Source organism: Anguilla anguilla, chromosome 1 (genome assembly GCF_013347855.1).
Source record: "Anguilla anguilla isolate fAngAng1 chromosome 1, fAngAng1.pri, whole genome shotgun sequence".
In the NCBI taxonomy this organism is placed as follows: domain Eukaryota; kingdom Metazoa; phylum Chordata; class Actinopteri; order Anguilliformes; family Anguillidae; genus Anguilla; species Anguilla anguilla.
Window position 1 is genome coordinate 31,082,694 of NC_049201.1, and position 58,944 is coordinate 31,141,637.

General features: G+C 38.4%; 2 protein-coding genes across 4 annotated transcripts; both read right to left on the reverse strand.

Annotated features, from left to right (window-relative positions):
* Positions 1-15,970: 15,970 nt before the first annotated feature.
* LOC118206556 (F-box only protein 30-like) lies at positions 15,971-34,020 on the reverse strand. 3 transcript variants are annotated; one of them, XM_035379372.1, is made up of 4 exons: positions 33,841-34,020; positions 28,773-28,831; positions 24,108-26,278; positions 15,971-16,504 (listed from the first exon to the last, which is right to left on the reverse strand). In XM_035379372.1, exons 3-4 carry the CDS (start codon positions 26,253-26,255, stop codon positions 16,301-16,303), a joined length of 2,352 nt encoding a protein of 783 aa, XP_035235263.1. In that variant the 5' UTR covers positions 26,256-26,278; positions 28,773-28,831; positions 33,841-34,020; the 3' UTR covers positions 15,971-16,300. The 3 variants fall into 3 exon arrangements, with proteins under 3 accessions (XP_035235263.1, XP_035235255.1, XP_035235271.1); XM_035379364.1 differs by lacking the exon at positions 28,773-28,831; XM_035379380.1 differs by lacking the exons at positions 28,773-28,831; positions 33,841-34,020 and adding an exon at positions 33,612-33,728.
* Positions 34,021-35,777: 1,757 nt separating this feature from the next.
* Positions 35,778-58,601, reverse strand: si:dkeyp-110a12.4 (uromodulin). The gene is made up of 9 exons (XM_035379395.1): positions 57,991-58,601; positions 57,058-57,146; positions 56,439-56,543; positions 52,975-53,135; positions 51,600-51,735; positions 48,504-48,598; positions 38,709-38,877; positions 38,090-38,204; positions 35,778-36,401 (listed from the first exon to the last, which is right to left on the reverse strand). The coding sequence occupies exons 1-9, from the start codon at positions 58,073-58,075 to the stop codon at positions 36,226-36,228; spliced, it is 1,131 nt and encodes a 376-aa protein (XP_035235286.1). The 5' UTR covers positions 58,076-58,601; the 3' UTR covers positions 35,778-36,225.
* Between the last annotated feature and the right edge of the window lie 343 nt (positions 58,602-58,944).

Below are 58,944 nucleotides of genomic sequence, written 5' to 3' on the forward strand. Positions count from 1 at the left end.
GTAGGTCCCCCTCGTGCCGCCAATACAGCTCTGACCCGTCGAGGCATGGACTCCACCTCTGAAGGTGTCCTCTGGTATATTTGGATTTCTGTATATATTTGTATCTACTGTATATTTGTATCTGATAGTTTGTATCTACTGTAAATTTGTATCTGATTGTGTTTCCTTTTTGTCTTTGATGCTGCAACAGTGCAAATTCCCCTGGGGATCAATCAAGTACACCACTACTACTACTACTACTATTATTTATTACATTATTGGTTTTTATTACATAGCATTTTTTAAATGCATTACATTATTGGGAGTTATTACACTATTGGTAGTTTATTACATTATTAGTTGCTACAGGGCTATAGAAAGCTAAGATATTGTTAGAGGGTTAATTATTTCCACATGATTTTAAAAACACTTGACGGGTCAGAGCTGTTTTGGCGGCACGAGGGGGACCTACACAATATTAGGCAGGTGGTTTTAATGAACGAGAAGAACAAACAGTTGCATCAAGTAGACAAATCAGTTAATGGCTATAATGAATGTACCAGCCATCTAATTTATTTATGTTTATGGTTAATGAGAAGAAAATTCTAATTTAGATTTTTCTCTTTATTTTGACTTTTATCTCTCTATCACTTCTGTAGACAAGTGTGCTGAACTTGTATGTGCAGGTCTCGGGTCATGGGCAGGGCACAGGAGACCCGACAACAAAGAGTGAGCAAATGAGGACAAAGCAAGGAGGACAGTCAGAGAGTCTGGTTCACAGCTGAAAGAAGAAAATTAAATTATAACCGGGGATTTTTTGTAAAGTACTTTTTAAAGAGTTTAAAGCATCTTGCACAGTTATAAATATATTAAACAAAAGAGCAAGCATTTTGCACTTAATGTTTCATTTTATTCATTGTGTAATGGCTGATCTGTAAGCTTTTCACATATATAGTGGTAAAACTTATTCTGTTCTCGAGCTTGCTATTTGACCTATGTGGTTTTGCCATAATGGCTTTGAACAAAAGCATCTGCCAAATGGATGAATGTAGTAGTGGGTTGATGTGTGAGGCAGGCTTGATTGAATTCATTGGTTCACAATGGACAGTGGATGGGTCATAACGTTTAGGCAGGGGTGGGAAGAATACTGAAAATACTTACTAAAGCAAAAGTACTCTTAATTCAGAGACACTTTGTATGAGAAAAAGTAAAAGTAGCGAATCATGAAATTACTCAAGTAAGTTTATATTTAAAAGAAGCTTAAGTATTTCAGTATAAAGGAAAATGCAGAAGAAAAATATTTAAAGGAATGGTTCACTTTAAAATCTATTTCCTCTCATGTTCTCATCCTCATGTCAGCTGAATATCTGGTGTGGTTTCTGTAGTATCTTGCTCGCTGATTTATTTGGCAATGAAGGTCTCTGTGTGTTTTTGGATTTAAAAACTGAATTTGATTTGTCAAACAGCTCTCACTTCTTTTAACTTTGTTTGCTCTGTGCTATGAGCCTATAGGGTACCGTGGGGAACAGCTTTACCATTGCATTCTCTTTATACAGTTCTACGCAGGGGGATAACTTAAAGTTTAATTTCCTCATTGTATTCCTGTTTTTTGCGAAGCTTTTTACAAGCTCTTGTTCAATCTGCATGGAATATAGATCTTTCAGATGAAGTTGACTTTGCTTGGGATAATATTTGTCAGAGTGTACTTGTCCCATCAAAAAATCCTAATCATCAGACAACACACTATGATTTTTTTTGCATTGGACTTATCTTACCCTGAGAAAGCACTACATTATGAAACGCTCTTCTTCTCCCAAATGTGTTTTCTACTCCCAAGCCTATACCAGCACTTTCATGCATACATTCTGGAAATGCATTGAGGTTAAGCAATTTTGGCTTCAGATTTATTTATATAATATTTTACTCAAGAACATCCCTTGTACCCCTGGTATAATGCTCTTGAACGATTCGGGTCTTATGCATGCATTGCATCAGAAAAATGTTTGGCTCGCTGGACTTATGGCAGCCAAGAAGTTTCTTGCTCTACGGTGGAAGCCACCACTTAAACTCTGTAAGATTCATTGGATTTGCATGCTTCCTGATATTAATTATATTTAGCTGTCCACAGTGTGGATCCACGGTGCCAGACAGGACAATACTATGCTCGGAAGCAGCTACGTGCACCTTAACTAAATTAAATTAAGTTTTCATATACAGACATTTGAAATTTCTCTGTGATATCGCTATCAATTATGGGAGGCAAAGGCGATGCCAGGCAATCTCGTCGGAGGATGCATGGCTTCACCATTAGAGAGCATATTGCGCCTGTCAGATGATGGTCGGATTCAGTATGAATATGGGTTCAGTGTCAACCATCACAGCAAAAAATGACATATGAACGTTGATAACTTGGTAAGTTTGCACTGGAACCAGAGGTGACCACCCTCTTTCACCCAGAGCATAGGCTATATATGTATGTCTATGTTCCACATGCTGCTTTTTCAAGAAGATGAAGTAATCAAGATGAAGTAATCAAAAGATTACCAAATGAGTAAGTGGATCCAGCCCCCTTGGGCGGACACGGTGGCACAGTAGTTAGCACTGTCGCCTCACAGCAAGAAGGTCGTGGGTTCGAATCTCGGCTTGGGGCCTTTCTGTGCGGGGTTTGCATGTTCTCCCCGTGTTCACGTGGGTTTACTCCGGTTTCCTCCCACACTCAAAGACATGCATGTTAGGTGCACTCCTGCACCTAACACACTGATTCCAGTGTGATAAATTGGGATGGCAGGTATGCCATCCCACTAAGTTACGGTTTGGTAGGGCAGCATGCCCCATGCTTATACATCACTGAGATTTCAGTACTTTTCAGGGTTTCCTACAGAAATATCCACAATGACCACAGACTCTTAGCCCTTAAAAACATTAACTTCTGTACCTTCTCACCTCATGTAGAGAACAGAGAGAACTTCACATGTCCACACAAAAAAGCCCCAAACTTAGAGAATTTCACATTTTTTTATTCTTCTTCTACTTCTTCTTTTTCCTGATAATTACATCATCACAAATGCTCCAGTACCACAATCAATAATTCTCCCCATTGGGCACATAGCTGCATCTAGAACCAATGACAAAATATGATCTAAACAGAGTTTGACAGTTTATACACAGCCTGTTAAATGACCACGTATTTGTGTAAAAACCTATAGAAACATTTTTGGCTGGACCGCAACAGCGGGGCCAGCCCTATAAACGCAAATGTCTGTGACTGAGTTAGTGATGAAGTTACACCACGCATGTCTGTGACTGAGTGACTGACTGATGAAGTTACACCATTGGTCGGCCGGTTCGGTCCAGCCATATACTAGGTTTTGACCTGGTCTTGTTTATGTTCTATTTGCTCAAAGATTTGTAAGATTTCGCATGCATTTCCTTCTGGCTAGCAGAACTGCCGCCGCAGAGGCAAACGCATCAACTGAAACCAGTGACCACTGTAAGTAGCCAATTGTCAAACACTAAAACACAGGCAGAAGGGTTGTAAGGCCGGAAACATACCCAACATAAGTACACAAATGCAAATGATAACCTTTGCCTGATGCACTGCAAATTCAGTGTCCTGCTTGTACATACTCAACATGCATTCTGTGGTGCTAATAAACTGACACCTCTAGGGTCTATTCAGGATAGTTCCGAAAGACTGAGCGGAAGGAAGCACAAATTGAAGAAGGTGGCTTCATCTTGTTGTTCCCTGCTATAGTCCCTCTTGCTATGATGCTTGACACTGTTAATGCTTGCGTTAAGAATTTCAGGTGACTCCACTACACATGAAATCGACAGTGTGTAGCTCACGCTTTTGTGTTCGCGTACATACGTAGGGTATGTTTCTGGCTCATTAACTAATAAAAATTGCCCCAGAATTAGAAAATGTTACTTTTACTCTGTATAATCTTTGTGTGAAACTCATTTATATTCCATTTAAATGCATTCTCTACCATTTGCAAACCCCACATAATATTGTCTCATGACTCCAACAGCTGCATAACTAACATTAGGTAGGCCATAAAACCAGAATTTGCAAACCCAGACAACTGTTAACCAAAACATGATGAAGCCAGCTAGCCTACACGTTTGTTTCATCGTAGGGCTACAACAGGCTGGCTACTTAGCGAAGCAGCTTCATTAAATCAGCTGCATGGCTAGCTAGCTTGTTAACAGCAGTTCAGTTCATTTAAAATGAAAAATGAAACTACCTTTTCCTTTATGCTCTTTGCTAACATTACTGAAGTATAGGTAGCCAGCAGTGGCATATATGGCACCAGACTGGATGGCTAACTAGCCTCCTGCTGAACTAGTAGCTAACTATTATTTGTATTTTTACAACAGCGCATTAGCTAGCAAACTTTTATTGTTAAAAATATTGAACAATAGCTAGCTAGTCAGTGAAAGTAACTAGTTGAAAGTTAACTACAGTAAACCAGCTAGCTGCTAGCAGTTTCCACTCGCAACCAATGTTGAGGACAGCTATGTAGTCAGCAAACAATGGATCTGTTGGTCCAGGGGTTCCCCTCAAAACATTGTCAGACCGGGGGAATGCCCTTGGAACCACCGTCAACAGGGAAAACTTCGAAACCAATGTCAGATCAGAGAGTCACAGACATGCAAATTGATTATAAACTACAGGTAAATATCTTCCACGAATAACTCATAAAATCAAACCGGACATGTACAAATTATTTGAAAATGACACATTCCGCTCAAAAACTGGACATCTGGCAACCCTATTTGATAACAATGTTAGTATGTACACTCGAGGTATACCGTACAATTTAACTTGCAGGCTATGTAGGCCTATATGTATACATGTCTCTCAAGATTTGACTTCCTTTTGGTTCATACATTAATGCATTATTATTATTATCAGTTACTCATTACAACCAAAAGAAATATCTCAACAAAAATATGTTTTTTCCCATTATAAATGATTGACATTTTCACTTTCATGTGACAGAAACTTTCATGTGACAGAAACTTGTGACAGAGAATGAAGACATTCTCTTTAGATGGTACAATGAAAAAACACAGGGTCAAGTTACATGAAATATTTAGGAAATATTGGGCAGCATTGCTTTGGAACACCTGTTTAACCCACCCCCAATTTTGAGGGAAATCATTTTCTGTTCACTTCTGGGATCATGGAGCAGAAGTTGTATAAGCAAACCCCAAATATGTTTAATATTAATGAGTGGATGAATAATAGCTGTTATTGACATTCAAATAAATAAAAGATGGTGTATGTATTTTCATAAGGCTGTAGCAGATTGCTTCATGATTCCAGTGTAACAGAGGAGTAACTGGCTTCTAGTGGGAACACAGTAATCCAGAAAATGCAATACTGCACAATCAGAGAAAAAATGTATCTGAATCTTCTTAGTAAAAACTGTGAGCAGATGTCCTTAATCTGTTGCAAACAAGAAACATCTGAAAAAGCTTTCGCCTCATTTTCAGAATTCATGTTTAATAAGTAAAGCCCATATTTGATTAAAATGTTATTGATTGAATTCACTCAAATTACCTTTGTGATACCGCACATATTTAGCTTAACATACAGTCAGTGGCCACTTTATTAGGCACACCTATCTAGTATTGGGTCGAACCCTCTTTTGTCTCCAGAACAGCCTAAATTCTTCACAGCATGGATTCATCAACATTCCTTAGGAGTTTTTATCAATGCTGACTCAATAGCATCACACAGTTCCTGCAGATCTTTGTCCACACATTCATGCTGTGACTCTCCATTTCCACTTCAACCCAAAGGTGCTCTAATGGATTGAGATTTGGAGACTGTGCAGGCCATTGGAGTAAACTGAAGTCAATGCCATTTCTGGCACCAGCTTGAAGTCATGCATGCTTTGTGACATGGTGCATTATCCTTCTAGAAATATCCATTTGAAAAAGGGTAGACTTTGGTCATAAAGGGTTACACCACCAGCCTGCACCACTGACATAAGGCAGGATGGATCCATGAATTTACACTGCTTATGCCAAATTCTGACCCTACCATTTGCATGTCACAGCAGAAATCAAGATCCGTCAGACCAGGCAACATTCTACCTGTCTTCAATCATCCAGTGTTTGTTTTAACATGCCCACTGTAGTCTCATCTTCCTGTTCTTAGCTGACAGAAGTGGAACTCAGTGTGATATTCTGCTGCTCTAGCCCATCCACTTTAAGGTTTGAGGTCAGAGATGCCTGTCTACACACCACTGTTGTAGACAGCTGTTACTTAAGTATTTGTTGCCTTTCTGTTAGCTTGAAAAAGTCTGCCCATTCTCTGTTGACCTATTTTATTAACAAGATATTTTCACCCACAAAACTGCCACTCATTGGATGTTTTTTGTTGATTGCCGCATTCTCTATACACTAGAGACTGCAGTGTGTGAGCATACCAGGAGGCAGCTGTACTGAAATGCTCCACACCACTACACCTGGCACGAAAAACCATACCATGCCATGGTCAAAGTCACGTAGATCATACTTCTTCATTCTAATGTTTTGTCAAACAACAACTAAACCTTTTCACGATATCTAGATTCTTTATATATTGACTTGCAGGCTCATGATTTGGTGTTAGGAACAGGTCATCTCCATCAACAAACCTGTGTACCTAATAAAGTTGCCACTGAGTGTATGTGACTTTGAAGAAATTATTATTAGGTTGTGAATTGCTCATTACTGCTGTACCCTTTTAGCAAGGAAATTACTCGGTATTCATTATGTCCATCTGTAAATACATTTTTGTTAATAGTTGTTAATAAGTTTATACTTCATGGCCTGGATTTAGCCAACATTTAATTACATTTTTGTATTGGCTTGACGGTATTGTCAAGAAAAAAGCACACATGTTCAGTGTTTAAGTCACATGAGTCAAAGATGCATTGAATCCAGACCTGTACAGTAGTAAATTACTCATTTACAACACTGACTGAGCAGAGTCCTCTTTATTGAAAGGCTGCTACTCAAGAGATTAGACTAGAGCAGTGGTTCTCAAACTTTGCCTTTGGGTACCACTGTGTGTGTTGGTTTTTGTCCCAACCACAATTGCAATCCCAGAATTTTAAAGCTGTTAACTTCTAAATTGGGTGCTTTTTCATGTTTAGAGGGATTATTCACATTAAGCCTCATTATGTAAGAAATATAGCTATGCATGCCAGGAAGCTCATATTGTGCTTGTTGCACTATATTATAATTACATAAAAAGATGTAACAAAATTTAACTGATCAAATTTAAGAAGTGAATCAATATGCTCATTAGCTTGCTGAACACATGAATTTAAGTTCTTTGAGAATTTTTTGCTTTAAAAAATGATGCCAAATCTGGCCAATACTTACCCATTTAGGAGGTGTTCCATTTAATGCGTTTTAAGTCCAGATGTGAACATGGAACTGAGTCATGGAAAGAGGCTTGTAAAATGGCTTAAATAAAGTAAGACACTTGTACCATTTATAATACTAACTTAGATTAGGTTATATTCATAATTTAGGTAGAAATAAAGTGCAACTAATGCAAATATCTAGGCTAAAATGAAGTTGTTCCCCTTTAATTTGAAATGAAATTCAGGTAAACAGGGGTGGAGGAAGATGCCACTATTTCTATTTGTATCTGTATCTGTTCAACCAATAAAATTGGTTGTATATGAATTTGGATAAAAACCTGGCGTGGCTAAAATCGTAAGTATGTGCAGTTTAACCCAGAGTGGTATAAAATGCCAAAAATCCCTTATTTTTACCATTATAGTCACTGACACTGTAATTGTTGAGATATTAAAACATTAAAATCATGGTTTTACAATGACTTCAATAATGATCCAGTTTAACATCAAATATTTTGCTTTTTAAAGCTGTGCTTAACAATTAATGACCTATATGTTACATAGCCATAATAGGATTTTATAACACTGAGGTACAGTATACAGTCAAATCAAGTTGCAAACATAGGCAAAATGTTTTTATAAAATAAAATATATTTACTCATCCTTACACTGAACTGCATAGTACAAAGTGCATGAATGCTACCACCACCCTTACCTGAGGGACACTGAAGTCAATTATAAACTGAAAAAGAAAATGCTTTTATAATTCAAAAATAGTTCCTCAACATTATGAACTATTGTACTGTATTGTCTCAATGAAATAAAAACTACAGAATGTAAAAAATCCTGCATAGTCTGCCTTTAACTTTTTGGCTCACCAGTCACTGTGGCTAGTGGTTTTCACCAGCCCCACCCCACAATAAAGGAATAAATACAGGTAATTGGAGAATTAACTACATTTGTTTGGACATAACAGTTTATTTGAACAGAAACTATAGCTATCCAACCTGAGTAAGCTGTGTGTGCATGAAAGAGAGGGGGGGGATCTGTTGGTTTTTTCCAATAAGTAGTCTACACTGAATGAAACATATATACATACACCACTCTGTTAACTACCCCGTTAGCTTCCAGAAAAATCTTCTTTAACAAAATCATAATTTCAGGGTCATTTAAATGACAAAATCAGCACACTGCAGATTTTTACCATGAGTATTCTTCAAGTAGCAGTGTGGAGAACAAAGATTACATCCACAATTTAAAATAATGTTGATAAAATATGCACAGTTTTGTGATGCAAATAAATTACTCATCTATAGCCTAATTGAGGAGAACTGACTAGCATTGAGTATTACAGTATGTGAATATAGGTTAATTTGCTTATATTCATTTAAAGACATCAACAAGCAGGCCAGTTTCACTTTTATTTTATTTTTTAATTTTATTTTTACAATACACTTTTATTTATTTATTTATTTTTATTTTTATTTTTAAATAGCTATTTTTGTTGGTGTAGAATGGGTGCACAAATTATATCAATGACCCAAAAATAAAAATCCATGCTTTTCGAGACCCAAACTGATGTTCATCCATCCATTATCTATACCCACTTATCCAGGGCAGGGTCACGAGGGGTGCTGGAGCTTATCCCAGAGGCAGGAATACACCCTGGGTAGGCCACCAATTTATTGCAGGGCTCACACACAATTCACTCACCTACTCATACAAGAGACAGGAATACACCCTGGACAGCCCGCCAATCTAACGCAGGGCTCGCACATTATTTACTCACACACTCTGGAAGGTTGGAGCAGGACTTGCCGCTTTGGCTCAGGTTCCCAAGCATGCTTCAATCCACTGCCTGCAATGCTGTCACAGCTTCCGGAGTCTGCTATTGGTGGGCCTGCAGGCTGTGGAGATCCTGATGTTATGTCTCCTGCAACTGAGCCAGCTGTTTCACTAGTGGAGAGATCTTTATTCTAAATATTGATCTGTCCTGTCCTGAGTTTCAATACCAAATTGTTATACATTCCACCCGTAGGAGCTGGGCCTGGTCCACCCAATGTACTACATGGGCTGCAGCCCCAGACCTCAGCCACGAAAGGGCCTCAACTGTGAGGGAACAAAATTGGAAATTTAATTAAATTTTTAATTGTGTTTTAACCTATTACTTACCTCGTAGCATTTCTGTAACCCTCTCGCAATAAAAAATGGTGGTCATTGAACTTAACTTATTGGTGCAATCCCCTAGTGGCCATGACGCTAGCGTCATGAGATTGTTCAGCTCAGACTTTCAGTGCTCCTGCAACTAAACTATGAGCTGTAAAAAAACAAACTCTGTGTTCTAGCTTTATTAGTAGATGATTCAGGACAACTATGCTGAAGACTGGGTTTCTAAGCACAACCGTTGTTGAGCCTGTCCTCCATTTACAGAGCACCCCCTACCAGCAGTCTCATCTGCAACTACACCCCCCACCCATGACACACTGGACAATAGTGTTTATCTGGACATTCAATAAAATATTCTTTCACCACTAAAAATTAGTATTCTGTCATAGCAACAAGATAAAGCCAACATTAGCCAAAGGTATTCCAGTACAGCTGCTCACTCTACACTGAAATGAACAAGAGTAGAATTATAGTATGGCATTCTATTATGAATATCAGTAACTAAATATGGAATAAATATAAAATCTTACCTTTGGTTTTACATGTAAAGATGTTCCTTTCAAGGTTCAGTGGTCATTTATTGTCTTCAACAATCCACTTGTGAAATATACATTCATTTGTGACACCTGGGTACCTTACAAAATAGCTGTGTGTAATACCACACATGTTGTTTACGGTGTGGTCACCCTTTTTAGTACAACCTGGCTTGATTGAGAATTAATTAATCCTTTGCTATGTGACTGTATAAGCTTTCTAACGATGTATAATATGTCTAAATTTACTTTTGGAATAGCGTTTTATAGCCCTGCGTAACCAAAATTGTGAATCATCATCGCCCCCTTACGCATTCACTCTGGCAGCAGTAAAAAAACACTGCACCTGGAGAATGACAAAACTGATTCTCTCTCTGTCTTCATCTACTGAACACAGATAAGATTTCTTCAATGATATGTACCTGTTACTGCTACATTTCACACTGTAATGTAACCCTTAGTTCGTAGCTTCTGCAGAGTTTGTGTTTCATGCACGGATGTGATGTGAGCCGGAACATGTGGTACCAAAATGTGGTAGATGGTTGAATATTGTTTTAATGTTGTCCCATCCCCATACAAAAAAAAAAAAAAAACATTACATAATATATATAGTACAGAAAAAACATATGAGAGGTAATGATTACACATTTAGGTACTGTACCACATTGTATGATAATGTTTTTGCATTATTTCTAAATCTGATATTTATGTTTCATCTTAAACCTTCATAAGGAGCATAATTATATGCTTTATAATGGACAAAAAGCATTTTATTAGTTTTTGGAGAGATTTTGGATATGTTCCTAGACCCCTAGATATTTTAGACCACTGTACTGATGGAAAGCTTGCAATTCCCACTTGAAAATAATGCAAAAGTGAGTTTCTTGAGTCAAAACAGTTGATTTGTTGTGAAATACGTGATTATGTCGTGATTTACAGCTATGCATAATTTAGACATTTTTGATAGATAGTTCTGCATATCCACCCTCAGATTTTACGCACTTTACGCATTTACGCATTTTACGCACACGGTCAAGGAGTTTTTGATCCTGGACATGTATAGTTTAGCTGGTTTTATATATCGGATCTCTCAGTATTTCATTGCAAACTAAAAAAGAGCAAATTCCGTTTAGATTTTTTGCCTAAACTGCGTTTGTGGCTCTTTATTTCTTCCTAAATCAAGAATATAAACTAATCTAGTATTGTAAATGGTACAAATGTCCTGCTTCATTTAAGCCATATTTAAAGTCTTTGTGATGCTAACATCTGGAGTTAAAAAGCTTGAAATGAGGTACCCCCTACCCTGGGCAAGGATTGGGAAGATTTGGCATATGCATGAAGGGGTTAACTGCCTGGTACGTTGTTGCAGGGCAATCTTTCATCTCTCCATTTGAGTCTAGCAAACATATCAAGCGGGGCACAAAAAGAAAAAAATAATAATAACCTCAACAAAAAAAAGCAAGCAATGAAGAGGTGCTTTAGAAACACCAAGGATAATAATGAACTTTGGGGTGATTAGACAATTCAGCCCTTGTGTATGTGACCACTAAAAAGTAGGCCTGGCCCCAGTTGACTCGATTCCCTCTCCCAGACTCAACCCTGCCAAAAAAGCCCAGCCACAAGCTTATTGAATCATAAAATGCATTTTCTGCATTAAATTTGATGAAGACTGTACAACAACTTGTAAATCCTGATACCTACCTTCTGTATGATAGCATGGACAGCAGTTGATTTTTATCTTATGCCACCATATAGGCTAGTAATTGGAAATGTTTACAGATCTGGAACCACCCAGTAAACACATGCAATAAAGATTTATTCATAGTTGAACGTGAGCGGTTGTAGAACAACATTCACTGTACGCAATTCAGAATAGCTTAATAAATCCCTGAGAAATTAATTTTGTGTTGATTTAGTGTTAAGATCCTTGTGTTGTACAATATAATTTGATAATTGCATATACTGCCATATTAGCAATATACAACTGCAAAGTGATCAAATCAATGAGTTTTCATTATGGTTGCACAAAGAACATATATGGTTCTAAATAATGTATAAATTGAATGATTTTAAAGGAATTGTCTTCCTTCAGGCAGTTTTAACCCTGTTCAAAGTAGAGAAAAAAGGGTGAACTTCCATGGATCTCATGTTTTCTATTAACATTTCCTCATTTTCAGAAAAAAACATTGCCTTGCTTCATTTGCACAAAGGTCTGACAATGACAAACATGATTATGTAGCAGCATTAAGAGACTGGGGCGGAAGCAGAGGCCGCACAAGCCAAATGGCCGTCTTCTTTTCTCATGAAACAAAAAATTAACACAAATGGTTGAACTTTTTCATCTTTTGCTTCTACTGTGTAAGCAAATTCTTTGTGTGTGTGTGTTTGTTTGTGTTTTATAAGCCCTACTTTTTTTGGAAAGGATGCTTCTGCTGGTTGCCAGATGAGGGTACACAGGCAACATACTGATATAAAGCTTGAAAAAGGGAGTGATACAATTGATGAAAAGGCATAACTATATTTTTCTTTCTGTTTCAAATACCCACCGCCTGGGGATATTGGATGATTTATGAAGGAACTGACCCTATAGCATTGCAGTTCAGTTTATAGTGGTAATGCACTCAGGCGTATTGCATACTAAATTGAATGTGTTACTTTTAGACCATAAAACACATTCATCCTTGTATACTTGGCTCAAAGATTTCTTAATTTACAGTAACATTATTATTATTATTATTATTATTATTATTATTATTATTATTATTAATAATAATAATAATAATAATAATAATAAATGAAATTTCACCTTTATTTCTTGCTCCTTTGTTTTCTGGTGCTTTTGCTCCTCAGTCTAAGGGAACACCGAAGACAAACCTTAAAATTCGCTGACACATTTCGCACAGAACTGGGGTAGCCTACTGTAGACAGGCTGACACTGGCGTAAAACTGTTCTTCAAACACAAGTAATTCCGTCCCTAATGAGAAAGAACTCACATATACATTGTCGATTGTACTTTTGAGCAGTGGGAGTGGATGTGGGATAGTGGTCTTGAGAAAATATTGTGTGTGTTTGGTGGGCGACTACTGGTAGCCTACATCCATAGGCTAGCCTATTCATTTTATTAAACATACATTTCTTCAGAAAATGTATTTGTATTATTATAATATAATACTTCCTCTGCACACAAGCAACGCAAGCCATCTAGGACAAAGGGTTCCTGAATCAACAGGTATGTTAACAGGCTCATAGTTAGTTTGTCGCAGGTAGTTTAAATAGCCGCACTGTTTGAGCACGAGTCAAAACCATGTGTGTACAATTTGAACCAATGGATATGACTGTGATAACTTTCAAGGTAAACACCTAGTTTTCAGTTGAAGTTTCCAGAATGTTTTTGCAAGAAAGCTACCCTGCTGCTCAGTCAAAATTTGTGTACAGAGGAGAGCCTTTTAAAAATACTATCCACCGAGGTATTGACGCAGCGTTTTGCTCATTTGGAATCTTATTGTAATGTGCCAGGTGAATGTTAAAGAGAGGCAGTTGGTACGAAAGTGCACAATAAAAGTCAACTCTCGTGGCATAGAGGCTTACCAACTACTCTCAAAATCTACTGTCCTTATAACAGTTCCATTTAATCAAATAGTAGTATTTCTTCGGAAGTCTCATCTTAGATTGTGCACTATGCACAAGTATGTGTGGACTATGCTGTGATGGAATCAGAACCTCTGAGTGATACAAAGGGACAGATTATATCCAGTCTTTCCTCCGGCTAGAAACAGCTCAATTGCCAGTGTGTCACCTTAGGATACCGTTGATGAAACCAATTAGAATCAGTCACCAGTGGAGATATAGGGAATAGGAATAGGTGTTTTCCTCAAGGGTCTAAGTGATTGATAGCTTAATATGAAATGTATGATGAACGTCCCTAGGTAAGATGAGAATGATAAAAGTGAGAATAAAATTTTATTAATGACAGTCTCGTTGAACAGAAATAACTGTTTGGCTGAGATATGGAGCCAGTAGGCTACATCCCAAACACTTTCATCAATTGTCTCCATCTAAATCAAAAGAACAGCTGAAGTTCAGAATTCAGAGCCGAGTTCAAAGGAAGGGAAAGGTGTTGCTTTGTTTTTATCGCCATTTGAAGCTGATATCCATGAGCAGGTTTGAATCAGTCAAATTTGTCTGTGTATGTATTGTGTGTGTGTGTGCAAAGAAAGATGACCTGATAGACTTCCAACTTCCAGAAATTTAGACAGATGATAATTAGCCTCTTAAACCCACACCATGAAGTTGTGGATTACTTGAAAAAAGGCAAAGAAATATGAAGTGGCCATAATACACAGCATAACTCTGCATTAATGGCTTATAAGTCTCAAGGTCACTAATAAGGTGTCACGGTCAGAAAGGTCACTGGTTAAATATGCTCCAAAACCCAAAGTGCCTATTCATACTGTACAGTAGGTCTGCATTCTCTTGAAATAGAAAAAGGACTGAGGGGGACTACGTATAAATCCTACACGGATCACCCAATATGGACGTACATATCCTCTAATTAAATGTGTCTGCAATTTAACCTCATATATATATATATATATATCACCCTTCACTGCTATAACAACCTTTAACAACCAACAGGCTTTATACTATATGTTGGACCATTGCAGCCGTAGGGATTTGTTCCCATTCAGCCAGAAGATCATAGGTCAGGCACTGATTGGTCAATTAGGCCTGGCGCGCAGTAGGCTTTCCAAATGATCCCATGGGATGGGATTGAGGTCAGGGCTCTGTGCATGCCAGTCAAATTCTTCCACACCATTCCTGACAAAACCATTTCTATATGGACTTCGCTGGGAGCCTGGGGGCATTGTCATGCTGAAACAGGAAAGAGCCTTCCCCAAATTGTTAGGGAAGCACAGAATCGTCTAGAATGTCATTGCATTAAGCCTTCACTAGAACTAAGGGGCCGAGCCCAAACCATGAAAAACAGTCCCAGACCAAAGGGTGTCCAGATATTTTTGGTCATAAAGTGTATGTGTGTATATATATATATATATATATATACTCACCGGTCACTTCATTAGGTACACCTGTTCACCCATTAACGCAAATATCTAATCAGCCAATCATATGGCAGCAACTCAATGCATTTAGGCATGTAGACATGGTCAAGACGATCTGCTGAAGTTCAAACCAAGCATCAGAATGGGGAAGGGTGATTTAAGTGACTTTGAACGTGGCACGGTTGTTGCTGCCAGACGAGCTGGTTTGAGTATTTCAGAAACTGCTGATCTACTGGGATTTTCACGCACAACCATCTCTAGGGTTTACAGAGAATGGTCCGAAAAAGAGAAAATATCCAGTGAGCGACAGTTCTCTGGGCGAAAATACCTTGTTGATGGCAGAGGTCAGAGGAGAATGGCCAGACTGGTTCGAGCTGATAGAAAGGCAACGTGAAATCAAATAACCACTCGTTACAACCGAGGTATGCAGAAGAGCATTGACGTACAAACCACGTCAAACCTAGAAGCAGATGGGCTACAGCAGCAGAAGATCGCACTGGGTGCCACTCCTGTCACCTAATGAAGTGGCCGGTGAGTGTATATATATATATATATATATATATATATATATATAGTACACTTAAACTATAAACTATAGTCATGTATTACAAAAATAAATTATTTATATTTTGGATTTTACATTTAATCATGGTTATGTTTTACATAAGGCTAGACAGACAAAACTCAAATTATCCTAATTTTAGTAATGTCCTAACAACTTTTAACTGTCAAAATTAAACTATGCAATAATAGTAAGAAGTTAAATAATTGCATGCACTTCCCCTGTTCAGAGAAGAATAACTGTATTTTCAGGTTGGTCAGTATCTTAACAAAACCAAAAAAAAAAAAACAAAACTCCTTGAGTATGAGCTAAATTAGCCAAAAGTGGTAACTTTAATACATAGATTTGCTGGGGGAAAAATAATTATTAAACATGTTAAAAATCATACATGCCCAATGTCCTATGTCCAGCAAGTCAAGTGTAATTTTATACATTAAGGCTCCTTTTGTTAAACTTCAATACAACACAGGACTGAGTTTTTTATATAGAAAAATAAACAACATAAAAAATCTGTTTATTTACATTGTGTTTGTTTAATGTACGTACAGTATTTTATAGAAATCTGCAAGACATTAGTTAAGTGTTGCATGTTACAAAGAAGTTTTCATAGTCAATGGGGGAAATGCAGGAATCTATAATACTGGCTTCAGAACAGAGCGCAGGGATCGCCTCTCTCTCGTCAGCTCTCGGGTAAAGCACATGCATGGCAACGGGACAGGCTCCTGCCGTCGCTCCACCGTGTTGAACCGGCACTTCTTGAGGTGGTCAGCCATGCTGGCGATGTCAGCAAATTTCCACTCCTTCACCGTGCCAAAAGCCGTGCTGAAACGCCACACCTTTTGGAAAAAAACATTAAAGATGGGATATAAAACATTTGCTAACTCCAGAAATGCCACAACTGCCATGCACCGTCAGCCAATGACTCACATGAGCTGACGAAGACATTCCTCTATAAAGCAAATTGATATGATTCAAATATTTGTTTACAGCACTATCCGTTTCGCAATTTGTAATTTACTCTGGCTATTTGATAAAGGCCAGGTTGACAGAATTGTCATGTTTGAATAATAATGTAAGTTTGTATCTACCTTTCTTTCTACCTACCTACTTTCCACCTAAATGCAGTATTATTTCACTGCAGTTTGGTTGCTTAAGAATAAACTTTCCCCATGCACTAAAGCTACTCTCACCCATTACTAACAGAACTGGAAAAATGTTAGATGTTCTTAAAGCATGAAAGCATGGTTATGTACTTCTTAACCCTTTCACACAAACCCCCAAGTAGCCAGGATGCCAGTGTCCTCAGATTTCTCAACTCAGACATTCACTGCTCCTGGAACCAAACTATGAGTTGAAACAATCTCTAGCTTCATTAAGATCCCCCTTCCTGCAGTCTCATCTGAAACTATACCCCCCTAAGCATGAAACACTGGACAACAGCGTCTACCTTTCACCACCAAAAATTTGTATTTCGTCATAGCTACAAGATAATAGATAGCCCAAAGATATGCCAATACAGCTGTGAAAGATGCTGCAAAGTGACTGAAAAGCAAAAAAAAAAGAATTGTGTAATTATCTCACGCCATTCTACTATCGATATCTGCGACGAGATATGCAATAAATATACAATATTTCCATTGGTTTTACACGTAGAGATGTCCCTTTCAAGATTTAGTGGTCATTTATTGTCTTGAGCAATCAATTTGAGAAATAAGCACACAAATGTAAAGCAGGGGTAGGCATTTACATCTGCCACACACACAAACCCCACCTGCTTTTTACGCCATTGTAACTCTTTTCAGTTCATTCTGGTTTGATAACACTTTTATCCAGTATAAGCAGTACAAGTATAAGAGGACAGTCTAAGCTTCCCAACTGTGTATGGCATGTTTCATTGGAAGTTTATAGCAACAATTGAAAACCCAGAGTAGCAGCATAAATGGTCGCTTCAGCACAGATCTGCAAAATAACCATAGCATAATCCTTCGGATTTTACTAATTTTTCCAAACCATCGGCATGGCTAAAGAAAATTCTCACTATGCTGACATGGATGTGGGGAGTGGTTCAGAAGAGAAGGAAACATGAAGTCTAGTGAGGATACATACGTATGGAGATGATGTACCTATTACTGCTTGCAGAATTTCAATTATTTATGTCATGTCAATATTGTTATATTCACATTGGTTGTAAGAGACAATTCTTAGCCTTTGCTAATAATGCTGCTGATCGTATAGGGGCATTGTTAGCATACAGTGTTACAGTTGTGGCTCGTAGTGGCCTGCTTTGTCAGAATTAATTCCACTCACAATGAAATAGTGTCTTTCAAAAGGTTTACGCTATTCTCTAATGGGGGCATTAGACATACTGTAGAGTAAGCATCCATAGGTGGCTTAGTTATGTGATATGTTTGATACACTGGTTTACCACGAAGCAGAACACAATTTTTTTGATGATGGTAAATGGAATGGTAAATGAACTGCATTTATATAGCGCTTTTATCCAAAGCACTTTACAATTGATGCCTCTCATTCACCCATTCACACACACAGCAACAGTGAGAGGCTGCCATGCAAGGTACCAATCAGCTCGTTGGAAGCAATTAGGGGTTAGGTGTCTTGCTCAGGGACACTTAGACACGGCAGGGGATTGAACCAGCAACCCTCCGACTGCCAGACAAACGCTCTTACCTCCTGAGCTATGTCTGGTATATTATTTTATTGTAAGCTTATTGTACATAATGTGGGGTATTACTATCTTCATGTGCTGTATGTCACTTATGGCATGTAATAGTATAAAATAGTAATACACACTTACTGTGCCGATATCTGCTAAATGAACCTGAACTTCTTGAAGTGATCATAAATAGTAACATTTGTAAAATGTCCTCCCATCCCCATGCAACAAAAGACTGCATACTGAACAGTACAGAAACGCATGTAAATGATTACACATTTAGGTACAGTCAGGTCCATAAATATTTGGACATTGACAAAGTTATTGTTATTTTAGCGGTCTTCCAATACATATTGGAGTTCAAAGTGCAGACCTTCAGCTTTAATTTGAAGGTATTTACATCCAAATCGGGTGAACGGTGTAGGAATTACAGCATTTTTTATATGTGGTCCCCCCCTTTTTAAGGTAATTGGACAATTGGGTGCTCAGCTGTTCCATGGCCAGGTGTGTGTTACTCCCTCATTATTTCATTTACAAGTAAGCAGATAAAATGTCTAGAATTGATTTCAAGTGTGGTATTTGCATTTGGAATCTGTTGCCATTAACTCTCAATATGAAGTCCAAAGATGTGTCACTGTCAGTGAAGCAAGCCATCATTAGGCTGAAAAAACAAAAAACCCATCAGAGAGATAGCAAGAACATTAGGTGTGGCCAAATCAACTATTTGGTACATTCTTAAAAAGAAAGAACGCACTGGTGAGCTCAGGAACACCAAAAGGCCCGGAAGACCACGGAAAACAACTGTGGATGTTAGAAGAATACTTTCCCTAATGAAGAAAAAGCCCTTCACAACAGTTGGCCAGATCAAGAACACCCTCCAGGAGGTAGGTGTATCTGTGTCAAAGTGACAATCAAGAGAAGACTTCACCAGAGTAAATACAGAGGGTTTACCACAATATGTAAACCATTGGTAAGCCTCATAAACAGGAGGACCAGATTAGAGTTTGCCAAAAAACATCTAAAAAAGCCTGTACAATTCTGGAACAACATCCTATGGACAGATGAGACAAAGGTCAACTTGTACCAGAATGACGGGAAGAGAAGAGTATGGAGAAGGGAAGGAACTGCTCATTATCCAAAGCATACCACCTCATCTGTGAAGCATGGTGGAGGTAGTGTTATGGCGTGGACATGTTTGGCTGCCACTGGAACTGGTTCCCTTGTATTTATTAATGATGTGACTGCTGACAAAAGCAGCAGGATGAATTCTGAAGTGTATAGGGCTATATTATCTGCTCAGATTCAGCCAAATGCTTCAAAACTCATTGGACGGTGCTTCACAGTGGAGATGGACAATGACCCGAAGCATACTACGAAAGCAACCCAAGACTTTTTGAAGACAAAGAAGTGGAATGTTCTGCAATGGCCAAGTCAATCACCTGACCTGAATCCAATTGAGCATGCATTTCACTTGCTGAAGGCAAAATGCCCCAAGAACAAGCAGGACCTTCAAATTCTATGAAAGAAAGCGGCAATTATGCTGCGTTGGTAGCTACAAGACTCAAGAGTGTGTTCAGCACACGTAACTTGACCATTGCGCAACATGCAGCAAAGTACTGGCTAAATATAAGAAAGATTATAATTTGTTTTCTTTTTGGGCTATGACACAGACTAACTTTAGCTAAGGTTAGACTACTAGGCCTAGGCTACTCAGTGAAGCAGGCTTTTGAGCCCACCGTTATTATCAAGCATGAGGCCATCATAGGGGGATTCAAATGCCTTTACTGGCTAGTAAAGAATGAGATTGCTCACCACACCAACTACCCTAAGCTGTTAATTCTAGCTCAGCTTTTGAGTTGTGATTACTTTGACAAGCTGAAGGTAAACATATTACAAATTGATGCTTGTGAAACTAAGAACTTTAGCCACAGGCCTAGCAAAATGTTAAGTTACCTCCTTTTCTCAGGTGGATCAAAGAAACAGTTACCAATTACACAGAACAGTGGATGAAATGCTGGAGATCCTTGCACAGATAGTAGAGTTGCCTATTGTGGAAGAGATAAGGTCATCAAGCAATCAGCCTAGAGGTTGACGAAAAGACAGATGTGTCCGTAAGCTACCAGCTGGATTTACATGTTAGGTGGGGTATTTTTGAAGGAATGCTGTGCATTTAAATAAAGATATAGGCCTAGTTGATACTTATTAATGTGTGTGAAAACCTATTAATTTTATTTTAGACACCTGAATAAAGAGGGGTGTGTTTTTAACCATTCCCTTGACCTGGTAACTCTGGAAGAGCGTACTACAGAAGAAGGAGCTCCCGGTAGACAGGCTCTACAGACTCGGGACAGGCAGTGCAGCGGTAATGATGGGTATGGAGTTTATTGTTAAATCTGATAGATAGTGTGAAATTTGTATTATCAGCTGTTATTTAACACTAGTCAAGTCAAGTTTAATGGTATAGACCTTAATCAGTTAGTCTCAAAGGGCTTTATAGGCCGACATTTAACAAAGGAAACAAAATGACACCCCCAACACTAAATTTACATCTTAAACCTAGGCCGTGTGAATGGAGTGGCAAAGCAGCTCACAGACAGTTTTCCAAAGCTGGTTTCTGTAGCGTGCGCTGCTCACAGACTAGCACTGGCATGCAAAGATGCCGCAAATGCTGTCAGATACATGGCTACCTTCAGGGACCATCTACTGGAACTGCACCTGTTCTTTAGAAACAGCGCAAATAGATCAGCCACACTGAGATCTGCCGCCACCACTCTCGGTCTGAGCGACATGAAAGTTAAGGTGCATTTACACCAATTTTCATAATACTGTTGTGGTGTCATATTATTTAATTTATACTTACCAGTGTTTCTACTTGTTGGTAGGAAGTGAAAGATACAAGGTGGTAATCTCAGCATCTAGCCATACAAAATCTCCAGAGGAGCCTTCCAGCCGTGCTGGCTGCTCTTGCAGAGGAGACGAGTACAAGGAAGTGCCCAGTGGTCAAAGGCCTAAACACCTTCTGTGCCACATAGGCCTACTGCTTTGTGGCTGCCCTCTACCTTCAAGCAGATGTGTTGCCCCACATATCAATGCTGTCAAAGGTGTTTCAGAGAGCAGATGTGAACTTTCTCCACATAAAGGAACAGGTAGATTACAAAGGAATGCATTTGATAAAGAATGATGCTCCCAGATGTTTGCATTATGTAGTCTATAATATTGTTGTCTTTTTCCACATTTAGGTTCCAGTCACACTTGCTATTCTGAGGAGCATTCTGGAGGCAGGCGAGACCCCACTCCCCAGATCATTCCTTGCTCGCCTTCACCAAGACCTGGATGACCCAGAAGGACTTAGGGCCTTCAGCATTGCCAGTGAAGCGGAGAGGAGCAGGAGGGGACACGGAAACCAGGAGCACCTCCGGGAAAAGCTGTGGGCCAGATTCGTCAGAGATGTAAATACATCCCTTCATAAATGCCTTCATTATCATGGCATGGTCATATATTCTGGTTTAATATGACCATGCCACGATAATAAAGGCATTTTGATTGTTAAAAAAGAGAGTGCCTTGGAGTTTTCTTTGATTTTGATGTCTATACGTATCCCATCCAAAGAGCACCTCAAACAAACTCAATCTGAGTCCAGGAAGTGCTCCTACTCAAACATATTTTGATTTTTGTGTTCCCTTCTTTTTTCCTTGAGCTGAAAAATGTATAATACCATTCCAGGTCCTCAAACCTTACATTTGCAGCCTGGAGAGCAATCTTGAGTGCAGGTTCCAGCACACTGAAGTGTTAGGGGCCCTCAGTGTCCTGGGTCCAAAGGCAGTTACCTCAGATAAAATGACCAATATTTCAATGTTGCACACCCTAACAAAGAAATGCATCCTAGGGCAGGAAGCCAAAGTTCTGCAGGAGTGGACATCCTACAAGCAGCATGTACTATCAGGATCATTTAAGGTTGGTAAATTACCTGAATTAATATGAACTGAACTGATTTCTGTCTCGTCTGTCTTGGCGGTTAGAATTGCTTGTTTTGACATCTTTATGCTCTTTTGCCCTGCCTTGGCTAATCTCTGAAGGACAAGACACAAGCTCAGATCGTGCAGCTGCTGGCCAGTGAAAACGATGAAATAGAAATATACCCAAACCTCTGCCCTGCGAGAGAGATTTTTTTAACCATGAACAGGGTAAGTGAATTTTATCTTTCTTTCAGCACTAAATATATTTTGCATCTAATTTTTGTATATTTAATTTAAAGCCAAGTGTCTGTTTTTCATCTGTTTTTCAGGTCAAAACTGACCTGAGAAACAGACTGAAAGGGGAGCACCTGGCTGCATGTGTGCGAATATCGATAAATGGACCAGCACCAGAGGCGTTCCCATATGCACAGGCGTTGGAGCTCTTCTTTGAAAAACCTAGAACAATTAAGTGCTCTGACAAACAGTGCCATCTTTGTACACACTAAAGAGTGTTTTATTCTTAATTTTTTAAACTTTGTCTTACTCTTCCCATGTGGGTAGATGGATGGGGTGGGTTGGATCTGTGAAATAGGCTATATTATGTGAAATTAATAGAAATATTCAATAAATTAAAATATTTATATATAATTGTTTGTCACATGTAGTAGACCATTTTTGTGCCGGCAGGTAATGCCGGCCCTTTCCGCTGGCTACCACCACAAGTAGGCTATATTTCAGACCTGTGGGAAACACTGCTTAGATCCCTATACTGATGAAATGATGGTAATTACAACTTGAAAATTATGCAAAAGTGAGTTTCATCAGTCACAACAGTTGATTTGCAGTAAAATATAATATTATGTTATGATTTGCAGCAATGCACAATTTAGATATTTTGGACAGATTAGGAGACACTGAAGGACAGGACACCAGGTTACACTGCTTACATTTTGCCTCATATATCTTTAGTAATTTGGCATATTTAATTTCAAACAAGATGATTGCATTTGTGGCACTTTATTTCTACCTAAATTGTCAACAAACTAATCTATTAGTACTATAAATTGTACAGGTGTCCTGCCTCATTTAAGCCATTTTCCAAGTCTCTGCGATGCTCACATTTGGAGTTATACAGCCTAGAACTCTAATCACTAACAAAAAATAGAACACTACCTAAATGGGTGAGGATTGGCCAGATGTAGCATCTGCACAATGGGATTAAAAACACAGCTTACGCCAGAATTCTGTTTTGGACTTAAATAAATCTGCATAGAGCAGGGGGAGATGTTTATCATTGGAAGATGACTGCGGCACAATTATACTGTGCAGAACACACCACTAAAAACCTTTACAATGCCTCTCGTGCTAATACTACAGGGCATCTGCCACTGGCAAACCCAAATTAGCTTGATCTGTGTTTGCAATCCAAATCTTGCCTTATACAAAGCCTTTCATTTTAGAGTTCCTAGCGGTAGTGCTTGAAACATGCCTTCTACAACATAAAAAGAAGTTAAGGGCATTCAAGCACAATACAGCACGCAGGTTTTACAAAACAGGTCTGCAAAACATTTAAGTGTTTCAAAGCTGGTTAATCAATACACTTCTTCGTAACCGCTCAAACACTTCAAATAAAGCCAGCAAAAGCAAAACTATTTACTTTGAAGCAACGAGCACACGTCAAATTGGGAACCCTTAAGAAGTAATTCTGCAACAGTCACATTTCGACAGACTGATTTCTAGACACATTCACTAAAAGTTTTTCTTAAACACAACACTTCAGGTTACATTTTAAAAGACAGGTTGACCAACCTTGTTTTTGATGTGCCAAGATGAAGTCCCATCTGGGCAGTGTGTCTTGCCCCAAAGAAGTACCACCATACCCCGTGCCTGCAGCAGACTGGAACACACTTCCCTCATCCGTCGGGACACCTGGGACAGCTGGCACAGGCTGAAGCCATCCAAGAAGCCGACCACGTGCTGGAGTACCTCGAACGGGAGGCCACTCAGGTTGTCACAACAGGACCCTGATGGGCACCTGTCACCTGCGGTCGGCCCACTCGGGTATGTGGGCACAGCAGGCTGTATACCGAACGACCTCAGGTGCCGGTCGTGGATGATGCGGGAGCCCTGCACCGACGGGCAAAACCGCCTCTGGGAGTAGGTGCAGCCGTAGTACGCTAGGGGGCAGCGGTGCTCCATCCAGCCATTGAGGCCGGCATGGATATCCCCGTGAACGTTCCTGAAATGGGAGGAGAACTCATCCCTCCGAAAGAGCTGCCCGCAGACAAAAGTGAACATAGAGCGTTGCTTGGTCTGGTAGCGAGCCACACACTCCAGCACCAAGTCAAGCCGGAGGGTGTGGAAGGGGCTTGGATTAGAGAGCTGTGGACTGGCATGATCACAGGCTGATGCTGAGGCAATGTCACCCACCATGGTGTCCGTGGCCAGGATGGCCGAAGGGAAGGAAAAGGTCTGTGTGCCAAAGTCAACATGGTATCCATCCACGTAGCGGCTATCGGAGATGCTCCTCCCCCCAGGCGAGTCGCCCAGGCAGAAAAGAAGGGCTGCTGTGATCAAGTCAATTCCGTGGAGGCCCATTGGGTCATCAGGAACCTCTAGGTCAGATGTGTCCACAGCTTTATCCTCCATTTTGGTACGGAAGAGTTGTGAGTTGGTGAGAAACGCCCTGCGACCATTCAGCATGAATACGCTTGTCCCACGGATTACCTGGACATTCTGAAACTTACGTTCCAGCCATCCATCTTCACTGCTGGCAGGAACATTCAGCAGGATGTCGTTTGGAGGGAGGTCAAGAAGCTGATCTGGAAGAGGTGATGGTAGCATTGGTGGCAGAGACCCAGAAGAGTCCCGTGATACTATGGGCATGGAATGGTCCTGATCTGGTTCATCTCCAGTCTGACTGCATTTGCACAATCCATTCATTTCAGAGTGCCTTGATTCAGCAGTGTCCAAACTAATATCATCCTGTTCTTTGTTCCCCTTTTCACCCTTGCTGTGGTGAAAGCCATTGCATCCATTCTGATCTCTCTTGATGAGGCCCATCATCTGGTCGGCCGCCACAATGTCTGCTAGGACTCCAGAAAATCCATTCCGCTCTGTGTGTGACTTTCTGTTGCTTGCACATTCATCCCCACCCTCAACTATTCTAACCCCTTGGTCCATTCCACCAACAGCTCCTGACTCATAGCACAACTCATTATCACTCTTCACCTCTGTATTCTCAAAGTTTGAAACATCTTCATAACCATCTTGAAAGGCCTCATTTCTTCTCACCTTTTCCTCTGGTACCTTTCCATTCACTACACCTGCTTCCTTAGACGTACTACTGAGGATTTCCAATGCTACAGCTAAGCTTCTACCAGTCTCCACTGTGGCTTGATGAAGTTCACCATACAATTCCACATCCATAGTATCCACATTGATGCACCCGATTCCATTTTCTGGCATGCTCGATGGTATAGCCATGTTTACAATGGTACTGGCCTGACTACTAGCACTTTTAGAAACTGTGGTGGCCACTTTAAGTGATTCTAACAGCATTCGCTGGTCCTGCAGTGCTAAAGCCATGTCCAGTTGGTCCACCACATCAAAGTCCTTGCTCAAGTTCTCATAGGACGTACTGTCGGCGTAGCTGATTGGCCAGCGGTTCCACTCCATGGTGCAGCACACTACACTCGCTGGGCATGTCTCCAGGTGTTCCGCTATTTTGTTCCGGACAACCATGAAGGGGCACCCAAATCCAATGTTTGGACACGGAACTCTCTCTAATGGACACAGCAGGAAATGCTCATCTGCTTTGCATGAGTGGAAAATGGCCCCGCAGACCATCGGGCAGCCCATAAGGTTGCAGGAAATTCCAGGCTCCAATCTGGCCATGCACCTTCGATTCACACAATTCTTGCAGTGGGCATGGTGTACATGCACTAGCTCCTCCATTTTGGGGAATGGTGTCACCAACTCTGTAAGACATTTGAAGAGATACAACGGGAATTATACAATAAGAAAAACTAAACAGGAGATATTATGCACTTCTCAAACCAACACACAAAAGCTGACGCCACAATTACACCATAAATAAAAAATATGAGGCACTTGAATGAATTATACAAGCTTTTTTGTAATAGGGCTACATACTGTGCCCTCCAAAATGTTTTGGACGAAGACATTTTTTCTTGATCTCTACCACCACTTTTAGATTTGTAATCAAATAACTCAGAAAAAATTTCTATACATTTTGGTTTCACTATGTAGAAATTACAGCACTTTTTATACATAGTCCCCCCATTTCAAAGCACCATAATGTTTAGGACAAATTGCCTTAACAGGAGATTCTGATTAGTCAGGTGTGTTCAACTGCTTTCTTAGTGCATGTATAAGTGAGCTTTGAGTATCTAGTCTTACTTCTAGTCTTTTGATTGCCTTTGGAGACTGTCATTGGCATTTATCAACATGAGGACCAGAGCTGTGCTAATGAAAGTCAAGGCAGTCATTATGAGGCAGAGAAATAAATTTAAAAAAACAGTCAGAGACATAGGCCAAATGTTAGACTTACTCAAATCAATTGTTGGAAATATCATTAAAAAAGAAGAGCACTGGTGAGCCCAGTAATCACAAAGGCCCTGGAAGGCTAAGGAAGACCTCTACAGTTGATGGCCACAGAATTCTCTCCAAAATAAAATAAAACCCACAAACATCTGTCTGATAGACCCTAAAGACCCTTCAGGAGGCAGTCATGGATGTGACAGTGACTACTGTCCACAGAAGACTTCACAAACTGAACTACAGAGGCTAAACAGCAAGATGCAGACCATTAGTCAGCTACAAAAGCAGGATGGCCAGGTTTGGTGCTAAGTATCTAAAGGAGCCTACAGTTCTGGAAAAAGGCCTTGTGGACAGTTGAGACCAAGATTCATTTGTACCAGAGTGGCAAGAGCAAAGTGAAAGCCTAAAGTAACTGTAATACTAAAAATGTCAGTAAAACATACATTAATGGTTATTTAATCGCCATAAATTTATATCAGCCATTTCTGAAATAAGCAGCTGTTATACCAGCCGTGGTCAACCGCCTATAAAAGTGAAGAAGAGTAATAAGTGGCTACAGACAGGGGGAGCACTGCTTATTCTGTGACACTCAGTAGACACAGTGACAAGTTTTCATTGTACCATGGTGGAAGGCAGCAGTCATGCATCACCGCAGCAGGTGATAATGCTACCAGAAAAAATGGTAATGTTATCCTCACTTTTTATTTTTTATGAGTTGTTAGTTTTGTTTTGTCTTTTTTGCTAGCGAAAATTTGTAAAAAAAAAAAAAAATTTTGAATAAGCTGCACATTATATATACTTTACATTTGGGTCAGAGACATTTTAGGTTTTGAAATTGTCAATACATTAAAAATGTTGAAGCAGCAATTTTTAACACTTTTTAAAGTTCTTTAAAGTGCCTCCTTTAAAAATAATGTTTTCAAGAACTTCACAAATTGCTTAAGCGCTTAATATACATTTAGTCAGATTTTACTCCCTAAAAAATCATTCAGTGGAAATATTTTAGTTGAAAATTAGCTGAAATACTTTATATTGTAGAAACAACTAAAATCCATCATCAAACAAATAAGAAATTGGTATAATAGACTGATTTCCATATAAGAAGGGATTCATATCAGCTATTTGCTATTTTAAACATCTCTAATTTTGTAGTCAGTTCCCCATCTTTATAGTAGAATAGTGAAAAAGGTCATAAATTAATTTCAAATTCATACTGTTCGATCACTTTTGATTATCATCAGATGTTTTGGTGGAATAAATGATTCATGTATTTTTTAAATGTTTAATGTAATGTCTTAATTGAATGACATGATTCTGTTCCCATGAATGACATTCAGACTTCTTGGTAAATAATTTATTGTGACATAGTATTATCTAAATTGAATCACATCTAGATGCAAGCTCTTAAAATCCAAGGAACAGACCCAGATAAACATTAAAAACCATTGTTCTCCTTTCAGCTGCATGTGAGGATTTAGTAAATACAGGAGGGTGATCAATCTACCTGACTTGCTTCCTTCTGCATTAACTAAAATTAAAGAAAACCTTAATGCAACAAGAATCAACTGGCTGGCAGGCACAAGGATCGTTGCGGATTGCCTCCACCCTCCCAAGCCGGCAGCAAGAGCTGTACATGAGCATGCTAGTACATAGTTCGCGAATAGGACATTCCAAATACAGGTGGGACTGAAGATTTAAGTGAGCGTGTGTGTGTGAGAGTGTGTGTGTGTGTGTGTGTTTGCATGTGCGCCCATAAGTGAGTGCATGCATGTGTGAGAAAAAGAGGTTATTAAAACGATTTGGGTTTTCCTAAAACAGTGATGCTGGTCACTATATATGACAGCCTGCCCTGTCAATCTCTAAAACTGCATTACCCAATGAAAGAAATACCCCTCTCTTGTCCTGACTAACCTCTCTTCCTTTGCAACAGGATCGGCCCTCAACGCACATTTCTCTTTACATAGAGGCATCTGTAAAATGATAGAAAATGTAAAAAAAACATACATAAATAAATAAAATACATTTTTTGTAAAAGTTATATATAATTTTATCTTTTAGAATTGTGTATTAAATATAGCTACATCTTACATAATTAATTTACCTGCAAAAAATGCACTAAATCAATTGATTTAGTAAAATGGATGACAATCTTGGTAAACAGCAAAATTTTGTGTTTCTGATGGACATGGCCATGTAACTGAATGATAATATGATACATAGCCTAATCATTTCTAACAAGCAATTGTTTGGCCACCTAGGCTATATAAAGTGTTAGCTTTCACCATAACTTTTAAAGATACACTTTCATATGCAATTAACTATTTTTATATAGCCTATATTAGGTCTATGGCCACTTCCTGGACATTGTCCTGAATGACGGGCATTTCTTTGCCACTTTGTTCCAGAGTGCAAACAGGTGAAATTATCAAAAAAAAATTGGAATGAATTATAGACACTGACTCAGCTGGTAGTGACCTTCAGTGGTCCTCTTTGTGATGTAATCACATGACTGTCATCATGTAATATGACTTAAAATGGCCAGGGAATTTCATTTTGCTGAATGACATTTGATGAAATCCCTGTTTGTAGACAAAAGTTGCTTTAGCTTTTGCTATCTTAGACAAAATATTTTGACATTCTTTTATAATTTCTTAGAAACATTTCTTAAATTATTGCAGGAATGTTAATTTCTTTGGATAAAACGTATTGCTGGTGGACACACAAATTCACATGACATCACTGGCCCATTTACTTCTGAATTCTGTAAAAGCTGTAAAAGCTAGTTATTAACATGGCCTGTTAACATTTTTACATACATGTTTTAGCAACATGTTTTCTGATTGGAATAAAATAGGCTAGTACTTTTCAAGTCATTAAAATATATTTTAATACTGTTTTAAGACTTTCAATAATTATCTAGATAATATTGGAAATTGTGAAAATGCTGGCCAAAATAATCATACTATGAAATCTTAATACTGAAACATGCCTGCATGGTGGTGAGAGTGTAATGTTTTTGGCATGTATGGCTGCCACAATTCCTGGCTCACTTGCCTTTGTTGATTTTATAACTGCTGATAGCAGCAACAGAATTCATTCTGAAGTGTACAGAAACATGTTATGAGCTCAAGTTCAAGCAAATGCTGCCAAACTCATTGGAAAGCGCTTCATCCTACAGCAAGACAATGATCCCAAACATACTGCTAAAGCAACAAAGGAGTTTTTCAAAGCCAAACCTGGAAGATTATTCAATGGCCAAGTCAGTCACCCAATCTGAATCCAACTGAACATGCACTTCATATGCTGATGAGAAAACTTAAGGCAACAAGCCTTTGAAAAAACAACGGGAGCTGAAGATGGCTGTAGGATAGACGTAGTAGAACATCACCAGGGAAGATACTCAAATGGTGGTGTCCATAGATCACAGATATCAAGCAGTCTTTGCAAGTACAGGATATGAGATAAAGTACTAAACAAGAATACTTTCATTTACATAACATTATTATGTCTCAAACATTATGATGCCCTGAAATAATACATGACAAGTGGCTCCATTAAGCAATGAGAAAAGGCACACCCTCAGGACTCACATAAACAAATTTGACTTCACTCAAGTTCTTACACCCTGGGGTGTTCAAGCTTTAATAAGTCATCATCGTTAATGTTATCTTACGATCAACATAGCAGGATTAAGCTCTGACAGGTGGTTTCTAGTGATTGAGTGTACAGTACTGCTTATGGTTGTTGAAACCATGATATGAAAATATGATGTGTAAGCTGAATGAAAATTATAGGCACAGTACATGACAATTGCTAGTGTTAAAGATAAATGATCTAGTCTATCTTACTATAACATAATTCCACCTTTAGCCTGCTATTGATAACAGTAGCAGCTGTCAGTATGTTACAGAGGAGAATGTATTATCAACCTACGGCTAGGGCTCGTTATCCGTTACTCTATGACTCTCACTTACTTCAAGTAAAATAGCAAGCTACCATACTTACTTGTCAAGACCGTTTGCACTCTATTAGCAAAAAAATCATGTAAACTGATAGGTACTGGATTGCCATTTAGAGACAAATACCAAACTGTCATCTATCAGGAAATGCAATGCTTGGCAAGCTAGTCTAAGTGGTAGCTATAATTTAAAATCAGCACAACACTTGACTCAGGTTTGAGTTCAACGTGCACACAGCTAGTGTCAGCTAACGTTGTCATAAAACTTTTCTGGACCGTGAAGAATGCCTTACTTGTTTACATTTTGAACAGACGTGGCTCCTGAGTAAATCTATCATTGTTTCTATCGCAGGACTGTCAACACAAGCAATATCGGAAGCGCTATCCTAAAATTTCTTCTTACCGTGAAGAGTGCCTGGCCAGCAAGCATAGAAATGTGTTAACACAGCGGCACACTTACATCGAGGTATACGAGCGTTGGGATAAAGGCTATATGTTGTAAATGCATTTAGATCAAACCAACTATGCATCAAAGAAATAAATAAATAAATAAATAAATAAACATTTGTCCATCACAATCAATCTGTTTATACTACCATCTAGGGCTGGGCGATATGGCCAAAAAATAAAATCTAGATTTTTTTCAAACTTTTCACGATTCACAATTTTTATCTAGATTTTTCTTGTTTTTCACTAAACAAACTAAAAAAAGACCAATACATAATTCAAATAAGTGTTTTCCTTATTAAAATGAAAAAAAAAATGAATGAGACTGTATCAACTAGTCTGCCTGTGTGTGCAATAACAGTTGTTCAAGAATAACAAATAAATAACAGCACTTGCAAGGCTCTCATTATTGTGCATTTTTTTTTTACATATACATGAATACTTGACAGTATTGTAAGCTATTTCATTGAGTTTGTCTTTTGATGAAATGCTGTGAGTGAATTAAGTCCCTTCTAATGAGCAAACACGCAACTCATCTACACGTTCTGTGCAAACATGTTATTATTGAGAAATCACTGAAAATTCATGAAAATAGGACAGCACCTTATTCCTGAACTCCCCTCAGTGCCAGAAACAACACACAAATACATCCCAGTTCAAAGCTTCATGTATTTGTGTCTCTTTGTACACAAGTTACCAATATGTCATTGTCCACTCCTAATTTTTGGCCGGACCGCAACAGCGGGGCCAGCCCTACAAACGTGAATGTCTGAGATTGAGTGACTGAGTGATGAATTTACACCATTGGTTGATCGGCCGAGTTATTAAGTTACACCATTGGTCGGCCGGATGAAGTGCGTTAGGTCCAGCCATATACTAGGTTTTGACCTGGTCTTGTTTAGGAACTGCTCACGTGTCTGAACCATTTGTACCGGTTAGGATGGATCTTTCTGGGAAACTGACGGCAACTCCAAGAAGCAATATATATGCCTCATGGTTGACCACAAAACAAAGTGGGTTGAGGCATATCCACTAAAGTCTAACCAAGCTGAGAATGTAGCATAATGCATGGTGGAATTTTTCTATAGGATTGGAGCTCTTCAAAGAATTCTCACTGACTGAGGAGGGGAATCTGGGAATAAGGTGCTGTCCTATTATCCTACTACTTGAATAAAGGAACTTTAACAAGGTGGACCCCATAAAGTTTTAGAAGCACACTAATAGCATTCTTTCTTAAAATAAGAATGTCTACTTGGTTCACTTTTGAACAAGTATAGGCAAAATATACTTAAGCTTACACTTGAACTTCTAGTACGCCACGTATTCTCAAGTAGGCTGCAGAAAACACTTAACTAGGAGTAAGTCACCAATGCTTAGTGGATGTTTAAGTTACTTCTGAGAACTCCGTGAGCCAGTTTAATCACGGAGTTGTCAAAACCAGACTAGTTGGTCTATATTTAAAGTTAACGTGTAGCCTATTGTTTTTATTTTATTAAGGGGTGGTTTTATGGTTTTAAACACTCCGCGCTATGACGGCATTATAAACAGACTGACGAGCAATTTATAGTTTTTGTGCATGGTAGGTTTGATCTAAAAGCAGTTACAGAATATAGCGTTTTTTTTCCAAAGATGGTCTTTTTCGATGTAATTGTGTCGCCGTGTTAACACATTTCTACGCTTGCTGGCCAGGCACTCTTCACGGTAAGAAGAAATTTTAGGATAGCGCTTCCAATATTGCTTGTGTCTAAAGTGCTGCGACGGAAACAACGATCGAGTTACTCAGGAGAAACAACTGTTCAAAATGTAAACAAGTAAGGCATTCTTCACGGTCGGGAAAATTTTTATGACAACGTTCCCTATACTCAACTTCCTTGTGGCTAGCAAGAAACAATTTAGGCAGTACAATGATTACTCAATAGCTAACATAGACTAACTGTAACGTTAACTTCCTATTTCGCTAATACATGAAAACCACCTAAAAGAAACGTGTCAACAAAGTTGAACAGCTCTGACAGTACAGACAAGCTAGCAACAATTACCCAATAAGATAGCTAATATGCTAACTAACTATACACACGCATTAGCTAGCTGGCTAACTGCGCTATCTGGACTTCATAGCTTGTTAGATAGCTATCATAGGGAATCGCCTGCTCAACTTCTCGGCCTCCACTGATGACTGCAATGTCCATCTCAAGACGGTTGTTAGCCAGTTAGCTACTTTTAGCTAAAAACAAACGCGTCGTATATAGCCAGATCAAGCCAGCGTTATTTATTTCTTGTAGCTCTGTGGCTTTGTATTGTATGGCTAACGTCATCCTGATAGATCCCAAGACACGTAAAGCTACCTGAAGCCAAAATAGCCACACACAAGACAGTGAAGCTCAACCACCAGTCCCGCTTTAGTCTATCGTTTCTGCTCCGTGTCCAGCCATTTCCGACGCGGATCAAACCTTGACTAGGCAAGACCCATCTCGCATCTGCTGCGACTCCGGTCTTGAAGGACTCGGACAGGAACTTTCTCCTGTCTTTCCAGCGTTTCGCTGAAACAACAGAAACTCTTGAAATTTCGCTTACCACAGAAAAACTAAATCCTGCTGTCAGTCCACACATACGACTACCTTCCCATTTGTCCGACACTTTCGATACTCAGCTATTTTTGTTCATTTTCCCCCCCTGCAATTAAAGCAGAGGTCTCGGTTACTGTGGTGTCTATTCCCTGACCGGGACAGGCGTGCATTACGTCATCACGCAACGGTCGAAGTTCGCCGTAAAACTAGGGATAGAGACAGTGCATAAATAGGCCACGCCCCCATGGTCGAGGAAATTTGTATTATTAGTGAATGGATTATCAAGATTATTAAAATACTGAAAAAATTGTACTGTAGTGGGCTGTACAAATAACAAAGTCAAAAACCCAGATGTTATGTTTTATGTCCTCCCACCCAATGACGAAAAAAAAGTGCCATTGGCACAGTGAGGGAAAAGAGGAAAACTCTGGGACACTGATTGAAAGTGCATCATTGTACTAAATTAGCCATTTTGTCACCTGTAAATACTTATCATATCTCAGCAAAAACACGTTGTTAACGTACACAAATGCGGAGTTACTCACGCATACAAAGCACTGTCTATAAGTTATTAATTAAAACCTTCCAAATCTTGGCCTGTCGTTGAAATTATTGATATCAAAATGAAGTTACAAAAAACTATATTGGCTATCTTACCTCACAAAAATTAAGCAAGCTGCTTTCCAAAGCAATGCAACCCAATTTGTTCTAAATTATTTCATGCAAATTGGCCGTTTTTTTTTTGTTTTGTCTGAGTCCAGTCTGAGTTGAACAAATCCAATAAGTTTAATGTTAGCTAGCTTGCTAGTGACACCTGCTTTTAGAGACTCAACAGTACCCAATACCCATCGGAACTGACAGTGGACCAGGGAGTAATTGACATGCAAATTAAGCATAAACTACCAGTAAATTTATCCTATCAATTACTTGGACCGGATTTGGCCAACTAAACTAGCATCTATAAATAGCAAAGTGAATGTAGCTTTTCAGGTACCTTACCATTGTAAAACTTACCGTTGAATCAGGGTGAGCTGCAATGGATATCTTGAAAACGTGTCAAATATCAGCGAAACTATCTTGATGGATAGTACTCCAGGTAAGTGGAAATATAGCTTTTATTTAGTTTTTTTGGTGAACTGCCCCTGCAATCAATTGATGGACATTGATGATCCCCCACAATTACTAGACTGAAAATGTGGCTCATTTGGGTCCATCAGCTGATTAGCTGAATACTTAATATTGCCTAACTGGGGCCCAAAAAACTTTGTAAAAATTACAATACTTTTCTAACTTAGGCCATTGGTACAGCTTGTCAGTAGTTTCCTTTTATGTTTGGGTTAGTCTTCTAGGATGCAGAAGGAAAACGTTTCTGGTAGACCTTGACAACACAGATAACCTCCTTTTACACAATAGTATAATATCATTTTTGTGCAGGGAAAAACAAAATAGTGGAATGTGTATGTACCGTTGGGATGGTGCAGTATGGAGCAGAGGTGCTAACACTGTCGGAAGATTCCAAGATATTGGAAGTAGCAAATAGCGAATGAGAATGGAATTATACATCAAAAGTGCCATCAGTAAATGTAATATACCAGTGTGTCTTAATGGAGGGTCTAGAGGTGATCTGTCACTTTTTTAATACCCTCACTTCTCAGGGTCATAATCTGATTTGGTTTACACTAATGTAAATATATCCAACCTCCAGGGATAGTATGTTTTGCTAATAAACCATGGGGCAGTTACTGCACCATGATCTTTTATGGGGCTCAAACTGGAGTCAATTATTTATAACACTGTCTTATAATTCTGTCTATAACTTGCTTATATTGCAGGAAATTAGTCTCAAACTGTACACACCACACTGTTTTTAAGTATTCTAATAAAAGAGTCAGTAAAACACTGGTGACTGAGGAAGAAAGCAATATAGGAACTTCACTTTTTAATTTCATATAAAAATAAAAAAGAAACACAGAGTATCAGGAAATATCAGTACAAATACAAAACATAACACAAACAGAGTAGTATAATACATACTTAGAAACAAACCTCATAAGAGCCCCTGTCTTCAAACCTCTGCACTGTATGATAACACATCCATGCACACAATCCACAATGGTGATTTGATGGATTAAAACAAATCATGCTACTGAAACTGAGATACAGAACAGTACACCAGTATAGAAAATAATGTGATCCCATTTGGAGCAGAGAGAGCAAGAAAGTGTGTTATACATTCTGTGTGTGAGTGTGCATGTGTATGCATGCGTGCCTGCACATTTGTATGTTCGCACATGTGTTTGTGTCAGTGCGTGTGTATGCGTGTACATGTTCATGTGTACATATGTAAGTGTGTGTCTGTGTGTATGTGTTGGGTGTTATGACTCCATCAGGCTCAGGAGGCCACCTCTGAGAGGTGGTGGATATTGGACAGAGTCAGCTGGGCTTCGTGTGTGGGGTAGGATCTCCTTGTGCGCAGCCATAGCCTCCCAAACACGCCTGTGACCAGCAGCAGGACCAGTAGCAGCCCACCCAGGACAAACGTCTCCACGGGAGGCAGACCACCTGAATCTAAGGGAAGGAGGAGGACAAGACCCAAAAACAGTAAAGACATATTACTGCATAATGGTTTCTGAATGCCAGACTAAGAGACTTGATATAGATCAAAATAGCTCAAATAGTTTTACGATAAATTGAAATATATAAGACAACAAGGGAATAAATAAATAAATAAACCAACTTCTTCACAAGCCATTTAACCTCTTGAGACCCAGAACATGTTTTTGTGTGCATTTATTCCTTGCTATTTGTAACTAGTAGCGCCTGATGGAAACTATGGAAACTACAGCAGGAAATATTTTTTTGGAAAGCAAATTGTCCTCATATGAGGACAATGAGTGAGTTTATGTTCACATAATATTATATAACATATATGATAAAATATAATTAATATTAATTATAATTAATAATATGAATGAATATAAAATGGCCTTCTACTGAAAAAAGTACATAATTTCTTTATAAATTGTAGTGGAGTAGAAAGATGCCAGTTATGTTTATACTCAGCAAAAGTGCAAAGTTTCCAATATCTTACTTAAGTACAGTCACAAAGTACATGTACTTTGTTACTTACCACCACTGAATTTTGTGTAATCTAAAAAAAAAAGCAAAGCTCACTAGCTAAGAGTTGGCCGACATACTTCCCGAAAAGGCATGTTTCCATCAGTGAACACTTGGATAAAAGAAATAATATGGATAAGAAGAAACTTAACATAAGAAAAGGCTGGCGCTTCTGCCTTTTCTGTTCTAGCCAAACTTAAAAGTAGGCTACGTGGTAAACGATAGAATTTAAGTTATCAACACATTGTTCCACACAGCCAATTTACTGACACACTCATTGTCAAGCGCTCCACCAATTGTTTTATGTTAAGTCGCCTAGGCAGGCTATGTAGCCTCTGAGCCTGGGCTACTTAACACAAAAAAAAAAAATCTGGCCAAACGTTACCATTAACAAAAGTTATACTAAAATATTTTATTGCACCGACAGTTGTAATGTTGATAAAATTATGCAGTATGAGTACTGAGAAGAGGCAGATGTTTGAACGCCAGAGTTAATTGTGTTTCTATCGTTTCTGCCCCTAGCTGTGCTCGCACTTTCCATTGTGTGTAAACGTAAATGGACTGCATTTATATAGCGCTTTTATCCAAAGCGCTTTACAATTGATGCCTCTCATTCGCCAGAGCAGTTAGGGGTTAGGTGTCTTGCTCAAGGACACTTCGACACGCCCAGGGCGGGGTTTGAACCGGCGACCCTCCGACTGCCAGTCAATCGGTCTTACCTCCTGAGCTATGTTGCCCCGTGAAACTCATCTATGGAATCAAGAAAAATTACCAAACGACTAACATGGGTTGATAGAGAGGACTAAAATGCTCAGCAATGTGCCATCTTTAGGCCTGCTGTCTCCACAGAAAGCAACTTTCAGTAAGGCATAGCAGTAATAATAAGAAGTTGCTCTGAATTTTGGGCTTGTTTACTGTTGCTATGACAACACTCACAGTTTTGTTGCACTTTCCTTGTTTAAATGCCAATGTGACATCATCATGAGAACGTTATGAACAGATTTTCATGTTTAGTTATTTAACTGTTATACCATTCATTTATGTGGGCTGAGCGCTGGAACATAAATGTTGTTATACTGCTTTTGCTCAGATCGAAACATTCACTCCTAATCCCTGGAATAATGTATGGGGAAACTCACTCAGGGATGGTTTGTCACTGGTGACCATCAATCTTCTAATGGGTCCATAGGACACAGTATGAGACTGTGTGATGTCTCTCCTTGTTCGGACCACCCCGTCCTCCCCAGAGCAGTTCTGGTACATGATGGGTAATGTTCCAGAGAAAGAGCATGGTTGAAGAAGACATGATATATTTTTTGAAAGCACTGTATGATGTTGAGAAACTGACTTTTTCCTGAGAGCAAATAACTTAAAAATGTATCAGAGAGACGACAAAAAAAAGCCTAAAACTGGACCCTGATCAAAATGAGATGCAAAATTATACTTTGTCTTCAGTAGAAAAAAAAAACAGAATCTACCAAGTTTATTGAAATTACCCAAAACTAAAACATTGTCCCAGATTAAATGAACATTTGTGCTTTGACTCAAACGCAAGCTTTGTGTCCATACATGCACAAGGTGGCAAGTACAGTGATCACTAAATTACCTCACCAAACTGTTTATGAAGAAAAACAGTTACACTTGCATTTGATTTTAAGTCAAAATTGAGAATGAATGTTGACTGAATCCATGCCATTGTTTATCGGTAGTGAGCTAGTGAGATTAAGCAAGTGGGCTGTGGAAAGAGAGGGCACTCACAGGCTGGCAGACCCCTGCTGTGCTGTGACAGATCTGGACGTTGCAGTGTAGAAAGACATCTTTGTAGGCATTGCCCACAAACTTGAACATTTGTATCTGGAACATGGCCTCTGGACCCTGACCATTGCTGAGCACAAACAGCGTTTGCTCATTCATTGTGACTGGACAGCTGTGAAGAGGAGAACACAGTCAAGCATTTTCATCATTCAGCCCTGGTCTGTCTCTTTGCTTCTCTCAATATCTCTTTCCCATACTGACTACTTACGCTCTATTGACTATATACTGAATTAATGTCCAGTGACTTTACTGGCATGAAAATATTTGTGCTGACACAAACACATTGTCACAAACATTACTAAACTGATTTGTTAGAAAAAAAGCATGAAAAGCAAATGTACTTAAATGTAGCAAAAATCTAAGAAAAAGACTAGAAAACAATGCAGATATTGAATTTGAATGACAATGTGCATGCTATGTGCATTAATACATATGGTAATGAATTTTAAAATGTAAAAATCCATTCAAAACATAATTCAAAATGTTCTCAGAAATTCTAAGACACATTATGCATGCAGGGATTCACCTGCAGCAGAGTTCATTAAAACTCACGGAAAAATATCTTATAAGTCTGATCTCCCAGTTCACTTCCATATTGAGAAATCATTTAATTATAATAGTAAAAAAAATATTTAAAAAAATACAGCCACTACAGATGATTCCAAATGCCGCTGCCCGACTCGTCTTCAACCTTCCCAAATTCTCCCACGTCACTCCTCTCCTGAGGTCACTCCACTGGCCACCGGTCGCTGCCAGGGTCAGGTTCAATGTCCTGACCCTCACCTACACTGCAGCTAACAGGGCGGTCCCAGTCTACTTACAGGACATGATTCAATTCTATACGCCTGCTCGACCATTCCGCTCTGCAGCAGCAGGGCATCTTGCACCTCCTCCCATCCAGGTAAAGGGTTCTCGCTCATCCCTATCACAGAGCTTCGCCACCCTAGCTCCCAAGTGGTGGAACAAACTCCCCGTCCCTCTTCGAACCACAGCCTCATACCCATCTTCCGCCGTGGTCTGAAGACGCATCACTTCAGACTATACCTGGACTATAACTAACTGCCACCACTCTGCGGATCATTTCACTTAATTCCCCTCTTTCATGCCACTCATGTTACATGTACCTCCATTCCAGCACTTATTTTACTTTGCATTATCGTCCTGATGTTGTAGCTTGTACTGCCCCCTAGTTTGACATAGCATAGGTTAGGTCAGAATAATGTTCACTGTGTGAACTGTACTTTGTGTTCGTGGCTATGAATAACTGTACCAAATGATGATGTATTGTACCTTATCGAACCTGATTTGTAGCTGTTCCAATGACCTTGATAGGCACTTTTCTATGTCATAAATGTAATGTAATGCAATGTAATGTAATGAAACACTATCCAGTTGAGCAGGCTTTGTGACTCCTGCCATCCGTGCCCCAATAATGAGCCCTCTTTCAAAGTTACTTAGATCTTTTTTTCTTGCCATCTTGATACAAAATTGAGGTCAGCTGGGCCTGCTCAGTATTTTTACACATGCCACAGAGCATGATAGCCTGTTAATTGCTTAATTGTATCATGCGGTACACCTGTATGGAAGCATCTGAATTCCTCATGGTTCTCCCCTGATTTATTCAGGTTTTTCCTTTAATTTGTCACCCCCCTGTATTTATGTATTAAATATTACAATCCAGATCTTCTTAGGAAAAGTATTTGAGTATTTTTTATTATGCCCTCTGCCTTTTGGTCAATTTGTTTCAAATCAGCAAAAAACAAAATTGTGTTACCATAGTATTTTCTTGAAATCCAAATGATTACCAACATTCCCAGAAATATGACCCTTATTTGAACTTACAGTGCCTTGTAAAAGTATTCAGACCATTAACCAGTTCTCAGTTTTTACTGAATTACAAATGATTCACTGAAATTTCATTCTGTGTATAATTTACAAACATTTACATTTAACACTGACATTTAAAATTCATTATTTTAAGGTGGCATTGTGTTTACTGTATGTAAGGGGAAAGGCTGTGCTCTTAAAACCTCAAGTTTACACAGAAAAATTGCCTTAATTAGGACACCATAGCCTTACTATTGCTCTCTACCTGTGACCCATTAAAGTAACTGTCACATTTTAAAGTAACTGTCAAATTTTCTGGATAAACAACCCTGTCTCTTTAAGGATCATTAGCCACACTGCAAATCTGAAGGAAAACTTTTTAAAATGAAGACTAAAGAGATAAGAGTAAAACAGGTGGATTTGGAAAAAGGTACTAAATAAAATCCATGTGTTTGCATATCCCAGTGAGCGCCGCTGAAAATTGTAGGGAGCAGAAGCTGTATCACAACAGCCAGGCACTGTCTAGAAAAGCCTATCCCTCAAAAATCAGTGTCCAAGCAAGAAGGAGCTTTTGAGAGAGGCCACAGAGAGGGCAACAATCACTTTTAAAGAGTTAACTGGCTGACAGTAGGGTAAAGGTGCACCGTCATCAGTATCAAGAGCTCTGCATAAAAATGGCCTGTTTGGGAGGGTGGTAGGAAAGAAGGCACTATTCAAAAAGATCCAATCTCAAAGGGTGTGGGAAAGGTTTTTATGGTCAGATAAAACCAAGATTGAGTTTTCAGCCATGTCTCAAAAAACAACCACTACAGTGAAGTCTGGGTGGTCGTATCGTTCTGTGGGGCTCATCTTGTGGGGATGCTTGTCATAAGCATGAATGTGGCATCTTGTTAAAATTAAAAGAGGAATAGAACAAAAACACTGCAAGAGAACCTTCTAAAAACTAAAGCTTGGGAGAAAGTTCACCTTTCATCAGGACAATGATCCCAAAAAGGTAAATGTTCTACAGTGGCCAAGTCCAGATCTCAATCCAATTGAGAATCTGTGCCATCATTTGACAGCTGCCATCCATCATCCAACCAACCTGAACAACCTGGAGCAATCTACAATGAAGGATCCACAGCAATAACTTTCAAACAGTGTGCAAAGCTGGTAGAAACTTATCTCAAAAGACTGAAATATGTTATTGCAACAGAAGGTGGCTCTACCATATAGTATCATGTGCAATATGTTTGCTTATGCAAGCATCATGTTCATGTTCTTTCATGGGGTCCGAACACTTTTGCAAGGCACTGTACTTGGAATCTTATTTCCACATTTCTCTCTCAATTTTTCTAATTTAAAATTTTATTTTATTGGTATTTGGCAATTTATCATAGGTAGAGCCACCCGTTTGTTCACCATGTGACCTGCAAGGATTTGAACTTGTATTTCAATGGTTGTCCTCAAGGGGTTCCCATAGACACACTTATGGCTCAGTTAAGTGACTATTCATACAATTGAGTTTCTAATTGAGACATTTCTAAACACTTAGTTGATCTAATATGGGGAGAGTCAGAAGTGAACATGGATGGAAGTTTAAATGCTATGAAAAGCAGATATTTGAGCCAGTGGTTCTCCCTGCCAGTCCTGGAGAGCCACGGGGTCTGCTGGCTTTCGTGGTTACTGTGAACTTGAGTAGTACAGCGTTTGATCAGTTAAAGCAGTTAATTACACAGTTAACTCAGTTTACCTGGTTTCATGGGTTTGAATTGGTCGCTCATCTTAACCCCTCCACGCAAGCCCCCTAGGGGACGGCACGCGGGCATGCCGAGACTGCTCAACTCAGACATTAATTGCTGCTGCAACCAAACTATGAGTGGAAACAACAAACTCTGTGCTTTAGCTTTATTGGTACACGATACACTACAACGGTACTAAATACAGAGTGTCGCAATTGTCCCATAGGTCATCCATTTAACAAGCACCTGCAGTCTCATCTACAACTACACTCCCCAAGCATGACGCACTAAACAATAGCATCCATGTAGGAGTTTATAAAAATATTCTTTCACTACCAGAAATACGTATTCCATCATAGCAACAAGACAAAGCCAACAATACTCTGAATGTTACAGCCAATACAGTGGTGAAAAACATTACTCACTGATTAGCAAAGTAAACAAGAGGAACTTTGCAGAATTATACCATATCATTCTGATATCAATATCTACAACTAAATATGGAATAAATATACAATCCTGCCATTGATTTTACACGTAAAGATGTCCCTTTCAAGATTCAGTGGTAATTTATTGAAAAATCAGTTTGAGAAATAGAACGCGGGGGAAGGTATTTACAACAGCCACACACAAAACCCCACTTACGCTGGTGTAATTTCCTTCAGTTTGTTCTGAATTGATTGCATAGAGGACAGTACAAGCTTTCCAATGGTATGGCATATTTTATCTTAATTATGTTACAAAGTGTGAGAGCCCTGTGTATCTGCGTGAGTGGTTGCTTTAGCACAGCGTTGTACATTCAGCCATAACATTATGCAGTAATATACAAGCGCTCATTGAAGCGTAATTGTTTTTTCCTTCGGTTTTTGGAAGATTTTGCCAACTCATCAGCATGGCTAAAGAAAATTCTCTAGGGGGTGGGTCATAAGAACAGGAAGCATGTAGTCTAGCTAGGATATATATGGACATGTATGTATTACTCTTGTAGCATTTCAATTATTTATGTTGTGTCATATTTTTGATATTGTTATATTCGCATTGATCGTAAGAGACAACTGTAGCCTTCGCTAATAATGCTCAGAACATTTGTATTGGGGCTGACTATCAGCCCTAGCTGTTAGTATGGAATGGATATGTCATGGAAAATACTAATTCAAATTTACTGTGTGCTAGATGAACATGAAATTTCCCTTGGAGTAACCATAATATTAACATGTTGTCCCATCCCCATGCAACAAAATAATACATACTGTAGAGTACAGAAAAACATACAAGTGTGAATGATTATATATTTAGGTATGTGTACTCCAGTGTGTCACAATAGTTTTGCATTATGTTTCCATGTGATATCAAAGTTTCATTATAATGGACAAAAAGGATTTTATTAGTTTCTGGAGCAGTTTTGGATAGGTCTTTGGACACCTAGATATCTCAGACCCCTATACTGATGAAAAGATAGTAATTCCCACTTATTTAAAATTATGCAAAAGTGAGTTTCATGTTTTCATTTTGTTGTGAAATATTTGATTATGTTATCATTTGCATCAATGCACAAATGAGATATTTTGGATAGATTTGGAGACACTAAGGGATACCAGGGTACACTGCTTACTTTTTGCTTTGTAGATCTTTAGCAATTCCACATATCACTGTCATGTTCTATAAGAACTTTACATTTATTTTAAATTCTATTCTCTACTCTAGGGGACATTGGACGTAATTAATACAATTCAAGCATGTGTTCCCATTGGTTGTTTTATTCACATGACATGGTCATTTCAGGTCATTTCAGATCAGGAACAGATTTCTTTTCACGTTGTGTATTTCATAATGTTACATTTAGACTTTCTAGAATTTAGTTTCACTTTTATGCGACAAATCGGTAATCGGACTAACAAGCAGCTACTGTGTTTTCCTATTGTAATAGCCAGCTATGTGGTAGCTTTGCCGCTATTCATTGGTATTAACCCATGTTGTATTAATGCTAGGATTGAAGCTGCTTCCAAAACAAATCCTAGTACTGTCTATATACATATTTACATGCTATTTACAAGTATGTACAGGCTATGTGCATTCATTTAATGGTAATATTTGTACATTATAGCTTTGTATCTTGCATTTTGTTCTGTCTGTGAACATGATGTCACTCATAGCATTATGTAATTGGTGCTATTTTCTGTATCATTTCAGTTTTACAAAAAAGAATAAAGAATAAATGTTTGAGAGGAAAGAAGACAACAGTAACTGTATAAGTTGACTCCAACCTCTGACATTCTCTTCAAACATGTTACTTATCTGTCAATTTGTGAACAGCGACGCTCATTCACGAAACATGTGTATGATCACATTTGATCGTAAACTGCATGTAAGAACATTTCCAAGAACATTTCGGCATGCATCACTGTTTTCTTTTCTGTATTAGTTCATGGCTGTTTCCTAATGCAAATCACATAAACAGGATTGCGCATAAAATGTACAAACAGCCAACATTAACTATCTCATACACCTGGGATATGCACAAAAACAAAGTTCTGCACGTGTCATGAATCTCTTATTGTTTTTTCGTAGGAACATTTTTAAGAACAAAAGTAAGAATAATTTAAGAAAATATAAATAATCGCCCTCAGATTTTGCACATTTGTGGTCAAGGAGTTTGTGATCCAGGACATGTATAGTTTCATCTGTTTTATACATGAGATCTCAGTATTTCATTACAAACTAAAAAAGAACAACTTCACTTTTGCATTTGCGCCAAGATGATTGCATTTGTAGCACTTTATTTCTACCCAAATTATTCATATAAAACTAATCAGAGTTAGTCCTGTAAATGGTAATGGTAAAAGTGTCTTGCTTCATGTAAGTCATTTTCCAAGCTTATGTAATGCTCACATCTGAGGTTATAAAGCCTTAAATGTTAAACCCCCTAAATAGGTGAGGAAGAAAGAAAAATGCATCCACATAAAGGGGCGTCCAATCTTAATAAGGGCTGATGTATGTGCAGGTTTTTGTTTTAGCCCAGCACTAAGACAAAGAATTCTACTTAAGGTCTTGATTGAAGACCATGATTAGTTAGTTAAATCATGAATTTATTTATTTATTTTGCTTTTTATTGCAAGTTGAATGTTATATAACTGCTCTAATTTTTATTGTGGGAATTTCCCTCTGCTTCTAACAAAACCTATCATGCATTTAAACAACATTTAAAAATACTGCAGCATGTCCACAGTAATCTAACTGAATTTAACATCGTCGTTTGTAAACATCGCTGTCAATCATTTTCTGTGCTCAATTAGTGGCAAATACTTTATCAGCTTTGATTAAAAGGTGGTGGAAATTAGATAATCATTTGAGATGGGGCTTGACAAAGAGGCTATTCAGTTAGTTCATTGGCAATTTCCAAGTCCCATTTGCCCTATCGGCAGCATACAGTTTTACTGCCAACACATAAACATATTCAAGAAAAAGCTCTCTCTCCCTCCCTTGCTGTCATGGAATTCATCCAAGCTATGGCTACTGGTCGGCCCCTTCAGTGGCAATTAAGGGTAAACTCTAAATCTCAGCTGAGTGTTGCATCCTTGGGAACTATTCATCTGGGTTTTGCCATACCTCTACCCTGCTCAAGAGGAGAGACATGCAGTCCTTCAAGGGGGCACTGCCATGTGGAGTTCACATTTGGTATAACTGTGACATCACCAGAGGACCTCATAGTGCCTTGTCTGACACTGACAGAGTTGGATGCCCTACTTCAAAAGTTCACACACTGCCCAAAGCAGTCACATCAGTCTCGCTGTTGGCCGTAGAAAAACATTTTGCATGTTGGTGCTATTCCAGCACTGAGCAGGCTTTTAGAGCCCATAACATATGCACTTTTAGTAGTCAGTGACAGACTACCTGCCTGGAGGACATCCAGGTGCAGTGTGGATTGAAATAGTGTGGGGAACATTGGCATTTACCAGCCAAAACCCAACTGAGAATTTTCAAATGTATTTACCGCAAACACATAATGACCCGGGAACAGTGTGGAAAAAGTTGAATAACTGTGTTTGAGACCAGTACAGCTACTGCTGTTAAGGTGAATGGTTTACATACACATGCTATTTAAGTAATGTGGAAAAACATATAGCTCCTCCTGAATAAGGACATTAGCTTCAAAGAAACTATAGAAATCGAACATGCTCAACAGTCAATCTGAAATTCTGCTTCTGAGGGTGTTGAAGTTCAAAGACAAACTAAAGTATTGCACTCACTCACCATGTATTTATAGATAAATTAATTCTGAACAACATTCTACAAAACAGTGTTCAGTCCACAAAATTGTATAATAAGAGTTAAAATTTGAGAATTAATAAGTTTACATTTATAAACATGCGTTACACCCAAGCATTTAACAGTTTAATCCAGAAAAACGAAGACAGCTTATATTTTCCATACAGAACCATCCATTTACACAGCTGGACATGGGCCAGGAGAAATTCAGGTTTAGTACCTTTTGCAATAGTACACCAGAAGTGATGCACCTGAGAATCAAACCTACAACCTTTGAGTCCAGTTCCCTAGCACATACAGAAAGTCTAATGGATCATTTTTAAATAAAGACCAACACTAAAGGTATGATGAGAACTTTGTCACTTTTTACAATAAAATAACTTGTACAAAATCTGAACTGAATACTAAAGGCTTTACTTCATAGTACTTGGTATCTTTTTCTCCAGATTTTTTCTGGAGAATTTAACTATTGAAAATTCTATTCATTTCACATGATCTTTAAATCGCACTTAATTTTCCTCTCTTTTAAATTGTGAAACAAAAGTTAAAGTTTTATTTTCCTTTCTAACATATTTTCTAATTTTAATGAATCTATTTTTCATGACTCTCTTGGCAATTTGGATTCTTGCAGCAATATTTTTCCACATTAAAAAAAAAATTTGTATTAAGAATAAATGAAAAAGAAAAGCCTACATTAAACTCCAGCATAGTAGGGATGCAAAGGCAGTCTGCAGTCATATACGTATTTATCTATAAAAACATAAAATCCCACAGGAACAATAAACAGCTGTAATGGAGAGGAAAAGTCAGCCTAGCCCCCTTCCCAGGCCTTTTGGACTCAGGGACACTGTAAACAGAAATCCTGGTATTCTTAGTAAAGCTGTTGCTACGAGAATGAAATACTGTGCTGGTTGTCAAGGGCATTTGCAGCTGTGGGGTTGAAATGTGTACTGCTGCTGCTTTTGGGTCAAGTGGCAGAAGTCACGAGGTCACTGTGTCACTGACTGTGAGTCTAGGATGAAATTGCATTTTAACACCACGTTTCTGTGTAAGCATGTGTGCATGCATATGTGTATATGCAAGCCCAGATTAAACCCATATTGTGACACACAGGCAATTTCTGGCCCCTTTCAGCACAACCTGCAATAAAGGCTATCTAACAAAATCTGCCCTTGTTTAAATGAGCCTACAAAATCTGCACGTTGCAGATCTTTGCCATGAATATTCTCCCCAAGTGTCAATGCAGGAATGAAGAGTATATGAATACAAATTTATTTGCGATGAAAATAAAGCAAATTTTATTACTTATTACATAATTGAGGAGAATTGGCTATATCTAATGTCATTGAGTATTTTGTGATTACGTGCTGTGTTGTTAATCGAGAATGACTGAAAACAGGTCAAGACCAATGATCAATTTAAGGTAAGTTTTTGGTTTCTTCTTTCACCAGAGAGGGTCAGTTACCACTGAAGACACAGTGAGTTCATTATAAAGCGATAGTGTGGCGTGAACGACATGAGCCACTAAACAAAGGAACGAGGAAAAGAAGATCAACAAACATATTATAATAGTTAATAATTCACTGCCAATTTATCACATTGTTACATCTCTACACTACCAAAAGAAAAAATAAAATAAAATAAAATAAATATATATATATATATATATATATATATATATATATGCACGCACTGATGTCACCATGTCTACCATCAGTCATATATTTTGTGAATGCTACTCATAATGCACCATATGCCTGTACTTGCATCATTGTCATTTATTTTCATGAAACTCATCCATGAGTAATGTAATACGTCCCACAGTGCATTACGCGCACACACAAGGCGCAGGGAAACGTCCCATCGGAACAGTGCCCACATGGTATCAGCCCTCAGCAGGAGTGATCAGATGCATTATACAGACCTGTCTCTGATGAAGTTGTACTGGACACTGCTGTAGGGGTCATTGTTGGGAGTGGCCCAGCAACGTTCCAGGCGCAACACAAGATGAGCTGGTATCTAGGGAAACAGTGGAACACATGGCAACAACCATTAATTAATACACAAAACATTGGGAACCTCTTGAGTACTGAAAAGAATAAATTTATTAGGCTTCAACCGCACAAAGCGAATAAATAGCCACAGGAGCAAAAAGGCTATCTGCACTGCAATATATGTGCTGACACCACAATGCGTTTCAAGACCAATCCATCTAGCCTAGAAGAGGAAATGCATCATGCATTCAGGAGTGGTAAGGGCAAAAACACCCAAGTACCATCTATTACAAAAATATAGTTGATTAGGAAATACACTGAAGTGCAGATAGCCTTTTTTTAGCCTCGCTTTGTGCGATTTAAGCCTAATAAATGTATTCTTTTCAGTACTAAAGAGATTTACAACTTTTCGTGTATTTGCTTCAATCGCACTTTTTGGGTTTTACTCCAGTCTTTAAAAAAATATATCTTTAACAACCATTAATTGACACAGAATGATGGACTTTTAGAATATAGCCCAGTCAACAGATGTACATCTACCATGGAATGAACTGAAAAGGTGTCTTGGGTACGTCTGTGGGAAATAATTCAAAAGTGTTTTTTAAGATCCTGAAATCATTTCTACCATTTCCCAAAGCTTGCTATGAATGTTTTGAAAACCTCCCAAAGTCACATTTAGTTTCATTTTAAATACACATTTCCTCAATTATTGCATTTTTGGCTGGATCGCAACAGTGGGGCCAGCCCTACAAAAGCAAATGTGTCAAATCTGTGACTGAGTGACTGAGTGAGTGATGAAGTTACACCATTGGTCTGCCGGATCACGTGTGTTAGGTCCAGCCATATACTAGATTTTGACCTGGTCTTGTTTCCACACTGAATGGTTTCAGATCCTTACACAAAATGTAATATTTGACAAAAACCGAGTAAACAAAACATTATTATTTAATTTATTTAATGAAAGTTATCACCATGTGAAAAAGTAATTTCCCCCTTAAACTTAGTAACTGCTTGCACCACCTTTACCAGCAATAGCTCCAACCGAACATTTAGTATAATTTGATATCAGTCTTTCACGTCGCTATGGAGGAATTTTAGCCCTCTCTTTTTTGCAGAACTTATTAAATCAGAATTTATTTTCAAGCATGACCTGCTACAGAATCTCTATTGGGTTCAAGTCAGAACATTGATGAGGCCAAACCAAAACCTTATTTTTGTCTTCAGCCACTCAGATTTGGACTTGCTTTTGTGTTTTGGATAGCTGTCTTTCTGCATAACCCAATTACATTTCAGCTTCACCTCAGGGACAGATGACTGGACATTCTCCTTAAGTATTGTCTGAGCAGAATTCATGGTTCCTTCTATGAAGGCAAGTTGTCCAGGTCCCAAGGCAGCAAAACATCCCCACACCATCACACTACCATCACCATGTTTGACTGTTGGTATGATGTTCTTACTGTGAAATTCTGTATTTCCTTAACACCAGACATAATGGGACCAGTGTCATCAAAAATTTCTACTTTTTATGCATCTGCTCATAGAACATTATCCCAAAAGGCTTGGGGATCATCCACATTCTTTTTTTGCAAATATGAGACCAGCATTGATGTTTCTCTTGGTTAGCACTGGTTTCTGCTGTCCTGCTCTCCTATGAATCCCTTTTTGCTTTGTCTCTTTCTTATTGTGCAGTCATGAACACTGAGGCTAGAGAGGCTTGCCGTTCTTTGGATGTTCTTCTGGGATCTTTTGTGCCTAACTGGATGAGTTGTTGCTGCACCCTTTGAGAGAGTTTGACAGGCTGGCCACTCCTGGAAAGATCAGCACTGTTCCAAGTGTTTTTCATTTGAGGATAATGGCACTTACTGTCATTTGGTGGAGTCCCAGACCCTAATTATCAATTAAATTTTGTTAATTGTTTGAGTGACAAAGGAGGCAATATCTTTTTCACATGGGGGTTTGATCATTTTTTTCATTAAGTAAATTAAATCATTTATATAACTTGTATTGGGTTTACTCAGTTTCCGTTTGTCTAATATTACATTTTGTGTAAAGATCTAAAATCATTCAGCATGACAAATAGGCAATAATAGAGGAAATTAGGAAGGGGGCAAATACTTTTTTACACACTGTACATGTGGAAAAAACTTATATTATTTACTGAGCTGTCCTTGTAGCCAGGTCTCCCTTATAAATAGACCCAGAGTCTCAATGGGACATCCCTGTAAAATAAAGGTAACATTTAAACGAAACTTTTGATTTACAATAAAGAAACGAATTAGCTGAACAATCAATATGGATGTCCATAGGCAACATCATCATTATGTTTTATATTCAAATCAATACTGGATAAACTGCCTTACATTCTCTGCAGTCTTCTTTCCTTTAATAATTTCTGTCATCAGCTATGCTCCAATAATTGTGTATTTTTTAATTCAGTTATTGGAAAAATAAATTTTACTTATTTTGCACACTGTACTTGGAAGAACTCAGAAAAGAGTTGATGTTGGAGGCACAAGTAGCTTTGGATAATTTCAAATTTCTTGTTCATGGTACTGTATGAAGAATGTAACTGTAATGCAAATTGAACTGCTGGAAACTGTTCTATAGGTTTACATTGATTGAATTGGTAGAAGTGCTTTCTGTGTTTTATTGTGGTGTTTTCCTGACATTATAGTTTTATATTGTATTTTTATGGCTATTATCTTAGTCAGCTCTCCCTTGAAAAAGTGATTTTTATGCCAAAGGACCTCCTGGTTAAAAAGAGGTTCTCATTCCGAAAATAAAAATCTCATTCCGAGCATAAAACTGTAGCCATACTCACAGATTATTTTGATCATTTGGAAAAATTTGCTGTTCCCTCTCTAGATTGAGGAAATAAAGATCAGTTCATGTAGTATAAATGTACATGAAAATGCTTGGTGCCATTTATAATCACATCATTCTATGCCAAAGTGTTGTTAAAAAGGGCCCTTACCACTTTTCAGTTGTTTTGGACAGTCTACTATTAGTTACCTAACAGGGCTCACCATGAAAACTTTCACATAGATGTTGTCCTCCAACATCAAAAAAGGAGTGGTAGTCCACTTGTCCTCAAATTCCTCATCTTTGTACAACATCATGGCCACTGAGAAGTTCCCATCTTCTGTGTTAAGGGTAATCGTCCTGAAACACAAAGATCTCTTACTAAGCTTACTGAGTGGCAAATTCCATCTCTGGTTATTCACTTAAAAAAACTAAAACTTGATAGCAGACTTCAAAAATGCATATAAAGTATTTCAAATATTTTTATGAGTGTTTTTGAAATAGAGTACTGTACTTTCACATTTACGGTATTTGAATTGAAGAACACATATATTCATGTTTATCTGAAAGTGTTTTCAGCATCAATTTCAGGGAAGTATTTGGAAAGACAGTCATATTCTTTTCACCTTCACAGGGAGTAAAAAAACAAGTATTGAAAATTATATATTTTGAAAACATTCATAGTTACAGGAGAGTTAATACAAAACTACCTGAGCGTTAAATGTACTGTAACACTTCGAACACCATGTTTCAATTTTAACTGTGATTTTAATTTTTTTTAATATAACCTTGTCTTCCATAATCTTTATTGCCTATAATTTTGTTTTTATATTGTCCATCTGCAACCATGTTATATGTGCTGCTGCCTGTCTTGGCCAGGACACTCTTGAAAAAGAGATTTTTAATCTTATGGTTTTCCTGGTTAAATAAAGGTTGAAAAAAATCTTACTCTTATTGATATAGTAGCTTTTACAACTTTGGATTGTAAACTCTAGCTTTTTGTTATATGAAAAACATTTAATTAATGTGTTTTAAAAAATCTTTTAATATTTGACAGTGCCTTCAGGTATTTGTCTTTAAAGAAAGAAATTAAATACATCAAATACAAAATATTTCTTCAGCACTGAATTTTAAAATATGTCAACTGCATAAAAAATGATTTTTCAAATACAATACTCAATTGCTTTTTTTTAACCTGCTGAACATGAATTTTTTACACTGACTTACTTGATTTTGTAATCACTGCAGCATTCACTGGAGTGAGTGACTGAGTCAGTTGTCCTGTCACTGAGTTAAGATACTACTTTGTTTGCTAGCAGCTGGTTGTTTTTTTTTTTTTTTGCACAGCTAAAAAATGTTAATAATTTACTTAATTTAGAATTTAGGGAATATGTCTAATTGAACCACAAAATAAAAAGGGTAAATGCATGTTGTGACAAGAAAATTATTTTAAAATTATGCAAGGGAAAGTGTTTAGAGTACATGCAAGGCTGCATTATAAGCACTTGGGAGTGGCCAACCAGACACTTTCCCTCAGTTTGGTTGTCTTGCTGAACCATACCCAAATTTCACTGGAATGTGACGACAATAGAGGCTCACCGGATATCCACTCTGATCATGTTTTCGCCATTGGGTTGCTGAACCATGTAGTTGATAGGGTACCGGCATACAAACGTGATGTTGACGTAGCTTCTTGTGATAACATCTGTATCATTATTTTGTATGGTGTTGATGAACATGATGTGGCTATCATCCAAGGTCTGAAATGAAGAATGTACCACATTACATTACATATTTTCATACTTTTAATTAAGGCTAATTAAGCTTTTTCCTTTTTTGCTTTTGCTTTTTTATGCTGCTATAAAACATGTGCATGTTGCGCCACATGTTTATAAACCAGACAGTGACGTGTTTAAGATGTAAAAAAGTTTTCAACAAAGAGAGAAGACCTGTCCTGTTCTGTCCTGTCACATCACATCCGGCCCCCGCAGGGACTGAAAGGGCAACCTAGCAGAATAAATTCCTCCCCAAAGGCTGACAAGACATTTTACTACCTTTTAGCAAATACACAACCCGCCTCCCCTTTCCGGCTACCTTAAAAGGGTCCCTGCTATAGGAAGAATGAGGTACTGCTGTTGCATATAGCAGTCACACCAGTGAAGGTTATGACCATCCGTTACATGAAAAGCCCTTCAAAGCCACGGGGTTCCTCTGGAATATTAGCACTTGTGAGTTATTGAAGGAATTGTTAAAGGAAACAACCGTGAGACTAAATCAGGAAATGGATTCAGTCCCCAAAGCCCTCTGTTTTGGGATAAGGCTTTGTGTCAAGTGGAAGAAAACAATTCCACCAGATGAATTTGATATTTAAAAGGGTAAAACATAAGAAAGACAAAAACCAAAACAAAATTGTTTGCTCATACACTGAACACAGTCTCTTTAAAGAGATAGTTCACTTCCTTGGATATTTTGATATTATTTAAGTTTTAGTGTATATCCAAAAGCCCCCAAATGCCCTGCACCTACAAAGACAGGTCATCAGAAAAAGCTCTATATATATATATATATATATATATATATATATATATATATATATATTTCATTTAAAAAACATTTATTTAAAAATGACTTTCTGTTTTGTAACTTTTTGTCTTTTTTCTACAATTAAATCAATCAAAGAAATTATATCTGTTTTGTGCATTTTATAAATATTTTGTCAGATAATTTGTTTTCACTGTATTCCCTTACTTAAACAACTGCAAAGCAAACCAGGGGAATTAGTGGCAAGGGAAAACTGTCTGGATGGCATGTAAGTAGAAACCTTGGGAGACACCAAACTCAATAGAGAGAGCCCATCCTCCTCTGGTTAGCTCAGTGTGTGGATTCATCTGTTCTGTCCACATTCAACCAAAAACAACAAATGATTAAGCAAAACCAAATAAGGAAACTGAGATCTGCAGTGTGGTATAATGTCAGTCTATAAGCATTAATAGACCAAATTCCATTATAAAAGGGGATAAAATGCAAGTCATCGTAAAATAGATTACTGTATAAAATTTATATACAGTAATGGTGGGCAGATAATCTTAAAACACTCTTCCGGTGAGTGGATGCGCCCTGTAATCTGGTACAGAATCCAAACTGTGGCAGTACTAACAGTGGCAGCAGCTCCACAGAGCAATGCATAATTAGCCATAGCTTTGCCCAGGGAGGGAGGGATTCACTCAGCCATGACAACCATGTCTCATTGATCACCAGTGAGCCCTGCTGGTAAATCAAGTTCCTGTAGTTGCTTGCTCAGGCTGCACATTAATTGCTTTCTTACAACTCAGCTCAACTTTTTTTGTGATTGGCCATTCAACATTAGGAGAAAAGGGGGAAAAACATTTAAAAAGCTCAAAGTCTACACTTAAAAATTGAATACTGAAAACTTACATACAATGCAAGATATATATTGTGACATATGGAAATCATTTTCACATACTGAAGTGGTCCTGCATTCAGAAATATTTTGTATCATATTTTAAAATGTATTCCATTTATTTACCATATACTGGAAAATTTGCAATGCTTGCTCATTAATCCCAAGCAGAATAAATGCAATAACTCCCTATATTAATATCACTCCCAAACATTTGCCATTTAAAGTTACATTCTTTATGAAATTAGACAAATGTGCAACATCTGGAACTGAACAAATCTTTTTTTTTCAAATATGAAATGACAGATTTTCTCCCAAACAGGAAATTCACTGGTTTCTAAAATAGAAATACCGGAGGTGTACAGTACAATAGTAGCTTATACTCCATCTCCAGTTCTAGACCTTGTGCCAAAAAATACAACAGGACATGGAACCTCAACTTCTTTTTACAATTATGGATGCATTTTCAAAAGTAAACATATAACACTATGTTACTATTATGCTGGGGCCTTTATTCTACAATTCCTCTGTTCTTGCATCAACCGGCAGTGAAAGATGTTTATAGTGTTACACAGAAATAGTTTGGTAACTATGGCTTTTTCTTTCTTTTTGCAGAAATGCTTAATCCAAAGGAGTCCTTGTTTCTTGGCTGGTATGTAAAAGACTTGTAAAACTGCTGGAAGGGGAGAGATTTAATCCCCCACAATGCTGCGTTAACCTTTTGCTCACTTTACAAGATATGCCCGGTGCATTCTAAGTGAGCTTTTGAATGATACTTGTGGTTTTCGAGTACTGATTTATATCTTGCCAAAGAGAAAATTGCCCTCGCTGCAGTATGGCCACTGTATGAGAGGAGCCGAGGGAGAAAATAAAGAATACTACAAAGTCGGACAGTGAAATATTGTCCGCCTATTCAAGAGCCTTGAAAACACAGCCATAATTTCCATATAAATCCAGATAATTTAGTGCCATGAGCGCTTCGCCCCCCTTCAACACTTTGAAAAGGAACACTTAGTTGGATGAATGTAGTGGGTGGAGGGGAAAAAAAAGAGGCGAGGCACTCCCATTCTCAGCCAATGACAAAATGCAGCCTCCACACGGATGAGCACGTGATCACGTCACGTGATTTGCAATTTAAATCTTAAAAATCCAAGGACTCATCTAAATGAGACTTGCAGACAGATTTCAAAACAAAATGAATGCACGCAGTGTTTGTGGTGCCATCCAGCTGTTTGTTTCCTTGGCTCTAAAGGAAAAGTCTTGTCATGGCCTGACCCATGATCAAGGCCCCCTCACCCAACAGTTCCTGTTTTCCAGCATGGCCTAGCGCTAGCTGTAAAACATCTAAATTTATGACCCCACGTAGACTGTGTGTCGCAGATAAAAGAGATGAGCACTGTAGTTTGTCTCCATTATAGCAGCGCTAATGTCCCTTTCAGTGAGGCTCTGGTTAAAGACTGCTTCTGTAACCACAACATGACCTTTATTCACAGAAACTTTCATGAAATATTTCAGGGTCTGGCTCAGTGCCCTTCTTACGTATATCAACAAGGCATCCCTAGCAAAGTGTATTCAGAGCAATTTTCTATCGGTAGGGGGTGCACATCTCTATGAGAAGTGACAAAAAACATCACTGGAGTACCGTGATGGTCCCACAATCGGACAGATTCGTCTTGATGCTGAAAACATAGTCATCGTCGATCTCCACCCCGCGGCACTCTGGGTCATTGAGGTGCAAATCCCAGACCTGCAGCATAACAAAGACAAAGGAATAAGACCACAGAAACATTATGAAATATAATCCTCTGTTTGTACTAAATGATAATTGGGGGGTTGGGGGTGGGCGGTGGGTGGCGGACATGAGCCCACATTGCACAGGAAAACTTTGTATGCTAAGGCAGGAGATGTTACATCAATGATTCCCAAACTGTGAGTTGGTGAAGGTTAAGGTGTGTTGCTGAATATACATGACAAAAATAACATAATGTATATAAAATACTTTGCATACGACAAATTAAACACAACAAATGAAACACCAGTAAACCTAAACAATGCACCCATAACATGCATCAAACTAGTTACAGTTATAGTGTAGTTGTTTCTTTGTATCATAAAAAAACATTCACTCATTCCTGGGTCATGGGCTCTGAACATTTGAAAATTAATTTGGACTTTTATACACATTCAGTATAAGATAGAACTTGGCATTGCTAAGTACATGGCTCTGAAAACTTGCTTGTTGGAGAAATGTAGCTACTTACATAAACCGGGGGGACTTTGCTGAGAAAAAAGGCACTGGGGATGAACACTTCCATTCGGTCATTGGAGCAAATGACAATTTCATTGAGTTCTGTGGCAAGGGTGAAGGATAATACATTTTTTCATTCTTGAACACAAACCACTGGGGAGAATGTGCATTCACGTATCTTACCAATGTGATTCATTTCCAACAACTTTTTTCTGTTTGTTTACAAGGTCCTGTAATCACATCCAAGCAAATGTTTTTTCCAACTGCAGCAATATTCAGTCCAAATCAAACCAAATTTTACAGCAACTCTGTGGAGGTCAATCGGCAATGAATACAACGTGTTCCAGTTTTAGCTTGAAAAAAGCTGCAACTAAAATGCATTGAATTAATAAAAATCCATTATGAGATCCGTCTCATTTAGCTTCCTTTCTCCCACTACCTTCTGCAACACTCCTTTGTCTTGTTTTTAATGCCGATTCCAGACGGTCTCCCTGGAAACCACATGATGCATCTAATTTATTTTGCTTATAAGCACTCTGACACAGCTAATGAACAGAAACAACTATTTCTTCGAATTTCAACAAATACGCACTATGATACACAAATATCCAAGCAATGAAAAATAGCCAGGAGTTATTCAATCACACTGGGTTCTCTCAAAGAACTTGCATGTCACTGTGAAAACCAATTTGCAGAGCACGACTAATGCAGCTTGAGATTAAGAGTACATCATGATTTCAAGACCCTTTCTCATTCTATGGAGCAATTTCTAATTAAAAACCCTTGCTTTAGAGAGGTGTTTTTTTAGATGGAAAAAAAGTAAAATATTTTTTATATTGAAGATCATAATAAAAAAAATAATATAATTACCATAACCTGCTGCAGGACACTTTCTGCAACACAGGGTGAGATGTAGTTACACCGTTCAGAGTTGAGAAAGACTCACCATTCTTGTTGTCTTGATAGGCTGAAGAGACAGCCATCCTCAGAGCAAACATGCTGCAAGCAAATACTAAACTGGCAGGTGTCATCTTCAGAATGATCACAGTTAGCAGTGGCTTTTAGCAAGACACTTTCGACCCCTGGTCCTTGGCTCCTTCCCGAACCTGTGAATCTTCTTTGCTATTCACCGCAACTGGCTTGTCAGCACCCGACGTTGTGCCCCCTAACTCAAGCCCACAAAAAGGCAGCTCTAATGGACTGAGATCCTCCCCGTAGCACTTAAACACCAGCTTGAATGATGTCCAAGCCAACAATGAGATTCCTCAGTTGAATAGGGACAGCCGAGAGGAGTCCAAGGTAACACAAACCTACTCTTTGTAGACGGGGGCGCAAAACAGCTGCTGGTGATAAGGGCTGCCCAATTTTTAAATGCCTAGAACCACTGTCACTAAGAAAAACACTTGTTACGTGCAGACTATTTAGCATGTAAAGAGAATCCAAGGGAGGGGTCTTCTGGCAGAGCCTTTTGTTCCATTTCCATTGTACTTTTAAGCAGTTTTCAAGACAACTTGGCTTTCTCAATACAGGAGTCCTTGTCACTTACGGGATGAACCAAAGAAGTCATCCAGTACAGGGCAAAGCATCAATAGTGACTGACTCACTCACTTGTACTGACTGGCAGTGCAATTCCCTCGTTTTAACTAAAACCACCAGAGGGTGAATACACCAACCCTTTGGCCCATGCACCAATGGCATTAGAAATTATTGTTCCAACATGCTTAATTTATCAATAATTGACTCTTGCGTTGCCAAGTGAGAGCATATTACTTGGTGGAATTGTCTTTGTCTTATATTGCACCAGTAAGTCCTCTGGTTCAGTGACCTGCAGTCAGCCTAACTCAGCTGTGCTTGATGTGTAATTCTTCAGTGGAATGACTGAGCAGTTCAAATGCTGGAA

Bases quoted from the DNA above. Each gene is read 5' to 3' on its own strand.
- si:dkeyp-110a12.4 (XM_035379395.1), bottom strand. From the start codon at position 58,075: ATGACACCTGCCAGTTTAGTATTTGCTTGCAGCATGTTTGCTCTGAGG. The intron at 57,147-57,990 runs GTGAGTCTTTCT...CCCTTGCCACAG, and splicing joins CTATCAAGACAACAAGAATG to AACTCAATGAAATTGTCATT. The intron at 38,205-38,708 runs GTGAGTGCCCTC...ATCATGTACCAG, and splicing joins CAGCAGGGGTCTGCCAGCCT to AACTGCTCTGGGGAGGACGG.
- LOC118206556 (XM_035379364.1), bottom strand. From the start codon at position 26,255: ATGGAGGAGCTAGTGCATGTACACCATGCCCACTGCAAGAATTGTGTG. The intron at 16,505-24,107 runs GTTGGTCAACCT...TTTTTCCAAAAG, and splicing joins CTTGGCACATCAAAAACAAG to GTGTGGCGTTTCAGCACGGC.